This window comes from Malania oleifera, chromosome 4 (assembly GCF_029873635.1).
Source record: "Malania oleifera isolate guangnan ecotype guangnan chromosome 4, ASM2987363v1, whole genome shotgun sequence".
NCBI classification, from domain to species: domain Eukaryota; kingdom Viridiplantae; phylum Streptophyta; class Magnoliopsida; order Santalales; family Ximeniaceae; genus Malania; species Malania oleifera.
This window is the reverse complement of record NC_080420.1, coordinates 3704293-3768158: the sequence shown is the minus strand read 5'-3', so window position 1 is coordinate 3768158 and position 63866 is coordinate 3704293. Positions and strand designations below refer to the sequence as shown.

The following is a 63866-nucleotide window of genomic DNA, read 5'->3' as shown; positions in this document are numbered from 1 at the left end:
AAATGATCAAACGAGAGATTTTTTTGGGGCAAAAATATAGGGGTAAAATATCTGAACTTGTGCTTTAATGCAAAAATTTAAATGTATGATTAAATTGTAATGTCTTATTTATTGAATATGATTGAGTTGTATTGTTTATTTTTAGATTATGCATATTGTTAAGGGGAGCCTTTTCAAGTTGTACCCATTTTGCTTTGGTGCGTTTGTCATCATTAAAAAGGAGGAGATTGTTAACTGTTGATTCTATGAGTCCAATCCAATTTTGATAATAACAAATCACTTGGTATTTGACCTATGCAATTGAGTTTGTGAACAGGATCATGATTTAGAATGCACGAATGGTGAACTTGTATGGAAGCCACGAGGAACTTAAAGTACATATCACTTGGCACAATCCATGGAACAAGAGGGATGAAAGGATGATAAAACAAGCTTCAAGTTAAAAATCTTCAATGGAATTGGTATTTAGAATTGAATATATTTACATATGTCATATGATATAACTCGAAGCTCAAATATACCCTAGATAAACATTAGGACTCATGCATTTCATGAAAAATACATTTACATTAGTTCTAAGTTGAAAAAAAATTTTCGAGACAAATTTTAGAGGCCTCATCAACAAACCCAATAGCCTCGTCGACGAATGAGTGTTATACACTCGTCGATGAACTTACCCATTTGTCGACGAAGGTCGGGGCGTTGATTCACGTTTCTGCGCAGACACGGACTAAACCCTAGAGCACTACTTTTTGCCTATTTCTTGAGAGCCTTGAGCTTATTGCATCAATCTTTGGCATTCCTTTGATTACAGTTGATTTGAGAAATACTAGATGAGTTATTATGGGAAAATTGAATTATGTTATTTTACCTTAAATTTATTATGATATAAATATCAGATGAAAACTTGTCTAGCATATGATTTATATTGAAATGTGTACATGAAAATGTGATTACTGAATTGATGAAATGAATTGTGAAAGTTGAAATGAGATTATTGAAAATATGAATTGAGATATGAGATTTAAAATGGGGAGAAATGTTGAAAGTGAAATGTACTGAAAAATGAACATCTTCTGAGAAATGATGAATATGAGATATAGAAAGGTTTTATTGAGAAATGTGAATTCCATGGAATGAAATATGTATATGTATTTATGAGATGAGATGAGTTGTGAATACTGAAAATGTGAACATTGCAATTGTAACGACCTGCTTATCTTATTAATAAAATAAAACATAATAAATAAAATAGTCAACCCGAACCCAAGGGTAACGGGAACACATCAGACATTCACAACAAAAACCTAAATAGCCGTAAATGCAAATCACATTCTCCACCACACAATACACAATACCAGAGTCAACTATAATCCCAAAACATTGTATTTATATACAATCTCCCAAAAATACAAAAATAACTCTAGGATCCCATATCACAATCTCCTTATCCTAGTTCAAACCTACCCTTCTAACAAAGGAGCACAACAGACTCAATGGTGACCTCGATCCGCCGGTCCTTTTGGGTTTCCGAAAAATTATTTTAGTTTGGGGGTGAAACACTTCTCAGTAAGGAAAAATCAACTAAATACAGTCATGTGGCAACATGAACATTTGATGCAATTATACATATACATTACATTTCATATACCTAAAAACATTCAACATTACATTTCATATACCTAAAAACATTCATCATATCATACTGAATAATCATATACTTTCGTATTTTCTAATAAATCATACAGTTCATAAAATTTCTGATATAACAGATAATACTGAAAATTCACCCAAGATGTATAGTTAGCTGATGTCATGTATTACCCACCATGATGGGTTGTGCAGCTCGAAGGCGAGACCCGACAATGGTTGGCCGACTACTGTCGGGTCAAAAATGTTTGTAAGTACGATGGGCCCGCCACGCCCTAGTGTAGACTGCCAGTTGGACGTCTACAACTTTACACTAAAAGCCACATCGACTATCCATCTCTCACCCCCTTGTGGGATGGTTAGTACAAGTCTAAACATAATACCTGATTTGTATAGTTACGGTAGTGTGCTCCTGTAACTGAACTAAACTATCATCTGGGTTCTGATAACATATAATATATGATAATATACTTGTCTAACATAAATAGATTGATAGCATTTTCTAAAATAACATACATACATATGGCCTTGCGCCCGTTTCTTTCATATCTGCGGCCTTGCGCCGAACATTCATAAATATAGCCTTGCGCCGAATTTTTCATATATATCATTATGAATAAATAATTCATTTATCATGTATTTCAAAAACCATAATGTATTGCATTATTTCATAACTTCTGAAAAACATACTTTATTCTTAAATTTGCGATATCATAACAGTTATCATGTAAAATAATATTCACACCACACAATGCTGAGTAAAAATCATACATTTCATTCTAAAATCGTATTTCTAGTATAACAGCAGTATTTTTTCGAATATGCCTTTTTCTCAATAATATTCAAATATAATACATGCTTTTCTGAAAATTAATTTGCTAATAAATAATAATAATTTGCATGAAAAATAACTGCTCTAGTTAATTTGCTTACCTGATACTGAAAAGAAACACCCTAAAAATATGCTCATCCTACACCCACAGGGTTCCCCGTTCAACACCCTGAATCATACAATTCTCAAAACTAAACTTTGGTATTTTTCTGTGAATAACATTTCTTATAACTACGGTAAGACTAAATTTTGTATAAAAAGTTTTACCTTAACCCATGGATGAATTTCAACTCAGACCCACCAATGATCCGCTCTTGCAAATTTGGAGAGAACTTCCCCAGGAGCGTCGTGGTGGTCTTAGATCGTCGATCAGATGAACGACGGAGCTGAAATCAAAGAGAGAGGAGAGAGAAATTGTATGGAGGAGAGAGAGAAAAGATTTTCTGATTTTTCTGTGTAAAAATTCAAGTTTTAGGCTATTTATACTATAGGATTCGTCGACGAGCCACGTCACCTCGTCGACAAGGTCAAGAAGCAATTCATCAATGAACTCTCTCCTTCGTCGACGAAATTCAGAGTCGCCCAAAGCATCCTCTTGGTATCTTCTCGTTGACGAGGCACACCTTCGTCGACGAGCCCTGTCACGCCCCGAACCCTGAAATTGGACCCAAGGGTGAATTAAGTAATCTAACCTGTCTCTGTATCAATATAAAACATACATGATACTATATACAAGAGGGTCCGACCCCGTGGGGTAACGGATGCCCTATATACATACATACAATACATGTCCATACTCATCAATATACACAGCGGAAAACGGTCTTTCTTTACATCAAACTGTACCATACCAGAGTCTATACCATACAAGGTTAAACATACCTACAAATACTATACATACCACGGGTGTCTACAAAATCCATCAGGACAACCAGGTTACAAAATTCGTACCTATCAGGTATTAACAGTCGCTAAACACATCCCCGCTTCCGGATGCTAAGATGCTAGTTTCGGCTACCCGAAGGACTTGGAAAAAACATTTGTATATATTCGAGGTGAGACACCTCTCAGTAAGGGAGAAAATGTGTTATATCAGTGTGTGGCATACTAGTGTCATTTTCATACTTCATAACACATACATACGATACAGTTTGAAACACATACGTACAATTTCAAAACAAGTTCCATACATTCCCATACAATTCCATACAGTTCCAGTATTTTCACAAAATCTATTCCAGTTCATACGATACTCAAATACATACATACATACATATGGTCAGTGTCGTCACACTACTCACAACTGCACAAGTCACCTAGTCTCACAGCGGTTACGTTCCAACACATTAAACTATGAAGGTTTTCGACTCAGGCCCAATAGTGAAGTCATTGCTACATATGCAACTACACAAGGTTACCTAGTCTAACCCCAATTACGTTACCATGTGCAAACTACGCTGCGTTAACCCAGGCCCACTGTGGTCCGTTGCTACATTTGGTGACCAACCGAATCATACTGGTGATATTTCGCACCCCGGATATAGAGTCGGCCACTCTTGGTGATATTTCGCACCCTAGATATAGAGCTAGCCACTCTTGGCGTACGGTAGCCGCCCCTAGCCGATTTCACAAAATCTAGAATCACTTTGGAACTCACGTCCCTATACATTTCAGCGTACAGTAATAAGCTGCCACATAACTATTTTTCACAAATATCTGGAACAACATACATACATACACACGTACCACACTTATTTGGTTTATGGCAAATCATATCGTTTACAATTTCAAGTATACAATTTATGCAAATATGGATTACGGTCACCTCAATAATACAGTTTAAACAACATAAACGATTTTCTAATCAAATAAGAGATGATACCTAAAATCCCCAATTTTCTTGAAAACTGTAACCCGAAAATCCCTTGTTTTCACCCAATAGATTTCCCCAAATAAGTAGCTAAAACATACATATGATCGTAGCCTACAGGCTTACCGATCCTGATTTCGAAAATGAACTGAAATAAACAGAATCCCCTTACCTCAACCCGAAACCAAACCACGAACTCTACGGCCCTCAAAACTATGAATCGAGACTCCAAAATCTACAAATCACAATACTAAACATGCTTATAATCCATACTACTACACATATACCGAATCAGAAATGAAAACCGAGCAATACCTCGATTTTGGCCCGAAACCTGAAAACGCTCGAACTGAGATTCCGATCCACAGAAATTGTAGAGAATCCCTCCATGATCCTCGTGGTAACCTCAGATTTTCGATTCTATTAGCGACCGGCAAGGAAATCTAGAGAGAGAGAGTAAAGAGAGTTTAGAGAGAGAGAGAGAGAGAGAGAGAGTAAAGAGAGTTTAGAGAGAGAGGGAGAGACTTAGTGAAGAAGAAACCCAAATATCCCTTTTTTAAGCCTTTGACTCGCCCGGTTTTCCTCGACGAAAAGTACCTTCATCGATGAAAAATCAAGAATTTCGTCGCGGATGTCAGCAGCCTCGTCGACGAAGTCTGATATTTAAAATTTTCCAGACCTCTCGGCTTCTCTTCATCGACGAACCTCTGAATTTCGTCGACGAAAGTCTACTGCCTTCATTGATGAAATCTAGTTTCGTCGATGAAATCTGTAGAAATCCATTTTATATTTTCTGGGTTCTTACAAGCCCAGTATGCAACATCGTCAACAAATGCTGCCTCCTTCTGTTACTGTTTCCCATTTTTCATTTTCTTTATTATTTAAATATCATTATTCTTCGGGTCATTACAGCAATGTTAATACTGCAATAAAATTTGAAATGTGAATATGAGAAATATGATTATAGGAAATATGAATATGTGAAATGAAAATATTGTAATGTTGATTCTTTAAAATGAAAATGAGAAATGTGAATATGAGAAATATGATAATGGGAAATGTGAATATTGCACCGTTAATTCTGCAATATGAGTATTAAATTGCGAGAAATGAAATGTGAAATTTCGAAAGGGGAATACAGACATGTGATTGATGAAATGTCAATACCACATAGTGATTGCTGGTATGTGGCAGTGATGACCCTGATGGATGGATATGGAAACCCTAATGATGGGTTATGATATTGAGAGCACGGTACCACTGTTAGTGGTGTTAGTGCAACCACACAAACTCGTGGAGCGTGTGGCGTAACAGTCGACTGAGTTGTATAGTAGAGTTATTGTGCTTCCTGAGTCTAGATCAGAGCTTTTGGTCGGTCATTCATACTACAGATACAAGATATGTAATGATATTTAACCTAATCGGGTCGGCCAACCGCGGTTAGGTTCAGCCTTCGAGCCACACAACCCTATTCATGGGGGCAAGCATGACATGGAGTGATATCCTCAGGGTAGCCATGAGTACAAACACGAATGTATCAGTTATGGTGACACTCATGAGCTATATATGGAAATGGAAATGAAAAGGAAATAGAAATGGAAATGAAATGATAATGGAAATGAGAATGAAAATGAGAAATGAAATAGTGTGAGTTAATTAATAAATAAAGCGAAGTAAACACACCGCCTGAGGACTTACCGAGTAAGGTGAGTGCTCTAATAAGTATTAGTTATAGCTTAACCCAAGTCAATTGGGTTAGGCTACAAATGATATCAGGGTAGAGGGAAACTACTTGTATGGGCGGGTAAGCTTCCCTATCCTTAAGAACTTCACTGGTAAACTTGGGATGCGAACGAATGATTTTGGAAATTGAAGAAAAAACTTATGAAAGTTTGTGTTTTATACCTATATGATTATAATTATGGAAATGATATATTATTTCTCAGAAGATATTATTATTGAAACGAATGTGTTATTATATAATGAATCTCATATTACCACACACTGTAGATAATTTATTCCATCTTACTGAGATGTGTCTCACCCAATCATTTAAATATTTTAGGAAATCGAGATAGACCTGGTGATAAAGCTCCGAGATAAAGGGGAGCAAATACCCTGTGTAGTCAAGGTGAGTATTTTGAGTTAGGGAGGTTTGATTTCCCTAGAGGTTTATGTATTAGACTTGTATATATGGATAGTATAGTACTTTGGTATGTGTACTCACTGTGATATGTATGTATGTATATATATTTGAAATGACTTTCGTTGTTAGGGTTGTGTATGAGTATGATTGTATACCCGATACCCACTTTCGGGTCAAATTATGTATTATGGTATTAGTAGTTGACGTGGCCGATATATGGTGTACGTATTAGTTATATGAAAAAAAAAATGGTATGAAAAATCAAGGCGTCACAGAAATAACAGATATGGAATAAAGAAAGAAATGTATTATATATTGTATTATTACATGTATTTGGGGCGGGGTATACTCTTCGCCCGAGGGCTTGTTAAGAAAGGCAAGTGCCCTGATAGGTATCAGATGTAGTTGTGGGTTGCATAACATATTAGGGCAGAGGGAAGCTACTTGTATGGGTGGGTAATCTTCCCTATTCTCGGGAACTTCTACCGATAAACTTTTGTATGAATGTGTGAGTACGAGATAAACTAATCACCTGAGAGCTTACTGAGTAAGGTAAGTGCCCTGATATGCTTCAAATGTGGCCGTAGGTTACTTAAAGTATCAGAGCAGAGGGATGCTACTTGTATGGGCGGGTAATCACCCCAATCATTGGGAACTCTCATTGATAAAATATCTTACATGTGTTTGAGTAGGAACAGAGAATGGTTTTATAATTATGGTATCATTTGAAAATAATGAATATGTATGTATATTGTACACAAATCTTATGTTGGTCACACACTACTTTAATGTATTTCATCCTTACTGAGATGTGTTTCACCCGATGATGGAATTTCATCTTTTCAGGACCTCCATAAGATTGAGCTAAGAGAGCTCAAGGCTGTTGTAGCATTTTTGTAGAAAGAGAGGGTATAAACTTTGATTATGTTTTTAGGTTGTAATATATTTATGTTTTTAGAGATGTATATGGATGTTTGTGAATACTGGATGTTGAGTTATGTTTTTGAGATGTATATAGATGTAGAAACTCTAGTATATTTTATTGAGGATATGTTGATATTTTCGTTGCATAATTGCTATAGAGCTAGATATTATGATATCAGATACAGGTGAGATATATCGAAGATATATTTTGTACACCCTCAAAACCCTAGTTTTGGGTTCGGGGCGTTACATAGGTTATGTAGATGTGATTCTGGGTACGTATTAGAATAATTAGAAACAATGATAAATTGATTCTCACTTAATCACACTCTATTGAAAAGATACTGAAAAAGTTTAATCACTATGATTGCAAACTTGTTAGCAAACCTTTTGATGCAAATTTGATATTATATCCTAACACTGGTAGAGCAGTAAATTAGTTAGAATATGCTGGAGTGATTGGTAGCTTGATGTATGCTATGACTTCTACTAGAACTGATATTGCATTTGTTGTAGGTAAACTTAGTAGATATACTAGTAATCCTAGTGATATTCATTGGCATGCCATATATAGAGTGTTAAAGTATTTGAAAAATACTATGGATTATAGCACACATAATGAAGGATATCCTACTGTTTTAGAAGGATTCACAGATGTCAATTGGATCGCTAATCGTAATGATCATACATCAACCAGTGGGTGGATATTCACCCTTGGTGGAGGAGCTATCTCCTGGGATTCAAAGAAGCAAAGCCTTATAACAGATTCTACTATGGCATCAAAATTTGTGGCTTTAGTTTCTTGTAACAAAGAGGCGGAATGGCTAAGGAATTTTCTATTAGAAATTCCAATAAGGCCAAAGCCTATGCCACCTATATCTTTACATTGTGACAGTGAGGCACCTTTGTCATAGGCATATAGTAATATATATAATGGTAAATCCAAACATATTGGCCTAAGACATAGCTATGTGAGGCAGTTAATCACTAATGGTGTAATTGTCAAAGATTTTGTGAGATCAAGCCAAAATTTGGTTGATCCATTAACAAAAGGACTTGCAAGAGACATGGTCTAGAAAACATCAAAGGGGATGGAACTTCAATCCATAACCCATAGTCACCAATGATGGAAACTCGACTCAACACTTGAAATTTTCAAACTTTTGAGTTCAATGAGCATAGTACATCATATGTAGTGACTGAAAGCACTAAAATGTATATGTGTCACATAATCCGTCCCAAGGAAAATAGTGTTTTGTACCTGTAATGTGAAAAAAGTTAAAGTTGAGCTTAAGCTCTTAATAGGTTAATAATAGGTTCTGTGAGGTATTTTAATTACAGGGGTACCTTTGATAAACCTACCTATATGAGTGTCGAAAGTAGTTTCGCTTCATATGAGAAATGGATTTATCTCTAGAGCACTCATCAAACTGGGATATAGACGCAAGGCCAATCCACGCGTGGGCTTTTGGTAACACCCAAAGATTTGATAATTTGTGTGTGATGTGAATCAGGTTAATCAAAAAAGGATTGTTAGTTCAAAGTTCATCTACTATGTAATTCTAATTAACTTTGATATGTATTCACTAAGTGAAGGTTCAAGTTCTAAAAACACCTTCATTTATGCATAAATTATCTCTTGTATGAATAAATGATTTTTCATCTATATTTTGAAAATGGTGAGGAAATGTTGAAATATTTTTTAAAATATATGATTTTATGGTTTTTTCAAAGTCTTCTTTTGATGAATTTTCTGAAGTATTGAATGTTATGTGGGTTTGTCCCACATTGGAAAAAGTGGAAAAGGAAAGGTCATTAATAAATGACAAGGTGGAATAATTTCTTAAAATTGGTTAAGAGATAGTACTAGTGTGTACTCTAGTGCATACCGTCCGCACACGCACACGTGCACGCGCGCGCGCTTGGTGTGGGTTGTAGGGCGTTAGTGGCGCATTTAGTTGGCGCACAAGCACTTAGATGATCGGATGGTCAAAAATTTTTCTTATATTTTTTAACAGTAAGGGGCGCGACCAAGTGGTGTGACCAAGAGACCAAGTGCGACCTGGTCGACGGTACCATCGACTGAAAATGAAATCCCAAGAGTCTCGATTAGGGACCTGACCAAGGCATGACCAGGTCGATGCCGAGTGCAACCAAGTCGAATCTGCTTTGCGATTTGAACAAATGCAACCTTTAGGAAAATGCATAATTTTGTCTATAAATAGAGAGAATTAACTCCACGAATAATATACAAAATTCATCATTCTCTCCTTCTCTTTCTTACAAAAAGCTTCCTCAAATTATATCTTTTTCAAATCAAGATTCTATTATCTGCAGAACTAGAGTTCCAAAAAATTTGTTTAGATTACTCTAAGGGTGTTTGAGATTAGTTTTCATTTTTGTGTAGCGCAACTTGATATCAAATTATAATCTGGGTTTCATTGTATCCTAGAAATATATTTGCTAACTCAATACACACCAATCTGGTGGGGGCAAATAACGTTTTAAGGAAAATGACATTGTAATGTGCCTTGAAACAATTTATTTTCTATAGCATTTCCTCATCTTATTCTTACAAAGCTGGTCTCAGGAGCATTAGTGATGGTAGAAGAATCGTTACTAATACTTGGTCTTTAGTAACGATTTTGAGTCGAGAAAATATAGATTTTATAGTGATGGTTTTGAACTTTTAGTGATAGAGTAAAATCATCACTAAAAGTGTAGTATTAGTGATAGTTTCTGTATTCGTTGCTAATAAGTATTAGTCACCTCAGATCTAGTGACTAATTTCAAACCCTCACTAATACTGATCTAACCGTCACTAATACTTATTAGTGACAAATTTGTATTATTAGTGACAGTTTAAAATTGTCACTAAAAATCTTATTTTTTGTAGTGAATACTTACACAATTACAACCACATAAATAAACATTATCGGAGTTGGCCTAACCATTAGGCGGCTGAGGTGTTCGCCTAGAGCCCCAAAAATTTTGATGCCCCTAAATTTTTTTTTTTAATATAATAATATATTTTTGGGGTCCCAAAATTTTTTTTAATTAAATAATATTAATATTATTTATTATGCTCTCTTCCCATACATTGACTTCCCAACTAACAAATAAATGAAATTGTATTTTAAAATGTAAAATAAATGCAATTTAATTCTTTTTTTTTTTTCAAATTTCATTGACTTCCCAACTAACAACTTTATTATATTTCTAATTATCTATTACTCTCTTCTCTTTTTCTTAACCTCTCTAAAAAATCTTTCCATCTCTCACACTCTCTCACTCTCATCTCTCGGTCTCTCTATAATTTTTACTCTGACTCTTGTATTCATCATTTTTGGGTCTCCAATTCTCTGTAATTCTCATCAATCCCAATTCTCTTGTATTCATCATTTTCGGCAAGAATCTGATATTTCTAAAGTCTCGTTCGCCGATCGATTTGCAATAATAATAATAATAATTATGTTATATTGTTTCAATCTGTTATTTCTATAGATTTATTAAATTTATTTTTATTTGTTTACATAATTTGTCAATTTATAGTTAGTGTTAATTTTGAAATTTAATTATGTCAATGAGAAAATATGAATCCGGATATGAAAAACGAGGAAAGAAAAACAAAATATTAAGGGTTCCTAATTAAATTATTCGCTTAGATCTCATATTGTGAAGAACCGACCCTGAACATAATCAAGCATATATATATATGAAGCACGTGTTAAAATAAATAAATAAATAAATAAATGGAAGAGTTTAATGCTACTATTCTTCATGAGGAAAAATTAGATTTTCTCGAAGAATCACACGGTTCTCTTGTCAGTTCTTTCTTGCCAATGAAATCATGTCAAGTAGAATAGTATATGAGCTTTACATGATGACAATAGGCCTTACCAGACTACGTGGCGTAATTTCATTGATTGAGAGCTAATTAAAAGACCAAAAGGATCCCCTAGAAAGACCTAATTTTTTGTCTTTTCATATTTAAATTTTTTTAAAAAATATTGAATACATGGGGTCATCCATTCCTCTAAGACTTGTCTACACATTTTAAGTTTAATTTAATGAAATACACACGGAGAGAAAACACTTTTGCAGTGTTTGAGAGCATAAATTTCGAATTTTGATTTTAGATTTGAATGAATTTGAACAAATTTTAATCCAATTTTATATTACATATTATCCTAGTTCAATACAAATTTAAAGTTAAGACTTATCCGAACATGGGTTTGATCTTTTTCCCATTTTGCATTTTGGAGGATTATCCGTATTATATATGATTGCCAAAGGTTAATATTGATGAGATGAGCAACTGTCATGTGTTAAATTATAAGTTCCTTTCATAAAACTGATACCCAAACAAAAATATAGATTAGATTGCAATTATCTCCTTTCTCCTCATATTGATCATTTCAGCTTTCCTTTATCATTATTTATTTTCTTATGCTTTAATTTGGCAGCAGTCTAAAAATTAATAAGGCCTTTTTTATGTCTGATTTTATATGAGAAAATGCAAAGAAATTTTGGTAAAGAAATGATGATCTCTTTTTTTTTTTCCTTTCTATATTAAACACGATTAAAAATGAAAATTTGTTCTAATGTGATTAAGAATTAAGCAAATTCAAATATTAATAAAGTATAAAATTAAAGTTTTATACAGCAATTTATTGTATATTTTAACACCGACATAAAATAGTGATCCACACCAATAAGAGTAGCCAGACATAAAATAATGATCCACACCAATAATAATGATATATAATAAATGTTTGTATTTTTTTTTTTTTTTGAATGAATTTCCTATTTGTATATTCTTAATGTTCAAATATAATTTTATCTGATTCCAATTGAATTTGGTTCATTAAAGAATTGAAGTTAATTAATATCCCTCTATGAATACCACTCATCTCTCCACTCTCTGCATAGCTCCAGAATACAAATTGAATAGTCTTCAGTATACACACGGCATTTTTCTGGAGATGGGCGGCAGCAAAGGAGCTGGTGGCGCTGGTGGAGGATCCAAAGGCGGTGGGGCAAGCAGCGGCGGTAGAGGCGGTGGAGCTGGTGGAGGAGCCAAAAGTGGTGGGGCAAGCAGCGGCGGTCGGGTTAAAGGTGCCTCTTCTGGAGGATGTACAGGATCCTATGGAGGACACGTAGACATGAAAGCTCCCGGTGGCGGTGGAAGCTACATCTCTAGGGATGCATTCGAGAGCAATCCTCAGGGTTACTTCTCTGCTCTTCATGAGAGTGGGAAGAGCGGTAAATGAAGGAATTCCAGATATAAATTACCTTATTATCATCTCTTTTTGAAGTTTTTGTCTTAAGCTGTACTAGCTTGGCATCTTCAGATGCAAGTTTTATCAGATATGGCTATATACATATATATCAATAAAAAAGTAGTTGCCACTATTTAATTTACTATTTTTCACCTTCATCCCAGAGGCTTTATAGTTACTCTATTCCTTGACAGGAATATCCTGGCTATCTAAAGCTCAACTTGTCGCAAACAAACTATAGAAACAATGTACAAGACAGCAGAGCATAAACAAAAGCAATGGAATATACAACAGAGTTAGAAACGTAACGAAGCAAATTATATGTATAAAATAATTTGCACTACTGCAAAATTTATATATGATACGAGGGTCATGAGCAGCAAAAGAAGATATCAAATGGGCATTGCAACCTACCCCTCGGCATACCTACGTAAATTACATATAGGTAGCAGTCCCTAAATTCAACAATGTAAGAATATTGCATCCGCCCAATCAGTGCTAATATTCGAATTGCCAAAAACTACAGTCCTTTCCATCCAATGCAGAAAAACCAAAACACAAAACTCACTTACCACCATTAAGCACATTTAATTTTATCTGTAGAAATTCCCACCTCTTCATATACATACAACCAAAGAAAATTATCATCAGAGCTAACCACACCCGCTCCATAACTTCCATACTTTAATTTCACATTATATATATATATTAAAATCCTAAACCAATATCATGTTTTATATAAACGGCAGACCTGTGCACAAAAGTCCGCTTATGTCGAGCCTAAGAAGGCGGCATATAAATTTTATTACAACCCCTTATTTTCTTGAATTATGGTGACCTTATCAATGCGCCAAGGCTCTCCTTCTGTCGCAATAGAACACTACGAATTTCCTCCCAACATGAGCGATGTCGAAGGCTATGGTGCGGCGATGGTGGTTGCATGCTCGATGCCAGTGTTACTGCTGGAATCTCACCGCCGAGCTTCTTCAACTTGTTTTTTACTTGGGAGCGAATTAGTTTTGCCAATAAATGATGGCCTTGGTCTGGATGATGTCCATGATGAGGACATCAACTACACCATCTTGCTTAATATCCTCATGATCTTCTGCTTCAATTTTGATGATACAGTTGAAAGAGAAGGAACCACGGCTTGACGCTATATTTAATCCAGGTCTGTTCTTGCAATGAAGAATCCCAATCCACCAGATTCGTTCTATAACTTTCTATTGTCGAACTCTCTCGACAAACTAGCCCACGGGAGACAGAAAGATTATGTTTGTGTTCTTGACGAGATTGTTGGGAGTAGCAAAATAAGATGTAATCAATAAGAAAATTTTTTAAAAAATATTTAAATTAATGATAAATATTTTTGCCAGTAATATCTTCAAAATTAAAAAAAAAAATGATAAAAAGTAAAATTTCAGTGTAACGGGACTAATGAGTCTATCATCTTTTTGAAGTATTTTTTTACTTTATAAGTTGCAATTTGAAATATCCTAAGTTAAAAAGTTTCGTTTTTGCTCGCCGAGATTGGTGTTTTTCATATGTTTTAAAATTTTTAAATATATAAAATAACCCACCATTGGGCCGGCATTTATTTTTGATTATTAAGAACTTCAAACAAATTATTAAACAAAGCAATTATATTTACACAAAAATCATAAATGATACTAGAAGGAGAAATTATATGGGGGACTTCCTCTCCACGTGTTCATGTGCTAGTTTTCTAAATAATACACATTGAAAATGGATCTCTCTCTCTCTCTCTCTCTCTCTCTCTCTCTCTCTCTCTCTCTCTCTCTCTCTCTCATATATATATATATATATATATATATATATATATATATATATATGAATGTGAGACTAATTTGTCACATCTAACATCTAAAATACAAACACCACTTGAAATAAGAAGTCCTCCATAAAATTTTCCCTACAAGAGAAAGTCGTTTTAAAGGATATATTTACAACCATACTACTAGAATGTGAGGACCAGTCACATTAAATCCGATGTACATACCTAGTACACCTAATATTTTTTTTCCTTGTCCAAAAGCATAAAGTTAAGTTCAAATTTTGCAATCAAGGTTTCGACTTCCAGTACATGCACATCAGCTGCCATTAATATATTTACATACATCAAAAACAAACAAATGGAAAAAAAAATGAAAATTACAACCAATAAAGGAAGTGGCAGCAGCTGGGAGAGTCCAAAGGGAATCGATTTTTAACCTAACTTCAAGTAGTCTGAGATTTCGTGGCTTCTAGCATATTTACATTTTATAGTTTCAAGCCATCTTACCTTTTGCGACTCCAAGTAGTCTTGCATTTTGGAGCTTCTTATTTTCTGTGTAGAGGTGATATAGATAGTTCAATCAGTCAATCAGTCAGGGTGTCCAACTTGGCCACCTTGCATCTTCATTTTTTTGCAGAAATTAAAAAGGTCATTTCGCAACAGCTTTCTTTTTCGTACCCTCGGAAGACGGTGAGTGATCTCTCACCATTGCCCTCTTTTCCATCACACCATACCTTCTTTTTCAAAATCTCATCATCAAAAGTCCCTTCCTTCCATCCATCATTTCAAAAAATAGCAAAACCCCAAGAATATAAATTGAATAAAACGAACACTTGTTATGACATGCATTTTAAGTTTAAAGACTGAGCTTTAAATTTGTATTTTTTCTACAACTAAAATTTACTTAAATTCACACAAATTTAAATTTAAGATCCAATTCTCTCAATTGCAATCCAACATGGTTACAATATCTCCCTAATGGGTTACATTGAAGAATTTTAAATGAACACGTACGGTATTAATGAGTTGCATCAACCCATTTCAAAAGCCTAAACCTGTTAAATTGGATTACACCTAACAGAATGCAAATCAAAAATAACTAGTAAACAATCAAAAGGTCAAAATTATAAAAAGATCCCACCAAAAATGCCCTGCCTAATCTATTACAACAGCTGGAGTGACGGAACCAAACCTTGTACACTGGCTCCAGTATCAACTCCACCATAAATATATTGAATCAAAAGAGATTGAAACATCTCAATAATCTTCATTTCCCCAGCTTGACAGCTGGCCACGCAATAAAATAAATAAATAAATAAAACAAAAATTAAAATAAAATAATGTTGTGATTGGGAACATGAATTTGAGATCTTAGATTTGGTTTTTTTGAATTTGAGTGGATTTGGACAAATTTCAATATAATTTTATATTATATTTTATCCAAATCTAAGGTTTATCCAAACAAAAATAAGCAGCAATGTTAAAAACATAAACAGGGATGAACAAACTACTCCAAGTCAATTTCAAAAAATGATGGCCTTGAGTTTGAAGTGGACCATGAATATAATCATTGATCACAAACCTAAAGCTAGATTTCAGAAAGTACATGACGTGAAAGTGCATACCTGAGAAAATATCAGCAAATTTTAAGCTTCTTTCCTAGTTATCCTGTCATTTTAAAAAGAGAATAATGTCAAACACAAATCCAAGCTTTGGAAACAATTTAAAAGTGATTTGTGAAAGCACAAACTGCAGGACAGGCAGGCTTGAACAAGGATCAATTAGACAACAATGCTATTTCATACACCATAGAGATGCCCGTGCAAAAGGGCAAATAGTATGTAGGGCATCAATAGTTGATGCTAAAGCTAGCAATGAACAAGTATCATAGCCCGTAGCATCAGTGAGACCAACTCAAACATTGAACTGGGCAAGAAGAAAGCATCCAACATGCTTTCATTGAATTTGGCAACTTCACCGAACAAATTTTCCAAAAAGTACATTTTATTGTGCATGTACTGTAACAAGATCACTGATTAAATATCTCTATACTTCAAAGAGGCAAACCCAGTAAAATTGTCTAAATTAGGAGAAAGCCAAATTACAAAATTAAAATTGTCTTCCAATACTCATAACGCAAAATCTACCAAATCCACACTGAGGGGGTGGGCCAGCCTGCAAGTCAGAAAGAAAAAAAAAAAAAAAAGAGGGGGGAAGGTTGGGGTGGGTTTGCAACGGAAAACGCAAGCATCCTCTCCACACTAAACCAAACCAAACCAATCCACCACCAAAATACCCCCACAAAAAAATAATAACAATAATATTTTTTGCCACAATTTGAAGGGCAGGAAAGCCAAACAACAACAGAAACAAAAACCAACAAACTACTGTGATCCTAGTTTACATCAACTAAATAATACCAGTACTGGTAAAAAAATTTCAGCCTAAACAAGATGTTTCAGATTTAGCATTTAAATATCTTCAGATATTTTACAAACTAAAGGAAACAATTTAGGCAGGCAATTGGCTGGGAAGATGGAGAAGAGATCTGAAGGAATATGTCTTGGAACCACACACTAGTAACGCAGAATAGGTGTGATGAAATAGCATATAAGCTCTATACTTCAAAGAGGCAAACCCAGTAAAATTGTCTAAATTAGGAGAAAGCCAAATTACAAAATTAAAATTGTCTTCCAATACTCATAACGCAAAATCTACCAAATCCACAGTGAGGGGGTGGGCCAGCCTGCAAGTCAGAAAGAAAAAAAAAAAAAAGAAGGGGGAAGGTGGGGGTGGGTTTGCAACGGAAAACGCAAGCAGCCTCTCCACACTAAACCAAACCAAACCAATCCACCACGAAAATACCCCCACAAAAAAATAATAACAATAATATTTTTTGCTACAATTTGAAGGGCAGGAAAGCCAAACAACAACAGAAACAAACCAAACCAAAAACCAACAAACTACTGTGATCCTATAATGAATTGGGGGAAATTTCACTACTTTATACCCCACTTTGATAGTAGACCTCCAAATTTGCAAAAAAACTTACTAGGAAAATAATCCTAGATCTACCAAACCTGGAGGATCAAATACAATATTTCTAACCTGAAACAATAGATCCCCAGAGCTGTTGTGATTTCATTAATGACTGAGGTGGCAAAGTGCAAATATAGTGCCCCTGCGGACAGCAAAAGAGATTGTCACGAGAAAAAACATTATAAATATAATGCGAATGCTATGATTATACCATTTCAGCACAACTCCAAATTCTAAAAACAAAAAATGAGACTATATAGCATCAACATCAAGCTAGTACCAGCCTAAATGACAAATAAGCAACAGTATAACACTAAATGTTTCATTTTATACTATTTTTCTTTTCAAAAATGGAAGTAAGAAAACAAATCGAGAGTTAATTTACGAATGATATTTGGAAACTGAATTTCAAAAATTTTCTTGAAGGAAAACAGGATTTACTATAATGAGAACATGCAAAATGAAATTAAGGGCAGAAGTCATCATACCTGTAAATACACAGTACCCAAGAAGAACCAATCTATCATCCACCAAAGGAACCCTGGTATGACATAAATTAAGAATAAAAACAGTCAAACAGAAGAAATGCATGAGCTAAAACAGGACCATGAGTTGAATTTACAGCAGTAATGATGCCCACATACTAAACTCTGATAGCGATTAAATTCTAACATACCCATCATTCAATCTGGCAGTGAGTGCATTTGCAATGGCAAAAGGGAGATACAATAGCGACTGTCCAACATGGCATGCATAGCTGTTAGTATTCCAGATTTCAACCGCAAATATACCAATCTTTTATCAAGCAATAATACAATTAAAGAAATTTTTCTAATTGTAGTTGTTAGAATCGTATGATTCTATTCGAATTGTACAATTCATAGGCTCAACTCAACTCAAATCTCATGTGTGAACCGCAGAATGCTGTGGATCATAGGTGAATCATATGATTCACAGTTAATCGTAGAAATAAACGAATTGTATGAATCGTATGATTCTGTTTGTCCTTGATCCAGTGGCATCCAAATGCTTCAAAACACACCCAAAAACCTCTTAAATTTTCTTCTTTCATTCCGCACAATGACATTCCATTTGTTGCTTATGTGAGTTTGGAAGAAAAGAAAAAAGTTTGTTGACCTCATTCTGCAACTCTGTTTTCTTCCAAAATTGCCACTGAGAAGAAAACCTGAGTCTGGACAAGAAAACCAGCCAGCCCTAAGATTGATGTGTGCATGTGCACACTAAAAATATTGTTATATTGTCACGGCATCACTAATATTTCTTTCTAATTTCCAATATCTAACTATCATGACCACAAAAAATTGATCCACGTCAAATTAACTAGGAAGCGAAACTTGAGAATAAGGGTTTTGAGAGAAGCCAACAGTAGGATTTTCACTTTTTATGAGACGAGCATTCTTGAATTTCAGGAACTATGTAAGGCATCACAGGAAGAACTTTTTCAACTGTCAAAGTCACATGTTGTCAAACGGTAATTCTGGAGATGCTTGCAGAAAATGTCAGACCTCTTTTGACTGTTACATTTGTGATTTCAAATTCAATGAAGTTTGCATCCAAAGTTGCAAAGGTCATGCAGAACTGATTGAGTCTTACAGTCAATTAATGAACCTCAATCATGGTTCACAAACACCACCTTAAACTTTGAATATTGGTGTGATTTTATGATTCCCACCATGCACAATAGAATCAGTAAAAAAAATGAATGTTTTAGCCAACAGTGAGACAAGCAATGAGAAGATTATAGAATTGATTCTTCGATCTATGATTAACCTTGAAACAATGGCACCATTTTTTAGCAGTACAATATTGCTACAGTATGTGTTTTGGAGCTCCAAAGTAAAAATTTTCAAATATCAGGAAATGAAAAGAACATCATCTTAGATCAAAAAATATTATAATAGGGCATGGTACTTTGGCAATGCATCTGCTCTTCAGTAATATAGCTTGCCAAAAGTCAAACAAAATTACACACCCTGTCAACTCACCATAAATAACCTTGTTTACATCAACTAAATAATACCAGTACTGGTAAAAAAATTTCAGCCTAAACAAGATGTTTCAGATTTAGCATTTAAATATCTTCAGATATTTTACAAACTAAAGGAAACAATTTAGGCAGGCAATTGGCTGGGAAGATGGAGAAGAGATCTGAAGGAATATGTCTTGGAACCACACACTAGTAACGCAGAATAGGTGTGATGAAATAGCATATAAGCTATATAACTCAGCTAGGCACAAGGAGACATTATCATATACACATGGTGTGCAGGATACCAAGGAATCTGAAGTCCTGTAAATTCTGTTTCTTCCCTTCTGTTATATGTAACAAATATGTAACCAACTTATTCTTTTTTATATTCCCTTTTTTTGAATATATATATATTCATACATCAATTCAATGAATAGCCGTGAGGAATTCTATTCTGCTGTCTCTAACATAAAATCAGAGCCACAGACTAACAGTCCCTCTGACCAAGATGCAGAGAGATCCAATCAATACAAATATAGAAACATATGTATAATATCTCATTTCATTTAAGATTCGTGCAGGACTTATTGCACCTCAAATGACATTAAATGAACGTTCATGTTCCAGTACATGGCAAGTCCAGGAAGAGATCTCCGACAACTTTTAAATGTCACATATATTAGCGACGCTCTTTAACAGTGTCCAACTAGCAATATGGTTGGCAATATATGATATTGTTACTCCCAAAAGCTGTGCTTTTAACATGACTTTAGGTGGAATTTTTGTGTTATGCCCGAACTTGAAATTATATAGCGATCATATGACATGATACTCATTGAATAGCGGTATGATTTAAACATGATATTGCCAATAGGATATCCACTATGCATATACCCAAAAACAAATCTCCGACAATGTTTAGAAAAGAGAACTCTGTTTAGTAGTGGCATTGAAAAAACAAATTGTAAAGAAGCAGATAATGACTAATAGCCAAACCAACAAGACTCCCCACCACGAAAGTTAGATTTCCTCCCCAAACAGCCACCAAGCACAAATGCTAAACGACTTCGCATTGATCGATAACATATAAAACCACCAGTTCGGAATCAATTCATATCTTGTCATAAGGTGGTTGTGCACATCAGTTTTGCGGATTATTTTCTTCCAATAATGTCAAAGATCTCTTAGATGATGATGGACAAAATGAGCAAGAGACGCAAAATTATAGCTCAAGTCAAAAGCAACAGAGAATAAGAATACAATGTTCATGTGTACTCTTGAGTACTGGTCGTAGGCTTCTTGATTGAATCTAGAACCAAAACCAAAAACTCAAGAACTATTGTACTTAAACCCGCTAGAATTGAAAAGATAAATGGATTGAAATGGAAAATTTTCGACACCGTGTATATTGAAAAAATAATATAAAATTTCGATGAGAAAAAATAATCATCTCAACAATCATATGCATGACGGTTGGCAAAAGAGTAGTCAAAAGATTTCCAAAAATAAATGTTATAATGGCCCAATCAAGTGTGAAAGAGAGAAAACCTAAACTATTTTCCCTTGAACCTAAGATTTGGTCTATTACTGATTTTTTCCACATTTTGCAAACTATATGGATCGTAAAAAATGATGCAAGAAGAACTTGAGTTGCGCTAGAAGCAAGAAAACAAGATAAAAAATTATAAAAACAAGTAGAAACCAAGCCACGAACAAAGTGAACATGTGTTCTCTTTTATTGATGTACAAATTTTAATCTATTTAGTCGATAAATTTTTTTTTAAAAAAAAACTGATACTTAAAAACTTCAATACAATATTCTAACAAAAGAAAATTAGAAAATATATATATTCAAAATAAAAAACTATGAAAAAGGACAGTCCGAAAAATTTAATCCCGGTGTAGTTGGACAGCTTGCCAACGCGCATGTGGTATTGAACTCCACCGGAAGATTCACATTCTGGTCAATCGTTTGTTCCGACTATTATACTTTTAACGATACCCACTAGAACAACTGCGACATTCAATGCATTAGCTAATACATAATTGTATTCCGTCAACAAAACTGAGCACAATCTATACACCACATAATCTAGACAAGTTGCTACAGCTCATGGCCAAAAATGAATGCCCCCAGCAACCGGCATTATGTTCACCCAAAAAATATAATAAGAATATAAATGGATCTTAACCATTTGTTGTTTGAAAATTTATGGCATAAAATCCGCACAACAAAGGTGCAAATGGATCCAATCAATACAAATATACGAACATTTGTATAATATCTCATTTCATGTAAGATTCGTGCAAGACCTATTGCACCCAAAATGACACTAAATGAATGTTCATGTTTCAGTACAGGACAAGTTCAAGGGGAGTTCTCTGACAACTTTTGAGTGTCACATATATTAGCGAAACTTTTTAGCAGTGTTCAACCAACAATATGGTTGAAAATACATGGAATTGTTGACCCCAAAAGTCGTGCTTTTAGCATGACTCCAGGAAGAATTTTTGTATAGTGCCCGCACTTGAACTTATATAGCGATCTTATGGCATGATACATCATTGGCAAGCAGTACGATTTAAACATGATGTTGCCAATATAATATCCACCGTGCATATGCTTAAAGACAATCGTCAGCACTATTTGGAAAAGAGAAGTCTGTCCAGTAGCGGCATTGCAAAAACCAACTGTATGGAAGCATGTAATGACTAATAGCCAAGTCAAGGGCACTCCCCACTACGAAAGTTTGATTTCCTCCCCAAACAGCCACATAGCATAAAGGCTAATCCGACATCATAGAGATCAAAAACGCATAAAACCAGCAGTCCGGAATCAATTCATAAATTGCCATAAGGTAGTTGTGCAAATTAGTTTCAACAATTGTTTTCTTCCAATAATGCCAAGGATCTCTTAAATGATAAAAGACAAAATGAGCAAAAGACGCAAAATTATGGCTCAAGTCAAAAATTTCCATTTCAATCCATTGATCTTTTCCATTCTAGCAGGCTTAAGTACAATAGTCCACGAGTTTTGGGTTTGCATTCTAGATTCAATCAAGAAGCCTATGACCAATACTCAAAGAGTATATTTCAAGAAGCCTAGTACTCAAGAAGCCTATAAATACTATATTTCATTATTGGAAGAAAACAATTACCCAAATTTGAGCTATAATTTTGCGTCTCTTACTCATTTTGTCCTTCATCCTCTAAGAGATCTTTGGCATTATTGGAAGAAAACAACTACCAAAACTAATGTGCACAACCACCTTATGGCAAGATTTGAATTGATTCCAGACTGGTGGTTTTATGTGTTATCGATCCTTATGATGTCGGATAGCATTTGTGCTTGTTGGCTGTCTGGGGAAGAAATCCAACTTCCGTGTTGGGGAGTGACATTAGCTTGGCTATTAGTCATTATATACTTCCCTACAATTGGTTTTCTCAATGTCACTACTAAACAGACTTCTCTTTTCCAAATAATACTAACGATTGGATTTGGGTATATGCACAGTGGATATCCTATTGACAACATCATGTTTAAATCATACTACTTCTCAATGATGTATCATGTCATAGGATCGCTATATAAGTTCAAGCTCGGGCACTACACAAAGAGTCCACCTAGAGTCATGTTAAAAACACAGCTTTTGAGGGCAACAAATATCATGTATTTCCAACCATATTGTTGATTGGACATTGCTAAAGAGCGTTGCTAATATATGTGACACTCAAAAGTTGTCGGAGAACTCCCCCTGGACTTACCCTATACTGGAACATGAACGTTCATTTAGTATCATTTGGGATGCAATAAATCTTGCACGAATCTTACATGAAATGACATATTATACAGATGTTCTTATATTTGTATTGGTTGCATCTCTCTACACCTTGGTTGTGCGGATATTATGCCCTAAATTTCCAAACAACAAATTGTTAAGATCCATTTATATTCCTATTATATTTTTTGGGCCAACATTAATACCAGCAGCTGAGGGCATTCATTTTTTTTCATGAGTTGCAGCAGCTTGTCTAGATTATGTGGTGTATAAATTGCGTTCAATTTTGTGGACGGAATACAATTACGTATTACCTAGTGCATTGGATGTCGCGGCTGCTCTAGTGGGCTTCGTCCAAAGTATAATAGTCAGAGGAAACGATGGCTAGAATGTGAATCTTCCAATGGAGTTCAATACCACATGCGCCTTAGCAAGTTGTCCAGCTACACCAAGATTAAATTTTTCAGACTGTCCTATTTATTAGTTTTTTATTTTAAATATATATTTTTTCTAATTTTCATTCTTTAAATATTTGTATTTAAGTTTTTAGGTATCAATTTTTTTAAAAAATGTATCGACTAAATAGAATAAAATTTGTACATTAATAAAAGACAACACATGTTCACTTTGTTCAAGCCTTGGTTTCTACTTAATTTTATAATTTTTTTAGCATGTTTTTTTGTTTCTAGCGCAACCCAAGTTCTTCTTGCATCCTTTTTTACCATCCATATAGTTTGCAAAATCTAGGAAAAAAAAAATCAACGATAGACCAAATCTTAGGTTCAAGGGAAAATGGTTTAGGTTTTCTCTCTTTCACACTCGATTGGGCTACTATAATATCTTTTTTCAGAAACCTTTTGACTACTCATTTGCCAACCGTCATGCATATGATTGTTGGGATGATTATTTTTTATCTCCTCTCAATTTTTTATTATTTCTTCAATATACATAGTGTCAAAAATTTTCCATTTCAATATGTTAATCTTTTCAATTCTAGCGGGTCTAAGTACAATAGTTCTCGAGTTTTGGGTTTGGGTTTTAGTTTCAATCAAGACGCCTACGACCAGTACTCAAGAATACACATGAGCATTGTTTTCTACTCTCTGTTGTTTTTGACTTGAGCTATAATTTTGCATCTCTTACTCATTTTGTCCTTCGTCATCTAAGTGATCTTTGACATTAGTGGAATAAAATCATTACCCAAACTGATGTGCACAATCACCTTATGGCAAGATACGAATTGATTCCGGACTGGTGGTTTTATATGTTATTGATCCTTATGATGTCAATCAGCATTTGTGCTTGGTGGCTATTTTGAAAGGAAATCCAACTTCCATGGTGGGGAGTCTCGTTGGCTTGGCTATTAGTCATTATATGCATCCCTACAATTAGTTTTCTCAATGCCAGTACTAAGCAGACATCTTTTTTCCAAACAATGCCGACAAATGTCTTTGAGTATATGCACAGTGCATATCCTATTGACAAAATGTTTATATCACATTGTTTCTCAATGATGTATCATGTCATAGGATCGCTATATAATTTCAAGATCAGACACTACACAAAAATTCCACCTAGAGTCATGCTAAAAGCACAGCTTTTGGGGGCAATAATATCGTGTATTACCAACCATATTGTCGGTTGGACACTGCTAAAAAACGTCGCTAACATATGTAACCCTCAAAAGTTGCTGGACAACTCCCCCTGAACTTGCCTTATGCTGGAACATTAACGTTCATTTAGTGTCATTTGAGGTGCAAAAGGTCCTGCACAAATCTTACATGAAATGGGATATTATACAGATGTTCCAATATTTGTATTGGTTGGATCTCTGCAACTTCTCTGCTAGCAACTTCTTTGCACACTACATAGCTCAGACACCGATTTCTAATTCTCTTTGGTACCCCGACTCAGCAACCACACACCATCTTACTAATGATTTCTCTAACTTGAATTTATCTTCTGAAGCATATGCAGGTGGTGAGACCATACGGGTAGGTGATGGCAATGGTCTTCTAATCGAAAACACCGGTGATACCTCCCTCTCCTTCAGCTCCTCTACCTTTCTTCTCGAAAACAAACTGCATGTTCTGTCCATCACGAAAAATTTAGTGTCTGTTCTTCAATTCTGTGTTAATAACTCCTGCTACTTTAAGTTTCACTCCACTCATTTCTATGTGAAGGACAAGACAACCGGGAAAATCCTCCTCATTGGCCCAACCAGTGATGGTCTCTATCACTTTCCTCCCACTTCAACCATCCCACCGTCTCCATCAACTCATATTGGCGAACGAGCCTCCATGAATCAATGGCACCGAAGACTTGGGCACCCCTCCTTAACCTTGGTCTCTCGTGTCCTGCGGTCCAAGTGCTTACCATTATCTCCTACTAACTCTATTTTTCAATGCTCCGAATGTCCCTTAGCAAAATGTCATCAGTTTCCTTTTCCTTCAAAATAGGTCAATTATACTCGCCCCTCACAATTGTTATGTGCTGACCTATACGGTCCAGCCCACAATGTCTCAAAAATGGCTAAAAATACTATATTTCATTTTTGGACTCTTTTACACCTTTCACTTGGATTTTTCCCATCAAGTTAAAATCGGATGTCTTCCAAATTTTCACCACTTTTTTACCATTCATTGAAAGCCTACTTAATACCAAGCTCATCACCTTACAAACAGGAGGGGGAGGTGAATTTCAACCTCTCACCCCTTTTTGCAAACAACTCAACATTACTCACATATTTTCATGCCCCCATACTCACCAACAAAATGGCCTCATCGAACGAAAGCATCACAATATTGTGGAAACGGGCCTTGCCCTCCTGGCCCACTCATCTCTTCCATTCTCTTACTGGGCCGAGGCCTTTGAAACTGCGATCTTCCATATTAATCTCTTACCCACTCCAGTCCTAAACAACAAATCACCCTATTCTTTGGTCTACCATCAAGAACCTGACTACAAATTTCTCAAAGTCTTTGGGTGTGAATGTTGGCCCAATCTCCAACCATATTCCTCTCACAAATAAAATTTTTGGTCCACATCATGTCTCTTCTTAGGTTACAGCCCAACCCACAAAGGCTACAAGTGTCTTGACCTAAACACAAATCGCATATACATCTCCCGTGATGTAATATTCAATGAATATTCATTCCCTCTGTCCAAATCTAGACCCAACCCACTATCTAATCCATCTCCCTCCCAGCCGGCCTCCTTACCCATCTTTCCTTCCTCAATATTGGGCCCACATCCAAACACTCGTATAACACTCCCTCCCATCAACCACGGCCCAACCCAATCTCCCTCCATCATCAGCCCAATACTCTCACCAACATCATCCCCTTCCTCTGAACCTTCCTCTGATCCTTCCAGCGAAGCATCTCCATCCCCAGTTTCGAATATCCTCAACCGACGCCTAATCCCACCTCGCTCCCCTATCATCACCCGATCCCACACATATTCTTCTCGTCCCCGAAGTTTCACTGATGGAACCGTGCTATACCCTACTCGAAATTGTCTCACTGTCTCTGCAGGTATACCAGATGATCCCTTAAGCTTTTCCGCGGCTATCAAACACACCAAATGGGAGGCCATGACTAAGGAATACGAAACTCTCATTCGCAATCACACATGGACTTTGGTACCTCCTGTACCTCACACGAATGTGTTGGGATGTCATTGCGTTTTTTGCACTGAAACCCTAGTCAATGGTTCCTTTGAGAGACGGAAGGCACGTCTAGTTGCCAAGGGTTTTCATCAGCAACTAGGTGTTGATTTCCATGACACCTTCAGCCCCGTCGTCAAACCCTCGACCATTCGGATAATTCAGTCCATTGTTGTCTCTCGTGGCTGATTTTTGCATCAAATTGACATTGAAAATGCCTTCTTACATGGTGTGCTCACTGATGATGTCTATATGCAGCAACCACAAGGATTTGGGGATCCCTCTTGGCCTTCTCATGTCTGCAAGCTTCAAAAAGCTATATATGGGCTTAAGCTAGCACCATGAGCCTGGTTTGCTTAGTTAAGTTCTTGGCTCCTTGATTATAATTTTATTGCCTCTAAAGCAGACACGTCTTTGTTTATTCTCAATTGCAATGACCTTCAAATGTATTTGCTCATATATGTGAATGATATAGTCATCACATCCTCCAAACAGGTAGCCATCACTGATCTCATTCATAATTTAGGACGTCACTTTCCAATAAAAGATCTAGGCTCCCTGTCTTTCTTTTTGGGTATTGAAGTTCATTACACCACTAATGGACTTGTCTTATCCCAATGAAATTACATCCAACACCTTCTCAACCGAAGCAATATGCTTCATGCCAAACCAATTTCCTCACCAATGGCTACCTCCCTAAAATTGTCCAAATCCGATACCCGAGATTTTAAGGATGTTTACTTTATATCACAGCATTGTGGGAGGTTTGCAATATCTCTCCATTACAAGACCAGACATCTCTTCCTCCGTCAACAAGGTTTGCCAATTCATGCATTCCCCCAAAGCACCTCATTGGACTGTCGTGAAGTGCATACTCTAATATTTGAAAGCCACCATAAATGATGGTCTATTTTTTGCATCCAAATCAAGGCTCACTCTCCAAGCTTACTCGGATACCGATTGGGGGGTTGTCCTGATGATCACCGTTCCACAGGAGGATTTTGCATCTACCTTGGCAAACACCTTATTTCTTGGAGCTTCAAAAAGCAACAAACTTTTGCTAGGTCTTCAACGGAAGCTGAGAACAAGTCAATAGCTTCGTCAGCAGCTGAACTAATTTGGTTACGAACTGTGTTGTGTGAACTTGGCCTAAACCTTTTTCAAGCTCCTACTTTACGGTGTGACAACCTAGGGGCAACGTACCTCTCTGCTAATCTTTTATATCACTCAAGAACAAAACATATGGATATTGATTTTCATTTTGTTAGAGATAGGGTGGCTTCCAGCTCGCTTAAAGTTTCATTCATTAGCTCCAAAGATCAAATTGTGGATGTCTTAACAAAAACCTCTGGTTGCTCACAAATTTCTTTGATTCTAGTCGAGTCTCAATGTTGTAGATACATCGTTGGACTCGAAGGGGGCGTATTAAGTTATATACCTCAGCTACACACAAGGAAACATTATCACATACACATGGTGTGCGGGATACCAAGGAATCTGAAGTTCTGTAAATTCTGTACCAAGGAATCTGAAGTTCTATAAATTCTGTTTCTTCCCTTATGTTATATGTAACAAAAAAGTGACCGACTTATTCTTTTTTATATTCCCTTTTTCTAAATATATATATATATATATATATATATATATATTCATACATCAATTCAATGAATAACTGTGAGGAATTCCACCCATTCTGTAGTCTCTAACATAAAATAAGAGCCACAAACTAACAGTCCCTCTGACCAAGATGCACAGAGATCCAACCAATACAAATATAGGAACATTTGTATAATATCCCATTTCATGTAAGATTCGTGTAGGATTTATTGCACCCCAAATGATACTAAATGAACATTCATGTTCCAATACAGGGTAAGTCCAGGGAGAGTTCTCCGGCAACTTATTACTATCACATATATTAGCGACGCTCTTTAGCAGTGTCCAACCAACAATATGGTTGACAATACACAATATTGTTGTCCTCAAAAGCTGTGTTTTTAACATGACTCTAGGTGGAATTTTTGTGTTGTGCCCGAACTTGAAATTATTTAGCGATCCTATGGCATGATACATCATTGAGAAGCAGTATGATTTAAACAAGATGTTGCCAATAGGATATCCACTACACATATACCCAAAGACAATCGCCCACACTGTTTGGAAAAATAAGTCTATTTAGTAGTGGCATTGAAAAAACTAATTGTAGGGATACATATAATGACTAATAGTCAAGCCAACGGGACTCCCCACCACGGAAGTTGGATTTCCTCCCCAAACAACCACCAAGCACAAATGCCCAACGACATCGTAAGGATTGATAACATATAAAACCACCAATTCGATATCAATTCATATGTTGCCATAAGGTGGTTGTGCACATCATTCTGGGTAATTGTTTTCTTCCAATAATAGCAAAGATCACTTAAATGGTGAAGGACAAAATGAGCAAGAAACGTAAAATTATTGCTTAAGTCAAAAGCAACAGAGAGTAAGAATACAATGCTCATGTGTACTAATCGTAGGCTTTTTGATTGAATTTAGAACCCAAACCCAAAACTCAAGAACTATTGTATTTATACCCGCTAGAATCAAAAAGATCAATGGATTGAAATGGATTTTAATGACACTGTGTATACTGAAGAAATAATAAAAAATTGAGAAAATAATCAACCCGACAATCATATGCATGATGGTTGGCAAAGGAGTAGTCAAAGGATTTCCAAAAATAAATGTTATAGTAGCCCAATCGAGAGTGAAAAAGAGAACCTAAACTATTCTCCCTTGAACCTAAGTCTATCATTGATTTTTTCCACATTTTGCAAACTATATGGATGGTAAAAAAGGATGCAAGAATAACTTGAGTTGCGCTAAAAACAAGAAAACAAGCTAAAAAAATTATAAAAACAAGTAGAAACCAAGGCATGAACAAAGTGAACATGTGTTGCCTCTTACTGATGTACAAATTTTAATCTATTTAGTCGATAAATTTAAAAAAAACAACCGATACGTAAAAACTTCAAGACAAATATTCTGACAAACGAAAATTATAAAAAATATATATTAAAAATAAAAAACTAAAAAATAAGACAGTCCAAAAAATTTAATCCTGGTGTAGCTAGACAACTTGCCAACGCACATGTGGTATTGAACTCCACCGAAAGATTCACATTCTAACCATCGTTTGTTCCGACTATTATACTTTGGAAGATACCCACTAGAGCAGCAGAGACATCCAATGCACTAGCTAATACATAATTTTATTTTGTCAACAAAACTGGACACAATTTATACACCACATAATCTAGACAAGTTGCTACAGCTCATTGCCAAAAATGAATGCCCCCCGCAACCGACATTATGTTCACCCAAAAAATATAATAAGAATATAAATGGATCTTAACCATTTGTTGTTTGAAAATTTATGGCATAAAATCCGCACAACCAAGGTGCAAATGGATCCAAACAATACAAATATACGACCATTTGTATAATATCTCATTTCATGTAAGATTCGTGCAAGACCTATTGCACCCAAAATGACACTAAATGAATGTTCATGTTTCAGTACAGGACAAGTCCAAGGGGAGTTCTCTGACAACTTTTGAGTGTCACATATATTAGCGAAACTCTTTAGCAGTGTTCAACCAACAATATGGTTGAAAATACATGGAATTGTTGACCCCAAAAGTCGTGCTTTTAGCATGACTCCAGGAAGAATTTTTGTATAGTGCCCGCACTTGAACTTATATAGCGATCTTATGGCATGATACATCATTGGCAAGCAGTACGATTTAAACATGATGTTGCCAATATAATATCCACCGTACATATACTTAAAGACAATCGTCAGCACTATTTGGAAAAGAGAAGTCTGTCCAGTAGCGGCATTGCAAAAACCAACTGTATGGAAGCATGTAATGACTAATAGCCAAGTCAAGGGCACTCCCCACTACGAAAGTTTGATTTCCTCCCCAAACAGCCACATAGCATAAAGGCTAATCCGACATTATAGAGATCAAAAACGCATAAAACCAGCAGTCCGGAATCAATTCATAAATTGCCATAAGGTAGTTGCGCACATTAGTTTGGGCAATTGTTTTTCCATTAATGTCAAAGATCTCTCAAATGATAAAAGACAAAATGAGCAAGAGACACAAAATTATAGCTCAAGTCAAAAATTTTTATTTCAATCCATTGATCTTTTCCATTCTAAGAGGTCTAAGTACCATAGTTCTCGAGTTTTGGGTTTAGGTTCTAGATTCAATCAAGAAGCCTACGATCAGTACTCAAGAGTATATTCCACGAAGCCTAGCGCTCAAGAAGCCTATAAATACTATATTTCATTATTGGAAGGAAACAATTACCCAAATTTGAGCTATAATTTTGCATCTCTTGCTCATTTTGTCCTTCATCGCCTAAGAGATCTTTAGCATTATTGGAAGAAAACAATTACCCAAACTAATGTGCACAACCACCTTATGACAAGATTTGAATTGATTCCAGACTGGTGGCTTTATGTGTTATCGATCCTTATGATGTCGGATAGAATTTCTGCTTGTTGACTTTTTGGGGAAGAAATCCAACTTCCGTGTTGGAGTGTGTCGTTGGCTTGACTATTAGTCATTATATGCCTCCCTACAATTAGTTTTCTCAATGCCACTACTAGACAGACTTCTCTTTTCCAAATAATGCTAACGATTGTTTTTGGGTATATGCACAGTGGATATCCCATTGGCAACATCATGTTTAAATCATACTGTTTCTCAATGATGTATCATGTCATAGGATTGCTATATAAGTTCAAGCTCGGGCAATACACAAAGAATCCACCTAGAGTCATGTTAAAAGCACAGCTTTTGGGGGCAACAAATATCATGTATTTTCAACCATATTGTTGATTGAACACTGATAAAGAGCGTTGCTAATATATGTGACACTCAAAAGTTGTCGGAGAACTCCCCCTGGACTTACCCTATACTGGAACATGAACGTTCATTTAGTATCATTTGGGGTGCAATAAATCTTGCACGAATCTTACATGAAATGACATATTATACAGATGTTCTTATATTTGTATTAGTTGAATCTCTCTACAACTTGGTTGTGCGGATATTATGCCATAAATGTCCAAACAACAAATTGTTAAGATCCATTTATATTCCTATTATATTTTTTAGGTCAACATTAATGCCAGCAGCCGAGGACATTCATTTTTTTCCATGAGTTGCAGCAGCTTGTCTAGATTATGTAGTGTATAAATTGCGTTCAGTTTTGTGGACAGAATACAATTACGTATCACCTAGTGCATTGGATGTCGCGGCTACTCTAGTGGGCTTCGTCCAAAGTATAATAGTCAAGGAAACGATAACTAGAATGTGAATCTTCCAATGGAGTTCAATACCACATGCGCCTTGGCAAGTTGTCCAGCTACACCAAGATTAAATTTTTCAGACTGTCCTATTTATTAGTTTTTTTATTTTAAATATATATTTTTTCTAATTTTCATTCTTTAAAATATTTGTATTTAAGTTTTTAGGTATCAATTTTTTTTAAAAATGTATCGACTAAATAGAATAAAATTTGTACATCAATAAAAGACAACACATGTTCACTTTGTTCAAGCCTTGGTTTCTACTTAATTTTATAATTTTTTTAGCATGTTTTCTTGTTTCTAGCGCAACCCAAGTTCTTCTTGCATCCTTTTTTACCATCCATATAGTTTGCAAAATCTGAAAAAAAAAAAAAAAATCAATGATAGACCAAATCTTAGGTTCAATGGAAAATGGTTTAGGTTTTCTCTCTTTCACACTCGATTGGGCTACTATAATATCTTTTTTTAAAAACCCTTTGACTACTCATTTGCCAACCGTCATGCATATGATTGTTGGGATTATTATTTTTTATCTCCTCTCAATTTTTTATTATTTCTTCAATATATACAGTGTCAAAAATTTTCCATTTCAATATGTTGATCTTTTCGATTCTAGCGGGTCTAAGTACAATAGTTCTCGAGTTTTGGGTTTGGGTTTTAGTTTCAATCAAGAAGCCTACGACCAGTACTCAAGAGTACACATGAGCATTGTTTTCTACTCTCTAATGTTTTTGACTTGAGCTATAATTTTGCGTCTCTTACTCATTTTGTCCTTCGTCATCTAAGTGATCTTTGGCATTACTGGAATAAAATAATTACCCAAACTAATGTGCACAATCACCTTATGGCAAGATATGAATTGATTTCGGATTGGTGGTTTTATATGTTATCGATCCTTATGAAGTCAGTTAGCATTTGTGTTTGGTGGCTATTTGGAAATGAAATCCAACTTCCATGGTGGGGAGTCCCGTTGGCTTGGCTATTAGTCACTATATGCATGCCTACACAAAAATTCCACCTAGAATCATATTAAAAGCATAGCTTTTGGGAGCAATAATATCGTGTATTACCAACCATATTGTTGGTTGGACACTGCTAAAAAACATCGCTAATATATGTGACACTCAAAAGTTGTCGGAGATCTCCCCTGGACTTGCCTTATGCTGGAACATTAACGTTCATTTAGTGTCATTTGAGGTGCAAAAGGTCCTACACAAATCTTACATGAAATGGGATATTATACAGATGTTCCACTATTTGTATTGGTTGGATCTCTTTGCAACTTCTCTACTAGCAACTTCTTTGCACACTACACAGCTCAGACACCGATTTCTAATTCTCTTTGGTACCCCGACTCTACAACCACACACCATCTTACTAATGATTTCTCTAACTTGAATCTATCTTCTAAAGCATATGCAGGTGGTGAGACCATACGGGTAGGAGATGGCAATGGTCTTCTAATCCAAAAGACCGGTGATACCTCCCTCTCCTTCAACTCCTCTACCTTTCATCTCGAAAATAAACTGCATGTTCAGTCCATCACGAAAAATTTAGTGTCTGTTCTTCAATTCTGTGTTGATAACTCCTGCTACTTTAAGTTTCACTCCACTCATTTCTGTGTGAAGGACAAGGCAACCGGGAAAATCCTTCTCATTGGCCCAACCCGTGATGGTCTCTATCACTTTCCTTCCACTTCAACCATCCCACCGTTTCCGTCAACTCACATTGGCGAACGAACCTCCATGAATCAATGGCACTGAAGACTTAGGCACCCCTCCTTAACCTTGGTCTCTCGTGTCCTGCGGTCCAAGTGCTTACCATTATCTCCTACTAACTCTATTTTTCAATGCTCCGAATGTCCCTTAGCAAAATGTCATCAGTTTCCTTTTCCTTCAAAACAGGTCAATTATACTCGCCCCTCACAATTGCTATGTGCTGACCTATACGGTCCAGCCCACAATGTCTCAAGAAATGGCTAAAAATACTATATTTCATTTTTGGACTCTTTTACACCTTTCACTTGGATTTTTCCCATCAAGTTAAAATCGGATGTCTTCCAAATTTTCACCACTTTTTTACCATTCATTGAAAGACTATTTAATACCAAGCTCATCACCTTACAAACAGGTGGGGGAGGTGAATTTCAACCTCTCACCCCTTTTTGCAAACAACTCAAAATTACTCACAGATTTTCATGCCCTCATACTCACCAACAAAATGGCCTCATCGAACGAAAGCATCACCATATTGTGTAACCGAGCCTTACTCTCCTGGCCCACTCATCTCTTCCATTCTCTTACTGGGCCGAGACCTTTGAAACTGCGATCTTCCAAATTAATCTCTTACCCACTCCAGTCTTCAACAACAAATCACCCTATTCTTTAGTCTATCATCAAGAACCCGACTACAAATTTCTCAAAGTCTTTGGGTGTGAATGTTGGCCCAATCTCCAACCATACACCTCCCACAAATTAAATTTTAGGTCCACATCATGTCTCTTCTTAGTTATAGCCCAATCCACAAAGGCTACAAGTGTCTTGACCTAAACACAAATCGCATGTACATCTCCTGTGATGTAATATTCAATGAATATCCATTCCTTCTGTCCAAATATAGACCCAACCACTATCTAATCCATCTCCCTCCCAGCCGGCCTCTTTACCCATCTTTCCTTCCTCAATCTTGGGCCCACATCCAAACACCCGTATCCCACTCTCTCCCATCAACCACGGCCCAACCCAATTCCCTCCATCTCCAGCCCAATACTCTCACCAACATCATCCCTTTCCTCTGATCCTTCCACTGAAGCATCTCCATCCCCTGTTTCGAATATCCCTAACCCACGCCTTATCCCACCTTGCTCCCCTATCATCACCCAATCCCACACAAATTCTACTCGTCCCCGATGTTTCACTAATGGAACTATGCTATACCCTACTCGAAATTGTCTCACCGTCTCTGCAGGTGTATCAGATGATCCCTCAAGCTTTTCTGCAGCTATCAAACACACCGAATGTAAGGAGGCCATGACTAAGGAATAGGAAAATCTCATTCGCAATCACAAATGGACTTTGGTACCTCCTGTACCTCACACGAATGTGTTGGGATGTCGTTGCGTTTTTTGCACTAAAACCCTAGTCGATGGTTCCTTTGAGAGACGGAAGGCACGTCTAGTTGCCAAGGGTTTTCATCAGCAACTAGGTGTTGATTTCCATGACACCTTCAGCCCCGTCGTCAAACCCTCGACCATTCGGATAATTCAGTCCATTGCTGTCTCTCGTGGCTGACTTTTGCATCAAATTGACTTTGAAAATGCCTTCTTACATGGTGTGCTCACTGATGATGTCTATATGCAGCAACCACAAGGATTTGTGGATCCCTCTCGGCCTTCTCATGTTTGCAAGCTTCATAAAGCTATCTATGGGCTTAAGCTAGCACCACAAGCCTGGTTTGCTCAGTTAAGTTCTTGGCTCCTTGATTATAGTTTTATTGCCTCTAAAGCAGACACGTCTTTGTTTATTCTCAATTGCAATGACCTTCAAATGTATTTGCTCATATATGTGAATGATATAGTCATCACATCCTCCAAACAGGTAGCCATCACTGATCTCATTCATAATTTAGGACCTCACTTTCCAATAAAAGATCTAGGCTCCCTGTCTTTCTTTTTGGGTATTGAAGTTCATTACACCACTAAAGGACTTGTCTTATCCCAATGAAAATACATCCAACACCTTCTCAACCGAAGCAATATGCTTCATGCCAAACCAATTTCCTCACCAATGACTGCCTCCCTAAAATTGTCCAAATCCGATACCCCAGATTTTAAGGATGTTACTTTATATCACAGCATTGTGGGAGGTTTGCAATATCTCTCCATTACAACACCAAACATCTCTTACTCCGTCAACAAGGTTTGCCAATTCATGCATTCCCCCAAAGCACCTCATTGGAGTGCCGTGAAGTGCATACTCAGATATTTGAAAGCCACCATAAATGATGGTCTATTTTTTGCATCCAAATCAAGGCTCACTCTCCAAGCTTACTCGGATGCCGATTGGGGGGTTGTCCTGATGATCACCGTCCACGGGAGGATTTTGCATCTACCTTGGCAAACACCTTATTTCTTGGAGCTCCAAAAAGCAACAAACTTTTGCTAGGTCTTCAACGGAAGCTAAGAACAAGTCAATAGCTTCGCCAGCAGCTGAACTAATTTGGTTACGAACTGTGTTGTGTAAACTTGGCATCAACCTTTTTCAAGCTCCTGCTTTATGGTGTGACAACCTAGGGGCGATATAACTCTCTGCTAATCTTGTATATCACTCAAGAACAAAACATATGGATATTGATTTTGATTTTGTTAGAGATAGGTTGGCTGCCAGCTTGCTTAAAGTTTCATTCATTAGCTCCAAAGATCAAATTGTGGATGTCTTAACAAAACATCTGGTTGCTCACAAATATCTTCGATTCAAGTTGAGTCTCAATGTTGTAGATACACCGTTGTACTCAAAGGGGCATATTAAGTTATATACCTCAGCTACACACAAAGAGACATTATCACATACACATGGTGTGCAGGATAGCAAGGAATTCGAAGTTTTGTAAATTTTGTTTCTTCCCTTCTGTTATATGTAACAAATATGTAACCAACTTATTCTTTTTTATATTCCCTTTCTCTGTATATATATTCATACATCAATTCAATATTAGCCGTGAGGAATTCCAGCCATTATGCTGTCTCTAACACTACCTTGTGGGAAAACATCCCGACCTAAATAAAGTCTTTTTCTTCTGTTTTCACTCTCTCTCTCTTGTTTGATTCACTAGCAGAATGTGGAGGAACCACACATCTCAATGGCTAAAGATAGGTGAAGTAGCAAAACAGGGGCACACCAAACCCCAAAAGCCTAGACAACTTTTAGAGGCACAGAGCCCTGCTTATAAACTACTCCTTCCACCACCTACCTAATTTGATACAAGGATCCAAAACACTTCATAGCACTAGTATTTTTCATTTGCAGCAATTTTGCACGATATGCTTAGTTGCTGGAGTAATTCTAAGGGATTGTTTGGAATCACTTATACAACAGTGTTTTTCAAGAAAAGTGCTGAATTTAATAAGTACTGAAAGTTATAAATGGTGTTTGGTTGTGCTCTAAATAAGTAGTATTTAAATATTTTCTTTTATTATAGGATACTATATGATTATTATTAAAAATATTTTAAATTATAAATATTAATATTTTTTAATTAATAATTATTTTAATGATTCATAATTCAAATTTAAATATTTAATATTAAAAAATAATATAAGATTATTATTTTTAATTAATAATAATCTTGTTATTAATGCATATGTTTTAATTTCATTAATGTTAATTTAAATTAATAAATAGTTCTTGTTTAATCCAAAATGGAATTATAATTATTATATATTTTTAAAAATATTTTAAACAGAAATATTTATATTTATATAATTAAAATTTTAAATAATAATTATGTTAATTTTCTTATTAAAATTTAAATATTTTATATTCATTAAAATAATATAATATTATTTATTAATTAACTATAATCTTGTTATTAATGTATATTTATTACATATGATTAACACATTAATTTATGTTAAAAATAGTATTAACAACTAAATTAAAATTTTTATTTTATTTAATGTTAAGTTAAATTTAATGATGCTTTTTTTATTCATTTCAGAATTCAATTATATTTTATTAATAATTAACAGGTTATAATGCAAAATAAAATAATATATAATTAACTTTAAATTAATCATTTAATTAAAAATTATGTTAACTATTATTTTTTAATTAACATTTAAATATTTTTTATTAATTAAAAATAATATAATATTATTTTTTGATTAACAATAATCATATTCTTCATTTATATTTATAACATACTATCATCATATTAATTTGTCAAAATAATATTATTAATTAAATTAGTATTTTTAATTTTTAATATTAATTTAAATTAATAGATGGTTCTTTTTATTCATTCAAAAATTGAATTATGTTTCATTAATAATTAATATATTATAATACATAATACAATAATATATTATTGTCTTCTAATATATTTTAAAATTATAAATAGCCACTAAATTTTCTTATATTTATAAAATTGATCCCGCCTATAAAGCTATTTTAGAATGCTTTTCAAATTTCACTTAAATAGTGCTTAAAAAAGTAGTTCTGAAAAAGCACTTTTTGCAATAAGTGTTTGTTATAGTAAAAGTCAAATGCCACTTTTTTTTTGTAAAAGTGCTTATTTTAAGTGATAAGTGTTATAAGCACTTTTTTTAAAGTGCTCCCAAACGGAGGCCAAAAGCACCCTTCGTGCCCCCCCTTAAATCAACTTAATTAAGAGGAGAAGTTAGGGTATCATTTGATTTGACTTTTTAAATATCTTTTTAGCCTTCAAAAGAAAAAAATTATATTGATTTTTTATTCCAAAAATGAGAAAAGTACTTTAAAAAGTCAAACCAAAGGATACCTAATCTTTTCAAGAAATAATCCAAACTTAAATTTATAGGAGGTAAGTTATACGTAGTAGAAAATGAGAGACCAATGTTATACAAAGAACCCTCTAGAAAGATTTATGCTATTTCATCTTTAAATCTTTTTGAAATGCTAAAAATGTTTGAATTTTCAGATATTGGTAATGGAGTTGAGTTATATGCAGGAGAGCTCAGTGCAATGGAAATCTTTAAAAGATATTTATGCTATTTTCCCTAGAAAGTTGTACAAAGTTGAAATTTTGGTTGCAATTGAAATTCCTCAACTCACCTTCCAACGGTTAAATAATCAGTGTGATTCATGGAAATATGCACTAAAAGTAGACTAAAATGAAAGATCTAAAATGATACAACTCAAAACAATGAACTTGAACTGAATTGTACGACGTGAAAAAAGCAACATACCATGCACATTCCAGTTTTCAAGCCCTTGGGTTCATCACACAAGTGAGCTAGAATCATTCTTCCCTGCCAAAACAAGTTTTCTGTCAATGGCAATAGGATGAAAATGACTGATTATGCACACAGCTATGCTCGGTGATAAATACAAGATTGGTAACTGTAACAGTAGCCGTAACACCAAGCAAAAATGAAAGTCCAAAGCCTAACACCAATCAAAGTCTAACAATACTATACAATGCAAAAGTTCAGAATAGGAGCACAAAAAAGCATAAACACTCTTAAGTAAAAACATGGTGTTAAATACAATACACAATAATCATTGTAAAATTATGATCCCTAACAGAGATAAATGCTGAAAAGAGGAAAAGGCAACTGTCTGACAGGGATACCAGCACGTTTGATTACCTTAGTTACCAAAATTAATTACCCAAAAAATATATCAAACCACGATCATAACTGCACATGCATGCATGCATGACTAATGTGTCAAACACCACAAGCCAAATCACTCAGCCCAGAAAAGCTATAAGCATTAGAGAACGTAAAATTTTCCTTAAGCATCCATCAGACTCAAGTGATAAAAATAATCAGTAGAAGGTAGAGGCAAAGTTTTGTCATAAACAAGTCTACATACATATTAGTTCACAAAATAAAAAATCAATGTGAGTATACAAAAGTTAACTATTTCACAAATATTATTGTTAATTAAAAATAATAAACTCATATTATTTTATTTAATCGAAAATATAAATGTTGGTTAAAAATAATTAAATTAATCATTCATGAGATTGCTAATTAGAAAATATTAACATTTTTAATTTAAAATATATTTTAAAATAATCATATAACACCCTATAAAAAAAATAAATATCTAAATACCATTTATTTTAAACACCATGTATAACTTTCAGCACTTTCCAGTTCAGTACTCATTAAATTCAACACCTTTCTTAAAAGCACTTCTGCATAAGTGGTCCCAATGATCTCTCAAAAGTCAAAACACCTTTGTTAATTTAGTCAAGCAGCCAAAAAAAAGTTCAAAAAAATTGACTGTTTACCCATGGCACGAATGAAATGGCATTGCAAGGACTTAAAATTCATTTCCAAATAGAGTTAGCACTTTTTTAGGAGAAATTACAGAGTTCTAGAAAATAATTTTATTCTTTTTTCCAAATTTTCAAGTTTTATTTTTTCGAGATTGGGATGAATGTCTTGTTATAATTATGCATTTCATAAGTCACTGGCAAAAGGGTTAATTTTTTAAAATTTTATTCGGCTACTGATGGTAAATTAATGGAAGGTGTACAAATGCCCAGAAATCAAGGAAATTCATGAGATTTTTTAAACCTCATGGAGGGTCTGCATCCTTTTAAAACTAAAAATGGGAGAAAATGATTGAAAAGGAAAAAAAAAAAAACTTTCAATCAACTGTCAAAATGCAGCATAACAGAGTAATGGCTCTTAACACAACAGATTGTGATTGCTATTGCAGCCATGAATGCAAGGAACTATGAACTCTCCCCCAAGCTCAACCTGTCAAATACAAGATTGAACTCTACTTAATATTATGGTGAAAGAAAAACCAATTGCAATACCACCGACTTATTTTCAAAAAAATTTCCCCTGCTTACATTATTAGCTTTGCACTTTGCATATATTAATGGTTTGCTTGATATTTTGACAATTCATTCTATTTTAAACAATTTTCCCCAGCTTACTTTGTTATCATTCCAGATTGCACTGCTCGACATTTTGGCAGCCATTCGCTAAACTAAGTTCTTTTTAAGATCAATGTATTTGATTATTAAAATTGAAATCTCCAAGGTTGCAACAAGCAGGCATGATGGATGTTGCTGGCAACCTATGCAAGATCTTGAGCACCAAATCTCAGAGTAGGATAATCTTATGAGATCCTAGACAGGAATGGGCACAGTTCACCAGAATCATAGAACAAATAAATGGAGCATTTGTTAATAATAACAGCAGCAGCAATCATTCACATAAAACACACAAGTAGCATCTGCTACTGAATTCCTACTGGAATTTTGGCATATTGATTTTGTTCCATAAGGCACTAGTCTAACAAATATTAAAAGCAGGCTGTTGTTCCTTCAGGTGCCGATGCAAGGCCTTCTTTCTTAATCTTTTGACGAGGCAGGTTTGGGGCAGCATATTGTGTGATGTGTGATGCTTTATTGTGTGATGTGTGATGCTTTCTCCTTTTTTTTGCTTTAACTGCAATTTGGGTTTTTATTTGCACAGCACGTGTACAAGTGTGTCACACTAGGAACAACGTGAGGGGGGGGGGGGAGGCTTGCTGAGCAAGCTGAGTTACATCCAAGGTCTTAAATCTCAATTTCAACTAAAATTTCAAAGCTCCAACGTACGGAAAATTCGATGGAAACTAAATACATTTATGTTGTGTATGAGGTGCAATAGTTGTAACATAATGTGTATTAAACATATTTGAAATTTAAACATATTTGGTATATAAATGAAATTCATATATCAATTAAAATAAATTAATAATTATAATCCAAATAAAGATAATTTAGACATGAACAGTTAGATAAAATGTTGTTGTAAGTTCAGATTTTCATACAATTTCATAAGTCCTCGTAATAATCTTTTGTTTTAATAAAAACAGATAAATTCGGAGAAAATTTTCATTCTGTGTCTAAATATCACAATTGAATTCCAAGAAAATTTTATTCTAAAGTTAAAAATTTGACAACTTTCACTAAAATTTTAAGATTTCAATAAATTTTGGATGATTTATTGAAATTTCAATGGAAATTATGTAAGACGAAAATCGACCACCATTTTGATTTCAAGGGTTATAGAAAGCAGGAATTTCAATGGAAATTTTGATAATTTTGTGAAAATTTAAGATCATGGTTACATCATGCACGCATCAGTTTTAACCCAATCCTAATTTCTTTATTTTTTTTTTTAGTTATTCTTTTTTTGTTTTTGTAATATATATGCATTATAATTCTAAAAACTATAAATTTATTAAAAATTTTAAAATTTTTTAAAATTGCATAAAAAAGAGAGAAAAATCAAGAAATGGAAAAAATTAAAAAATTAAAATAAATTTTTAAAACACATAAAACCTTAAAAAATTAAAGTGTAGAATAAATCTATAAAAAAAATCAATGAAGAAAACTGTGAAATTTAAGTACAAATATAGAAAAAACAACAAAAAACAACAAAACCAAGCCTTAGTCCCACTAAGTGGGGTCGGCTATATGAATCCTTTTCCGCACAAATATAGAAAATTGGGGAAAAAAATCCATAACTAATAGTGATGGTAGGCGCTCAGCCTTTGGCCCCCACACCCCCCCCCCCCCCCCCCAAAAAAATAAAAATTAAAAAAAAAAAAAACTAACTAAAGGAGATTTTTAATCTTTCATGCATCATCGTCTCCTTTTAGTTTTTATGGATTTTGTGAATGACTTAATGCATAATGCAATTGACGTGAACTTAAAGGGAAAAGTAGTAATCCCCAACAAAATCTTATGTGACTACATAAGGAATATCAGATTATATTCCAAATAAGGTATCTGCTGTCAATTGAATTGATTTGTGCAATTTTTGTTCCATGATCTCTTCCTGATTAAGTAACAAATTTCTACTTCTATATTTTTACTCCTTTGAAATTTATTTATTCTCCTTTTTCATTTTCTATATTTTAATTATGGTATTTGACCATTTTAGCTCCATGAGTTCTTTAATTTTTTTTTATGTATTATGTTATGTATATATATGTATTTGATGATGCTAATGGGGAATAGAAAAATTATACATAGAGATTATGGAACACAGTTGGTAACTTGCTTTTTATTGTGTTTTGCAAATTTATATGCTTCATCAAATTTATATATCTTTTGTAGAATAATTTGAATATTCTAGGCTAAAATTAGAAATTCTTAAATTTGTTTTTAGCTTAAGAAGCGGAGGGTTTTAATATCTTTTAGAATCTTTACTGCCATCACAAAGACCTATTTCTATTGCTTGGTCAATTGATTGAAAGTTTAATACTATGCATAAAAATTAATTTGCATTTACTTGGCTATCTTTATGTTAGATTTGCATTGTTTATATGTTGAAAATTTTTGTTCTTAGTTTTTTTTAACTAATTGAGTTTTATTTTGTACCTTATATATTTGTTGATGCCTCTCTTTTTTGGCCATGTAATAAGTTAGAACTTCAGCTTCTACGAGGGAAAAAGAAAAGACATGCTGAACCGTTGAACGTGGACCTTCACTCCCCCCTCCCCCCGCCACCCTTTACTACACAAAGCAATTTCACATGTGACTTGGGACAGTATGAACACGGTGTTTTAATATTTATATATAATTATGCTGGTCTAAATTGTTTATCCTGCTGCAAAGAACGGGCATGGTCCCAGTTGTGGCAAAACAGAAAACATGTGACCATGTGTCAAATACTAAATCAATTTGAACATAAATAATGCAGAATCTGTTGTGAGCTCCAATTTTGGAAAACAAATAAATGCCAACAAATTCCCTTCATGCAACCAAAATTATGGCAGCTGGCACAGGCACACACTCCTATTCAATTAAATGCTAATTATCAGAAAAATTAGCAATGCCAAGTTACTATTCCTAATGGGAAAAAGATTTTTGGATCTTTCTAAAGGGGCAAATTATCTTACTTCATTGAACATTCATGCTGGCATACCCTGAGCATGCAAAGGACAGCACAAAATAATCGCATAATAGGTAGTATTAAAAACTTCAAATGGTGCATAATATTAAAGTAAGGAAACAGATGTTACCACAAGGAACCCAAAAGCAAGCCCGGACCCTAGAATGACAAGATGTGGATAGTTCCCCATTATATCTGATGGAGACAAATAATCCCTATATAAAAAATGAAAGATTCTGTATGAAGATAAAAATGCTGCTTCAAAATAAGATGCACAAAACAAAAACGCAGGTTGAATAGTACCACACTAGGACTCCTCCCAGGAGAGCAACAAAAGGGCAAAGCTGCCAACAAAAAGGTAAGAGATATAAGCAAACCCTTCGCTGAAAATCAAGCACTCAATATGTTATAGTATTACCATGGCTAGTGCCAGTGGCATGCTGCCTTTTCTTGCCTGAACAACTTTATAAACATTGTATACGCTGCAAAGAAGCATCACTACATAAGTAAAAGTTTGTTTTAACTTTTGCCAAACAGCAATAAAGTTCCTTAAAAAATAAACAAATTGTCTAGATTTATACTAGTTGACCATGTACAAGAAAATAACATGCACACATTAAATGATTCATACATGGCTCACAACTTCGCCTAAGTTCAATACAGTCTTTCATACTAACCATTTGGGCACATATAGGCTACGTAAAACATGGCTTCAAGCCCCCCTACCAACAACGACAAGAAAAAACAATGAAAATAAAACAGTGAAAATTGCTACAAAGACAACGACAATGATAATGACATGGCAATAATGATGTGAATGTACTGTGCCCTATGCCAATATTTTATTAAGGCAGCAACCAAAACTCTCTCAGTGACTTCAGTTCTAATAGAACAACTGCCCACAAATTAATCTACTAGAGGATAATGGGCACACAAAAAAATCACAGCATGCATCAAAAGTTGGAGTAGAATATCGAAGTATATCATCACAAATACAAGAAAATGGACAAATAAACTAAAATAATTTCAAGTATAAAACCACTTACTTGAATGTAATTGTTGGTATAACACCAAAAGCAGTCAATAGAAACACAATAACTTTGTATGTCTGGATTTCTAATGCCAAGGGAAAAACAAAAAAATAAATAAGTCAGGTGAAACTTTGTAGGGTGAACTATGAAAGTTTCTTATAAAAGTACAAAACTACACATGCAAATTTTTTTCAAGTTTCATATCACAAAGAATTACATATCAAACTTCATTTATTCTATTAGCTGTGAACACAGAAAAATAAAGGTTCTAAAATCCTAAAAGGAGGACTGTGAAGATTCTTTTTTCCATTTTTACACAAAAATAATCAACTCAAAAAAATTTGGTAACTTCAGCAAACTTAAGGGCAGCTTATTTTTCAATATCTGGTACAGCGAAAAAAAAAATTCAAAACAATGTGTGAAACAATAATGTAATATTGTAAGACTATCTAAACAACAAATGCCCAGATATCTGGAATGGTGTGAATGACAGAGCATTCAGCATGCATAGGAATGTGTGGGGAGGAAGGACAGATGGAAAAGGAATAACTTCTCCAACCTTGTGGGAGTTTAGTCAAACAATTCAATGAGTTGGTGAGCAGGTTCTGCAAAAGGTCACTTAAGGCAGAAATGCTCAGAGTTGGGACTTAGGACCATATCCAGAACTCTTAACTTTATCAGAAGGTAGCACACAAGCAAGTGCAATTACATAGCTAACTTTTTTCCCCTTACTCCGACAATACCTACTGTAAGTTATGTAACTAGTTAACAAATTGAACTTTTTCTTTTCTTCTTTTTTTTTTTTTTTTTGGCAGTTGCATGGACGACATACAATCATGAACAAAAAGAAAAGAATCAAAAGCAATTCCAGTACACTAACCATAAAAGCCTCACTGCTCACAAATATGTTCAGAATCCAATGCTACTATTACATCCAATAGAAATAAATAATCACAGAAAAAAAAAAAGGAAATATATCTTACAGCATAGCCACATAGTACAATAATCTTATTGGATACCTCCCACAAAAGCAACACATGTCATGTCCTATATCTGAGCTCACTTATATTAAAGTTAAGAAATTGGAAATATGGTCTGGGAAGTTTCAGAGTAGGTCCCAGCCACAAGTAGGCTGAAGCAAATTATCAACATAAACCGTAAAAGCAAGAGGTTATTTTGAGTAAATATTGGATAAACACACACAATATGAAAATACGATAGATTTAACAATAAATTTATAATCATCTGGTTCCAAACGTGGTCATTTATAAGTAATAGGCCACATCAATAACGCTCTTACCATAAATAAATGGAAGCCAGCTCAGAAAGGGCACAGATTTTCCAAAATGTTGAACCCACCACTGAGCCCCTGAAAAAGGCATGAGTTCAACTTACTTTCAGCAACAAACAGCATGAAGTCTAAATGATAACAATGATAAAAAAAAAATGAAAACGATGATGCATTATAGTTTAAATAAAGTTGCTGACAATAATGTGTTGGTGCTTAAGGTTGTAAAAGGGGCCTACCAACAATACATGTAAAAAAGTGACAGACATATATCAGCATGAGACCCTCAGTTGGTCCATTTATCACCGGGAGAATAAGGGTATTGGTGAAATAGCTGGATCAAAGAAAACAAAAATATCAATGAAATTGCTACCATAATGACGAAACATAAGCATAACCTACAATCAACCCCAATGAGAACTTCTACTACAATATCTTGAAGTGGCAGGGGTGTACCATGAAGAGATTACAACCATTGCTCCTAACATTTTAATTCACATATAAACAATTTAGACAGACAAGAGAAAGCCCATCTTGTAAAGTTAATGAAGAATGCTTAATCAACTAGCATGAGAAAGTAAACACTGTTGTCAGAAAAATCAGAACCCTCAAGGTAGCTACCCTCTTTTGGGGTTGGAAAATGGAGGAGGGGTATTTATATCATATACAGTTATTCAGGATTGCTCACATCATGTATTAGTGATTGAATGGTTTAGATAGCCTCAAACAAGACTAACATCATGTCAAAATCAGTTAACTACCACAAAAGTTAGAAGAAAAAAACAAAGGTTGACACAGCTAGACATCTGCAAGACTGCAAATGAGAAAGTTTTCACTGCTTCAATGAACTCACAAGTGCATCAGACATAAAACTAGAAAGCCTTAAGAATAGATGATGGCCTTCCATCAGGGCCTTGGCCTTGTTTCCCTTTCTAAATTTATGCTACTCTTCTTTTTTTCATTTGTTGATATTAAGTAGGCAATCCCTTAGTAGGCCTGATCAGAGCTTGTGTCTAACTCATGTAAGGAAGCATTCCGGACAGGCTTGTAATATTCACTCACCTGATCTGAAGTTAGAAGTAATCAGAAACATACAGAAGAATTTCGAGGGATGTTCACGCCCCCTCTCCCCCCCCCCCCCCCAAAAAAATAAATAAATAAATCAGTTCCCTCAAAACAGCCAGTTTGAATGACAAACTCCAGGAAAATACAAAGTCAAAATTTGTAATGTCAAAATGAACCATAAAGTACAACATTACCTGAACCCCAAAAACATCCAAAAAACAAAACAAAAAATTATAAAATTTAGCAGTATTTTCAAAGTTAGCAGTATTTTCCTTTTAGGCTTGAGCATATCAATAGATTGACTTATCAGAAGAATGAACAAGTACTATTTGGACGACTTACTGTTCCCATGTTGCACCATAAAATGGAACAGCTGAAACCACCCAGAACCAAAAACTTCCTCTTCCACACATGGCAGTGCTCCCAAACGCCATTGATTCAAACTAAAAAACAAAATAAACAAAATTTGAAGAAAATAAGTTTGACCAGATAACAATACGACCAAAGATGAGAAATTATACCGCACAAGCAAGCGCATCACATCCTGCAATATAGTGAGAATGCCAAATAAGTATATTTCGTCTACATTCAACAATCATGAATTACAAAGAAAAGAAAGAGAAAACAAAGGCAAAGGGAAATCACCGTGATCAAAAAGCTCCCCCAATGGACTTGAGGAATTAGTTCGTCTTGCTTGCTTCCCGTCAATGGCATCAAAGGTCTAGCATGAAGTAAGAAAAAATATCAAAGAAAGATAACGAGGAGTACACAGCATCCAGCGAAGTACGCAAACAACATGATTTTTTTTATTATATAGAAAAAGAAGAAAATCATGAAGAAAAAGGAATTACAAAGAGGATGAGACACCCTCAAAGAACAAAAGGAAACAAAAGTTACAAAACAAAGGCTGTTGCATTCCAGATTCTTAACAGTGAGATGGGCGCGTTCCAGATTATTTTGTCCCTTTTTATAAGAAAAGTTCTAACGTAGTTAACAATGAGGCCAGTGCATTCTGGATCGCCCCCCCGACTTATCAGTTATCACGCTTCAAATTTATCCTTTTAATGGTTTCTCCCTTTTTTTCTTTCTTTTCTCCATTAAAAAAAAAAATCCGGTGCATTCCAGTGTGCCACACGTCTTTTAAAAAAAAAATGGTTTCCCCCTTTCCTTTAAAAAAAAAAAAAAACCTGATGTAGATGCCATTTTCATTTTCCCAACAGAGCCCAGGACATCATAGGAGTACAATGTGTTCAGGTATGTGCCCTCCGTTCATTGGTTTCTTTGTATTTTTTAATAAAAAGTCACACACCACTCATATGTGAATTTTTTCACATTTCATTCATGCCTACAGAACTACTATTTGTATTATGAACCAAGCTCATTTCATTTGATTAAATCCCTTTTCTCATGTCATGTATTTCCGTTCCCACCACATAGTGCAGGCAGGTGTCTTGTTGTTGTTTTTTTTTTTTTTTGTTATTAATATTATTATTATTACGTAACTAAAATTCCCTCTCCCCTGTTTTACCATTTTGTCCCTCCCAATTCCCAATTACCCACTTATCCCCATATTTAACCATGGCATTTTTATTTATTATTACTATAAAACACTTATATATGTAAGAAATAATAATGTGAGCAGTAATAAGTACAAAATCTCCATGTTTATGTAACAAATTGAAGCCGTTAAAATATATACTCCAAAGCCCAGTCTATAAGCTTTAACTAAAGAGAACATGGTAATATACAGTGTCCTCCAATACCATTTTGGTCAACATTCAATTTTCAACAGAATCACATTGAAAGCATAAAAAAAATGCAGAAAACATCCAAGATCCAAATGCCAAATAATAGGGAAATAAAACAACTAGCAAGATGGAGGAGGCAGAAGAATAGAATGCATGCAAAATTTTGAGGGGAGTGGGGAGGACCTGATACAAGAAGAGAAGTAATCCATGAGCAAAATGAACCCATCTTGGTGGAGCCACATCCAAGCGAGGTGAATACATCTGAAAAACAATAAATTATAAAAAACTCAAGGACTGATTTCAAACAGTGACAGACTTGAGAAAAAACACGCGTCAAACAAAGAACAATTATTTGGACAACATTGGCAATTCATAGCAAAGGAATTCATGAACAAAATCAAATTTTATAATAGCAAAAGAAAATGTAAACTTAGCAAAAGTAATCAATCCATTTAAAATTGCACATGTTATCTGCTCATTTTAACTGCATGGTATACTTCTGCTTTAATTAAATGCAGGGATAGAGCCAGTAATTAAACACTGGAGAGCAAGCAAGTATTTATAAGACCAAATATGAGAATCAAAAGGTATCGGCATTAGAAGTATGTTGCAACTATAATTTTTATTTTAATTGATTCATACACATGCTAGAAAGAACAATTCTAAAATATTTGATGAGGTCAAGGCCCTAAAAAGAATATATTTGCCTCTGCAGCTCTAATATTCAGAGTTTAAAGTATTCATTTCTCCCACAATCATGAGACTCTAGTAATATAAAAAGTGACTTTTAGGATCTTCAAATCTTCCAAACTTTTTGAATAATAGATAGAATAATGCATATAATATCCCACCAATTTACTTGACAAGACTCAAAATTCAGAGTGAAAACCAACACTGTATTTTTTTTTATACGTGTGACATTGTAAAGCTTTAGTTACTAAAAAGTTCAGTATTAGTTGCACAACTAAATTTTCAAAGTGGCAAAATATACAATACATCATGATAGGGAGAATATCAATAAAACAATATTGAAAGATATGCCACTTACATAGCCAAGCAAAGCAGATGTAACCAAGAAAATAAAACCCATTAGCGTGATCTGGGGAAGACATAAGATAGCCTATTAGGAAACAATCCTAAAATAAAAATCAATTACTCCATGTGACAAAAATAAAATAGTCCCAAAAGATTACCATGTTTGGCCTGCAGAAGCATCCACAAATGCAGCCACAAAAGAAAGGAGCAATTAGCAACATTCAGTGAGCATGTGAGACTCAATTGAGAAGAATAAAAGAAAAATAGTTGCGTAAGCATAATATATTTTTCTGAATGGAATGAATTTACAAAAACAGACGTTCCAGCACATAGACATTTCTGAAAATCTGTACTTCTAGCTCACACTTTCATGCTGTTAGATGCAACTCAAATATATGGAAATTAGCTCTTCTACAAAGGAAGAATTAATAACCAACTTTGGGTCCACAAACCATTAATGTTTATTATACATATAATGAATACAGTAACAATTCAAAAGCCAAAGTTTTCCAAATACAACCCAAATGAAACCTATAATTAAAATTTCTGCAAGGATAAAAATAATAACATCGTCTGGCTCCAAAAGGAATGGTTGTTCTTTACAACCAATTAATAGAACAGCAAATAAAAACTTACAAAACATCACGTTCAGGGCTGCATTTGGGAATGTTTTGGTTTGTGTTTTTTTTTCCCATGTTCTAGGGTCTGTACTTTGCATTGTACATGATGAACAGAAAATAATGTTTTGTTCTGTGTTTTTATGCTTCTTTCAAGAGGTGTACTTTTTCTGACAAGGCTGAGAAATGCCTTAGTTTACGCTATTTTTAATTCCATGTTCTAGATTTTTATTGTAATTAGTTGATTCTGCTTTCAATCAGAAGCATGGTTATGAGGCTTTTTGAAGACATATTTCCACAGCTTGTGAACAAAACCAACCTCATAAGAAGAAACCAAAGTAAAATGTTTAGAAATGAGTGAGTGTTTCCATACTTTTATTCAATATTTTACGCAATTAAGCTTGGGATTGATTTAGTAAATTAATAACATACAACATGATTTTATTTATTTTTTTATAGCAAAAGAAAATTTCATTACTAAGAGAAGAATTTACAAAAAGGGAGAATGATACATCTCCCAAAAAAATCTGGGAAAAACCAGAAAAAACAACTAAAAACTACAAAAAGAGAAAAAAAATCAACAAGCCAACAAGTTCCCACAATCTCTTTGAATCTCCTGGAAACTATTCCCTCTAAAAAACCAAAATCAACACACCACTGTGATGCCAAATACTGAATTTTATCCTAGATCAGCTCCCAATTTAATTTCCTTCCAGATAAAATCCGTGTGTTACACTCCATCCACATCCCCCATAAAACTGCAAATGTGCCACAACTCCATAAGGCTGCCCTATCCTTCCCTCTAACAAAACCTGTAAAAGAAATGGCTAATAAATCTTCCACTGATGTAAGGGATACCTAACTCTCTCCCATTAGTTCTTGTAACAGAGCACACATACATAGGGGGAGAAAGCCTTCAAAGGTCTTCTGATTTTGCAGCAAGTTATTAGTATTTATCTTATCAAGCACGACCAACCAAGCGAAAGCCATAATGTTTGGGGGAGCCTTGGCCTTCCATATAATAGGATAGAGTGGAAACAAAGAGTTAGAATGGACTAAGAATTCTAAAAAAAATGATTTGCATGAATGCAACCCCGACTAATCCAATGGCCAAGAGCGAACATCCCTCCCCAACAAAATGTTACATCCATTCAATAAAGAAAACAACTCCACCATCTCCCAATTGTTAAGAATTCTTCTAAAGATGGAGATTCCAAGAAAACAAAGGACCACTCAGATCCCCAACAGAGAAAGATATGGCCCTATTTTGCTCAGCACTAAAATGAAAGAGACAAGTGAAAGAAGTGGAAAACGCTACATTCCCCAGTCAAGGGTCTTTCAAGTAATAACTAAGCGAACGCCTCCCACCTCAAGTTCAGCGTGAGAGTGAAGGAAAATAACAAGATCTTATTAGTGTATATATAGTAATATTTATTACCTGATGAGGCATCAAAGAGAAAACATTTCAGTAAGCAGATGAGATTGTGTGTAACAGCTTACATTTTTTATCAATAACATATAACAGGCACTTTATCTGGGCTTCGACACATTGAACTTCCCTAATTATCCTTCCAGTCACCAAAAAAACAAATGAAATAAAGGGGATAATATGACAATCTCCAAATTTCAAGATGATCAATCAAAATTCCAATAACATATTTGGTGTTGTGGTAGTTGTTTGGAGTTCAAATGCATCTTCTTTGTCAGCCATTTGGTGACAGCTCACACAGCTCCATTTTATTGCCTGTGTAGCATTTAACCCAAGCCCAAAAAAACACAAAAAGCAAAAATAAAAACATAACAGCACTATGGGACTCGTATTTTCACCATTTCTCAATTTTCAAACAAGATAGAAATTCAAAAATATATACTTGAAAGTTGTTTCATGCGTATCAATGTAGACACACACAGAAACACGATAGTAATCATCAAATTAAAGCAGAAAATAGCCAATTCATGTTAGACTTACGGCATCCAGAGGGGGAAAAAATTAACACTGCGCCTCCAAAACGGATTTAGCACATATTTGGCGAGATAAGAATTATCCACGCCACTATACTTGTATCTATGCAGCGCAGCAACACCATGAGCCCCTATGTATCCCATTCTTGTATATATTATCGTCAGATGCACTTCCAAAAGCGATCAAATCTCAAGATGATCTGCCACAGTTATTATACAAAACACCATGTTGCAATTAAAAACAAACAAATAAATGTCAAAAGAATGGGGGAAAAGGAGAGAGGTTTCCAAGAAAAGTAGAATACAGAGCATAAAAGTTTCAAATCCGAAAGGATGTAAGATTCTCAGTGATCACAAAACAATCAAACAGACTGAAACGGTCCCAGAACCAGCAAAAGTACAGATCTAGCAAGTCGATGAGAAGCAAGAACGAGGCATAAAATGACTAAAACGGGAAAAGGCAAAAATAATTAAAGCAATTGCTTTTGCAACTTCAAAGTTTACTACTCAGTAACACAAGGAAGGAAAAAAAATATATAAATGCCAGCGTCGCAAAAGAAAAACAAACAGCCGAAAGATCATGTGACCAAAACACAGTTGTTCTTCTCCATCTTAACGGCAAGCCCTGCGTCTGAAGCATTGCACCATGACAAACTCATTGGATACACTTCAAGTTCTCGAAGAAGCCCCCACGTCGTCGGATTTATCTCGTAAGAGAGAGAATGAACAGGATTGAAACTTAAAACGCAAACATGAAAAGTTTCAAAATCTGAAATTTAAGATTTTCAATGGTCATAGAATAATCAAATCACGTGAAAATGGATTGATGATGAAAATCGGAAGAAATGGATATAGAACTCATGAAAGTAGAATGCGACGATCCTACAACCGGGAAAAGTACAGATCTACCAAGCGAGAACGACGGATAACAGAACTAAAACGGGAAAAAGCAAAAACAACAGAACTAAAACGGGAAGAAAGAGGGGAACCGAACCTTCACCTGCTTGAATAGCAGAATCGAGCGCAGAGAGAGCGCTTGAATTGCAGAAACCGAGCGGGGAGAGAGGGAGCGGGAGGGAGTAAAAAAGGGAGTTTTGGAAGGAATAAAAGATGCCTGAAAACTGAAAAGCGAATTGAAATTATTTTATGAGGTTTAGTATTATTGTCCATAATTATAAAAATAAATAAATTAATAAGTTAATATATTTTTGTTAATCTGATAATTCTGAATGAGAAAAGTTTCAAAATATCAATCCTCAATTCTCAATTTTTTCATATTTTAAAATTTAAAATTTAAAATTTGTTGTTCTTCAGTTTAAATTTTAAATTCTACAATTTTATTGGTCTATTATTTTTAAGTTGTATTTTAAAAAATTCATAATAAGAAAAAAAATTTATGAAAACATTAAAATTTTATTAATTGTGTTAAAATTTTATTAAAAAACACAATTAATAAAATTTTATTGTTATTGATGTATTTTATGATTTGAGTTTATGTGTGTTAACACATTTCATGATTAGGGTTTATGTATGCTAAGCATGATTTAGATTTTTATTTGTTTGATTGTTATTTAATAATAATATTCATTATTCTACCATAAGTTTGCATTATTTAAGTGTAATATTATTTATTATAACTTTTATCATATATTATTGTGAAAATAATAGTTTTAAATGACTTACAAATTCCTTTTTGTTGAAATTTTTTTAGAAATAAAGTTGAGTTGAAGTTAATTTTTGTGTTGTTAAAAAAGCATAAATAATAATATTTTAGTTAAAATATTTAAGAACTTTATTTGAACCAATAATTAGTTACACTAATCTTTTGAAAGTTTTATTGGTACGTGAGAAAATAATAATAACATAAATTTTTCTAAAATAACTTAATTTGATTTCAAAATTCATATATTATGGTATTATATTTCAGTTGAAATTATTGGAACAAAAGAGGTTGTTAAAAAAATAATTTTTTGTGAAATTAAAATAACCACTAAGTTGCAATTAATTTTTGGTTTTGTGAAAAAAAATAATAATAACATTAGTTGAGTGAATATTATAAACATTTTTCTTTGATTTGAAATTACAACGTTATTTAGATATATATTAAATTGAAGTTATTTTAAAATTTATGAAAAATTTATCATTACAAGCGAGAATTATTAATTTTTTGAAATTGAATAACCATTAAGTTGCAATTAATTTTTGGTTTTTTGAAAAAAAATTAATAACATAGTTGGGTGAATATTATAAACTAAGTTGCAATAATTAGTGTGTATTATAGTTAATAAGTTATAGTGAATTTAAATTTTAAAATATAATAGGAATATATTTATCATTAGGTTGGTACTTAAAAGTAAGGATTTCAAACAAAAGAATCTATTGCATAAAATCATAGTCCACTAAGGTTCAATACTAAAATTTAAGTTTGGGATCAAGTTCATCTGCTAACAAAATTATAATGTTATTATACGTCGTTAGAAAAATTATACATGAATCAATTAGTATTGAGAACAGTAAAGGGCCAATAAAAGCAACTCGAATTAGAAGGAGGACGAAGTTAGAACGTTTTAAAGAGAACATATATGAAAAATTATGCATTAATTGGAATGAATATAATTTAGATTTGATTTCAAATATTTGCAACAAGGGGGCAATGGAAGTCTAGTGTATGTGGATGCATCTATAAAAGATTATTTAGATGCTTTAATTGCATTAGACATATAAAGTTATTGTTTTGACATGTTTATGGTTGAAATTTTTATAAAATGCATCTATTTAAATAGAAGTACGGGAAGAGGTTCAACTGTGCACAGAGAGACATATTTTTCGCATAAATTATATCCTGATTTTGATACTACTGAAACGGATAGGTTGTGTGATCACCTTTCACAAGTGACGACAACTAACGGCAACTCTTGATTTGAATGACGTGCTTGCGATGTCATTTTAGCTATATTTTTTGTTAATGGACTTCCCACCAAACAAAAAAAAATTACATGGGTACAATGCTACCTACAATTATCATGACGAACTCCGAACATCAATTGAGTATAGAGTTGCCCAAAGTTTCAATGCATGTATGTTGATACCAGACTTTCAAACTGTTCCATCAATTATAATGAACGAGAGGAGGGTTTACTTTGTGGAACCTATGCGAGTCAACGTTAAAGGTAACCCTAAATTAGAGGAAGAAGAAGATTTGGAGGAGGAGTTTGAAGAAGCAAAAAAGGGGTTGAACAAGGTAGGTGGTCCATATGATTATGTGATTGAGTGTTAAGAAGTTATCTTGTCTCCTTAGAACACAGCTCAAGGAAAGAGACAGGTATGCGAAGTGCTGCCAATAACCTACATAGTCAACGTCATAGTTAGTGATATCAGAACTCAATTTGAGAGTTCTCTTGAGAGCACTCGATAGGATGGTTTTTCAAAATTTTGTAAGGGTCTGATTTTTTACATGAAGAATGAGTTGATACACTCCGTGCATGTTCACCATGCCCAACCACGTCACAACTACAAGGTCGTGAAATTCAGCCCAACAACATAGGTTATTAGGTGCAACACGAAATCCGGTTGCGCTTAGAGGTTGCATGCCTGCCCGATGCATAAATCACGAATTGTTTGAAATTACATAGTACATAAACCCCGACACCTACATCAATAAGACTCTTTTGCAAGACTGCCCACAATTAAAGTCATCCTTAATTACAAAAAAAGTAACGAAAATTATCAAGAGTAATGCTAGCACTTCAATTGCCACTTTACAAGAATGTATGAGATCAAAGTATCAATATCAGTACATATTGTAAAGAAAGTTATGATATAGGAAGCAGTAAACAATTGCATGAATTTTTAAGGATTGGTATCTTTCATATCAAATACTGTTAAAGTGGATGTATGCTATGTGTGAGTCAAATCTTTGGACAAAGGTGAAAAGGGTATGGAGAGATATTCCTCATGTTGATAACTCAACTGTGTTGACATATGTTTTTTGGTCATTTATAACCTCAATTGAGGGATTTCGTCACTATCCTTCGGTTCTTTGTGTAGACAAGATGCACTTATATGAAAAATACAGAGAAAAATTACTAATCGCAACAACCCCTTTATGCAAACTAGCAAATATTTATTGTAGTATTCACAGTAGTTAAGGAAAATAGTCACTCGACATGGTTTTGTTTCCTCCAATGCATTCGGAATGAAATCATCGATCACGATGATTTATGCCTTATATCATATAGACGCCCCTAGTGTCGTTTGTCACAATGTTGACTGGCATTCACCTCATGCAGACCATAGACTCTGCTTGCAACATATCGTTAGTAATTTCAATAAAAGGGTGCAAAATATTGTGTTGAAGTTGTTGGTTGAGATAGATGGAAAGGAATATCAAGTAATGAAATTTAATAATTTGATGGAAAGGATATTAAGTGAAAGTGGACCACCCATGAATGCTTTTATTAAGGAGATCCCCTTCAAATGTGGATGCAGTCATACGACGATGGTTGAAGGTACAGAAACATGACTACTAATCTTGTTGAATGCTTGAATATCATCCTTAAGGGAATTTGTAGTTTATCAATAACTACCATTATACACATAATATTCTACTATGTTGCACAATACAACAATGCTCGTGCGGGAGGCGTCTCAACAAGTGATGGAGTCAGGGAATGGTACCCACATTTGCTATTACAAATACAAAGAAAGAAAATGATGTATGCTAGGCATGAGATTATAAGTTTTTGTTGTGTTTTGTGCCTATTATACTTGGTGGAGTTCATAAATAAAGAAAGAAAAGCAGATGTGGTGAAGTCTTTGATGCTTTGCAGCAGGCCTTCATCAACGAATGAGCCTCATTTGTCGACAAATGGAGATACCGAGAGCATATAAAATTTAGACATTCAAAATTCGAAGATGAAAAGGTCTCATTCGTCAATGACTAGAGATACCGAGAGCAGATAAAAGTTCAGACATTCAGGAGTCGTCGATGAAAAGGCATCATTCGTTGACGGCCGGACTAACAATCATCGACGAATTAACCCTTTTCATCGACAATTGCTCTCGGGGCTGCGAGGAAGAATTCAAATTTTGAATATGAACGTTGGGACGGTTGGATATTTGGAGGGAAGCCTCCGTGGGGTTGTTAAATATGTCATTCTGGGCATATTGTGCAAAAGAAGAGATCATTGTATCCATTGTATTGTGTACTTCAAGTTTCATAGTAAAACCTTTGTTGATTGCTCCCATGGATGTGGACTTTGCCGAACCACGTATATTTTTGTGTTGATTCTTGTTGCTTTCAGATATACTGCGTGTGAATTATATTTTGGTGCTTCATTGTTTGCTGCGTTTATAAATTTCTTTGTGCAATCACATACTCTTTTCACAACAATTGGTAATAGAGTCGTTGTCATGACATTGGGTTCTTCTTCTGTAAAGTTTGACGTTGTCAAATTTGATGGAACCAGAAACTTTGGCTTATGGTAGAGGAGAGTGAAGGATTTGTTTATGCAGCAAGGGATGGTGAAGGCCTTGTATAGTACTCAACCAGAAGGTATGGATGAGGCAAATTGGAGAGAATTGGAGACAAAGGTTGTTTCCACAATATGTTTCTGTTTTTGCCGATGAAGTGCTCTATCATGTGATGGAGGAGGATTCTCCAGCAGCTGTGTGGCAAAAGCTTGAAAGTCTGTACATATCCAAATCACTTTCTAATAAACTATTTCTTAGCATCGTCTTTAGTGGCTTAAGATGATTGATGGTTCGAACTTAAAACAATACATCAATGCATTTAATCAAATCATAAGTGATTTAATGCATGTTGATGTTAAGTTTGAAGAAGATGATAAGTCTTTGATGTTACTAAATTCCTTGCCAGCAACTCATACTTATGAAAATTTGGTTACCACTCTTAAATAGGAGTATGAGACTCTAAATTTAGAAGAGGTGACAAGTGCCTTGTTGGGTTTTCATCAAAGGCTAAAAATCTGTGATAAAAACTCACATGGAGAAGGACTTGTGGTGAAAGGTAACAATGAGCATGGGAAAGGAAAATTCAAAAGTGGATCGAGTCAAAAATCTCGTACTAAATCCAAGAAAAAAAAGGATATCTGGTGTTATAAGTGCGGTAAAAAGGGCACATTAAACCGGAGTATCCAAATTAGAAAAAAGGAAATGCTGAAAAACATAAAGGAACTTCAAAATCAACGAATGTGGTTTAAGAAGAAAATTCAGTTTGTAGTGATGATGATGAACTTTCAGTTTTGTTAGGGTCGGATCACCTTACGCACTCATGGATTTTAGACTCGGCATGTTCTTACCATATGACTCCAAACAAGGAGTGGTTCAGCACTTGCAAGTTGGTAAATTCAAGTTCAGTTCTTATGTGTAATAGTGTTTCTTGTAAGATCATTGACATTGGAAATGTTAAAATTAAAATGTTTGATGGTGCTATGAGAACCTTGAGTAATGCAAGACACACACCGGTGTTATGAAAGAGTCTAATTTCACTTGGCACCTTGGATTGTAATGGTTTCAATTATAAGTCTGAATGTGGGTTATGAAAGTATGGAAAGATAATCTAACGGTGATGAAACGGTAAAAGCTAGATGGGAATATTCACAAACTATTGTTGTAGGTGGAGCTATAGCCATAGATGTTGAATATGATGAAACCATCTTGTGACATATGCGTCTTGGGCATATGGAGGAATATGGTATGAAAGAACTTCATAAGAGGAAACTCTTGAAAGGTATGAAAACATGTAAGTTGTATTTTTGCAAGATTTGTGTTCGGGAAACAAAACAAGGCAAAATTCAAATCAATTATTCACAAGACGAAAGGTATTCTTGACGATGTGCATTCCGATGTTTGGGGTTTGGTTAGAGTAGCATCAAGAGGTGGACATGTTTATTACATGAGTTTTATTAATGATTACTCACGGAAAGTCTGGGTATACTTCATGCAGCACAAGTCTAATACGTTTGCTAGGTTTAAGTTGTGGAAATCTGAAGTGGAAAACCAGACGGGGAGGAGAATCAAATGTCTTAGGTCAGATAATGGCACCGAGTAAGTTGATTCTAGGTTCATGGAGTTTTGTGAGCAGCAGGCCATTAAAAGACATTTCATTGTTCATCGGACACCTCAACAAAATGGTGTGGCCAAAAGGATGAACCGAACTCTAACTGAAAAAGCTCAATATCTCAAGCTTAATGCAGGGCTACCGAAGAACTTCTGGACTGAGGTAGTTAGTATGACTTATTTCTTGGTAAACCGATCACTGAGGGCATCACTAGAGGGGAAAGTGGCAGAAGATGTATGAACGGGAAATATAGTAAACTACTCTAGATTGAAATAATTCAGTTGTCCAGCCTATGCTCACGTCTCTAGTGAGGAGAGATTGAAGTTTTACGCAAAGTCTAGATGTTGCATCTTTTTGGGATATCAAAAGGGTGTAAAGGGGTTCAAGTTGTGGGATCTAGTGGCAAATAAGGCTGTGATCAGTGGAGAAGTAGTTTTCAATGAGAAAGTTATGGTGAAGCGTACTCAAGAATGTGATGAACAAAAACAAGAGACAGAAAACTGGAGTAAAGATGAACATGTTGTGTAGGTGGAGTTAGAAGCTCAGGGCAACGATAATAATCTTGGTCATTTGGTTGCAAGGTGTTCTAACTTGGGGAACTAGCAAGTCGACAATGTTCCTATACAAAGATCGAGACGCACTATTAGACCACCGCCAAGGTATGGATTTGAAGAGTTAGTGTTTTAAGGTTTCCTTACCAGCTGCAATGATCCAAAGTTTTGTGAACTTTGAAGAAATACTTTGTAGTCTTCTTTAACTAATTATATGTAAATTTGTGCATATCTTTCGACAACATGGATCCCAGTTCGATCAATCCTTAGATACTCATGTTGGGGGCACTCCATCCCTCTCACAGGGTGTGGAAAGATGATCATTCTGATACATTTAAAGGTTGTTAGTGTGCAAAGACTTTAGTGAGGAACTAGCATGCCGATTCTAGGATCATTTCGTGGATTCGTCGAGCGAGTTTTTACCCACTTTACTAGATTTGGTACATCTTCCTAGACTACCATCTAATCAGTGCACTTCTCGAGCATTGGACATTAGACACTCACACATTTCACTTCCCCTACGGTGAGGTAACAATGATGTTACAAGATGTCGCAATGATCTTCAAATGATCAATTGACAAGGACGCAATTACCACCACCATACACCAAAAGTGGCCTCTGCTCTACCAGAGCTCCTTGGATGCAAACCCCTACTAGGTCAGAGTGAAAGGTATGGCTCCTCACTATTGATGATGCTACTGGACAACGATTTATTGAGCCTTGGAGATGATCCATCAGAAGAGTAGATGATACAATACACCCAAACGTACATCTTGCACCTCATCTTCGACTTGTTGTTCGCCAATTAGTTGTATTGCTATGCCTCGTTGATTCCTACCTCTCCTTAGGGACTTGGACAGGATATCTAGGCACAACTAGGGTAGTGTCTCAATTGTCTGGCTATACAGAGAGATGCGTGGTGTTGGTCGAGGGCACTTATAGTCATTAGGAGTGTCGCGACGTCCCGGGGCGCGGGTGCCCCAGGGTGGCGAAATAAAAAATGGGGTTTAATATTTTCAAGAAAAATAGGAATATTAGAGTCGCACTAACCTTTTAGTGTGGTTATAACACATGATTACAACCCCGTTAAGGGTAGAGTGGGTCTACGTTACCAGAGCTGGGGTCGGGAGTTTGGTTACGCGAAGGGAAGGTACAAGCACCCCCTACACGCCTGTTCTTACGAATGGTATCTAACTAATTTGGAATTATCCCTAAGTTAATTTAAAAAGTCTTTCATATTACTCCACTATTAGTAGATTTACAAATATACATGCAATATAAATAAATAAATAAATAAATAAGTGAATCATACAAAAATATATGTACTATATATATTCCCTCAGAACTAAAGGTACATGAAACCTGAAAACTCATACCCTAACATTAAAATCATAGGGATAAAAAATCAAAAATATTTAATAAAATACACTCCCAAATTTTGGAAATTGTATAGAATTTTTAGTAGGAAAATACTAGTATGGGATGTTTTGAATAATAAATGTAATAATTTTGACTTGATAGTAAAGGTAAAAATAATAATAATAATAATAATAATAATTATAATAATAATAATAATAATCATAATGTCACACTACATACCAATCAATATATATATATATATATATATATATATATATAATAATAAACTAAAACTAGCACAATACAAAATACTAGATATAGATACATGATAATTACTAATATTCTAAACACACCACCATACCACAAAACTAAATATATGTCATGAGCTAAAATACCAAACTAACTTACCATAATAAATAATACCTTATATATTGACATACTAAAAGTATCATAATCATAAATACATAGTATTACTTAAAATGTTATATTACTAAATATATATAATGTTACTCAAAATACTTAAATTACTAAATATATAATTACCTAAAGCCCTAAGTTGCTAAATATATATCATTACTTAAAATATTAATATATAATTACCTAAAACCTTAAGTTACTAAATATGTATCATTACTTAAAATATTACATTACTGCTAAATATATAATTATCTAAAACCCGAGGATACTAAATATGTATCATTACTTAAAATATTAAATTACCACTAAATATTTAATTACCTAAAACCCTAGGTTAGTAAATACAAACTTGCCAAAATATTTACGTGATTGATATTGACGAGCTACGGAATAATGTTTAAAAGAAAAAACCTACCACAATAATAAGAATTCAATTGCCATTTTTGCTAAATATAGGTAATACTCATTAAAAATCTTATGGTAACAATTATGAACATTCACAATAAAAGATATACACCTAGATAATAATCCAATTAATGTTTATCATTATGTGCAGGGATGAAAATGAAGGTGACAACTCCTAATTCATGCTAAAGATATTAACCAACAAAACACGAACTCGCACAATGAATAATTGAACCAATAACGAGAATAATCATAAACTAATCACATATCAAATTAAATGTAACCACACTATAAACATTAAATATGACAACCGTATACATAATAATAATTAAAATTTTATATAATGAATAAATAACAATATGGGTTATATAAATATATGTAACAATATCAGAAATTCTATCATGGACAAAAATAAAAGGAAGACTCTCATAATATACTCCCTATGATAAGTACAAAGTGTATCGGACCATAAAACCCTACGTAAAAATATAAACATAAATACTAATAAAAATGCCCCAAACAATATTATATATCTAAAAAAAAGAAAAATTTAAACTTTGAATATTGAGACAAGTTTCCACAATAAAACTTATGCAATGATAAGAAAATAAAGTACAAATATTAACATGAAGATTAACTGTAAAACAAACATTATAAAAAGAAAAAAAATCAATTTTTACAGCAATACCAAATATTTATTTGATATGCACAGTGAACTGAAGAAAGGAACAAAGGAACAGAAGAAAAACTTGGAATTTAAGTAACAGAGCATGGCAGAGCAAGCTGAAACGTGCATGTGTGTGAGTGTGTTCGCATGCAAGAGAAGTTCACCAGAAAACTTACCGCAGGGTGCTGCCGGAGGGACTGGTTGTGGAGTGTATTGCTGCTGGCCAGTGGGAAGATGGCCGGTGGTGGGGTCGTGGCCGTGAGCAGCGAAGGTGCCGAAGCTGGTACGCTGCTGGTGCTCGCAGTGGCTGGAGTTCTGAGGGGCGATAGGAGAACAGGGTAGGTCCTGCGGGCTTGCTGGTGCATGGCTGGAATAGAGGAAGTCCTGCGGGCTTGCTGGTGCGTGGCTGGAACAGAGGAAGTCCTCCGGGAGAGAGAGGGGTGTTGCAAGAGTCTCGACCGCCGCTGTGTGCTCGGTGCTGCTCGGAGTGGTGGCCGGAACATGGAGAATGGCAGAGAGCAGAGGGAGAGACCGAGGGAGGTCTAGGGGAGCCGAGAGAGAGAGGGAAGACAGAGGGAGGGTTTTCAGTGCGCCAGATCTGAGAAGAGAATAAAAATGGGAGCTTGGGCTTTTTCTTTTTTTTTAGCTGTTTTCTTGCCACCGGGTGCTGTGCTTCCTTGG

At 34.7% G+C, this 63866-nt stretch overlaps 2 protein-coding genes across 3 annotated transcripts; one reads left to right on the top strand and one right to left on the bottom strand.

Annotated features, from left to right (window-relative positions):
* The first annotated feature begins 12376 nt into the window (after window positions 1-12376).
* On the top strand, window positions 12377-12701 carry LOC131153990 (uncharacterized). Its single transcript, XM_058106438.1, has one exon. It carries the CDS (start codon window positions 12408-12410, stop codon window positions 12693-12695), a length of 288 nt encoding a protein of 95 aa, XP_057962421.1. The 5' UTR covers window positions 12377-12407; the 3' UTR covers window positions 12696-12701.
* A 2717-nt stretch (window positions 12702-15418) lies between these two features.
* On the bottom strand, window positions 15419-63502 carry LOC131154335 (choline/ethanolaminephosphotransferase 1). 2 transcript variants are annotated; one of them, XM_058107032.1, is made up of 20 exons: window positions 63362-63502; window positions 52713-52905; window positions 50285-50294; window positions 50140-50190; window positions 49275-49352; window positions 47989-48064; window positions 47865-47887; window positions 47686-47786; window positions 46518-46612; window positions 46291-46359; window positions 45006-45075; window positions 44378-44441; window positions 44263-44303; window positions 44090-44174; window positions 39289-39351; window positions 18215-18273; window positions 18027-18079; window positions 17608-17680; window positions 16125-16167; window positions 15419-15786 (listed from the first exon to the last, which is right to left on the bottom strand). In XM_058107032.1, exons 2-19 carry the CDS (start codon window positions 52847-52849, stop codon window positions 16146-16148), a joined length of 1170 nt encoding a protein of 389 aa, XP_057963015.1. In that variant the 5' UTR covers window positions 52850-52905; window positions 63362-63502; the 3' UTR covers window positions 15419-15786; window positions 16125-16145. The 2 variants fall into 2 exon arrangements, with proteins under 2 accessions (XP_057963015.1, XP_057963014.1); XM_058107031.1 differs by lacking the exons at window positions 50285-50294; window positions 63362-63502 and adding an exon at window positions 53706-53835.
* Window positions 63503-63866: the final 364 nt, after the last annotated feature.

What these genes read in the sequence shown, in the direction of transcription:
- LOC131153990 (XM_058106438.1), top strand. Translation starts at nt 12,408, where the DNA reads ATGGGCGGCAGCAAAGGAGCTGGTGGCGCTGGTGGAGGATCCAAAGGC.
- LOC131154335 (XM_058107032.1), bottom strand. Translation starts at nt 52,849, where the DNA reads ATGGGATACATAGGGGCTCATGGTGTTGCTGCGCTGCATAGATACAAG. An exon ending in GTGATGCGCTTGCTTGTGCG is followed by an intron (nt 47,787 to 47,864) that starts GTATAATTTCTC and finishes TTTGTTTTTTAG; the next exon opens with TTTGAATCAATGGCGTTTGG. An exon ending in CTTTTTTACATGTATTGTTG is followed by an intron (nt 46,360 to 46,517) that starts GTAGGCCCCTTT and finishes TGCCTTTTTCAG; the next exon opens with GGGCTCAGTGGTGGGTTCAA.